General features: G+C 45.4%; 3 protein-coding genes across 3 annotated transcripts in view; 2 read left to right on the top strand and 1 right to left on the bottom strand.

Annotated features, from left to right (window-relative positions):
• The first annotated feature begins 5,238 nt into the window (after window positions 1-5,238).
• mtmr11 (myotubularin related protein 11) lies at window positions 5,239-33,098 on the top strand. Its single transcript, XM_083679628.1, has 17 exons — window positions 5,239-5,614; window positions 12,206-12,275; window positions 18,387-18,523; window positions 18,939-19,008; window positions 19,368-19,507; window positions 19,852-19,936; window positions 21,434-21,581; window positions 21,904-21,991; window positions 22,502-22,590; window positions 22,871-22,995; window positions 25,212-25,290; window positions 25,811-25,881; window positions 27,031-27,203; window positions 27,835-28,005; window positions 28,608-28,826; window positions 29,258-29,581; window positions 30,690-33,098. The coding sequence occupies exons 1-17, from the start codon at window positions 5,558-5,560 to the stop codon at window positions 31,134-31,136; spliced, it is 2,493 nt and encodes an 830-aa protein (XP_083535754.1). The 5' UTR covers window positions 5,239-5,557; the 3' UTR covers window positions 31,137-33,098.
• A 185-nt stretch (window positions 33,099-33,283) lies between these two features.
• On the bottom strand, window positions 33,284-34,881 carry LOC310810725 (uncharacterized protein; the record flags this gene model as incomplete). Its single annotated transcript, XM_083678573.1, has 2 exons — window positions 33,284-34,057; window positions 34,793-34,881. The coding sequence occupies 2 exons, from the start codon at window positions 34,879-34,881 to the stop codon at window positions 33,703-33,705; spliced, it is 444 nt and encodes a 147-aa protein (XP_083534699.1). The 3' UTR covers window positions 33,284-33,702.
• A 23,104-nt stretch (window positions 34,882-57,985) lies between these two features.
• The window catches only part of sv2a (synaptic vesicle glycoprotein 2A), a gene marked incomplete at both ends in the record, with an annotated part of 17,788 nt that continues 15,456 nt past the window's right edge, over window positions 57,986-60,317 (top strand). The window contains one exon of the mRNA XM_083679629.1: window positions 57,986-58,613. Within this exon, the coding sequence (XP_083535755.1) occupies window positions 57,986-58,613 (628 nt within the window). The remainder of the gene's footprint in view (window positions 58,614-60,317) is intronic.

The following is a 60,317-nucleotide window of genomic DNA, read 5'->3' as shown; positions in this document are numbered from 1 at the left end:
AAATTGAAACTGCTATGTTACGGTCGTTTGCATTCTGTGGGCTGCTATGGTGCTAATGTTTCAGAATGCAACTGATAAAACTCCCAACCTCCCATCCAGGATGTAAGTTCATCTCACACACATATGGCTATCCACCATGTATTTTTGGCTAAGTAGACACCCAAATTCAATGTTGTATCCAACCCGTATTATATGTCCAGATGTCATTTTAAAGAACCAACGAATATTGTTTCCCAGTATCAATTCGGGTGTAGAACAAATATGATTGAGTATTGTGGTAGATGTTATTGGTCTCAAAGCCGAATTCAAAGTATTCAATATGGTTGCTGGAATATTACTGTTCCTGACTTGTCTTCCTCTTTTTACATCCATTTGGTAAATTTATACATTTCAATATTTGGATCCATCTAAGTATTTCCAACACTACTAAACTTAATTTAAAAAAACAGACACTCCTCTCCCATTTCCAGCTCAATAGCATTAAGACATCATTGGAAGTATATTGTGATGAAGTGATGTACTGCTTTCCTTAATCTGCTGTCAAGAGAAATGTGAGGGGAATTTTTACTTAATCTTGTCCATAAACCTGTTACTTTGGTGACTAGTTTGGTCCTAATGTGCATGTTAGTGGTCGAATCCAATCTCCTGACAAAATGGACACCCTATTGATATGATGGAGAGAAAGAAAAAAACAAGTTGGGTTACTGAACCCAATCCCCCCCCTTCAAGTCCTACTGAGGGCATTATGTTGATTCCAAGCATTCAGGTGACTGCCCCTGCCGCTTGACCTCTTTTCTGCACAAATTCAAGCACTTTCCTAATGTCCATAGACATTTTGTTACAGTTTTTTGAAGGTATCTGACTGTTATGTTGTCCTTTAGGTCATGTCAGAACTGTAGACACTGCCACCTCTACTTGTGAGAGGGCAGATGCATGAAGCTAGAACCTCTCCTCAAAAGGATTCAGTTACCATGGGTACAGCTTTTGGTGCCAGTGTCGCAGTTTAACTCGATTTCCTAGTTGCCTTTTTCAGTCTCTGTCCTTGTGGCATTTACAGTCTTGTTTGTTTTACAAGATGTGTATCAAGTATGTAGTACTTGGTTTCGCTGCAGTTTTTTCCCTTAGTACCCCCAAATTAAGCCTCCTACCCAGTCTTTTTAAAACCTCCTGTATAACTTTCTTTATTTTCTCACCCAATCATAGAGCAAATATAGGCTTGGGGCTCAAAGTAAGGTTATTCAAAAATAGGCAGATTTCAATTTGGTTTCTAGTTCTAGGTAGTTTAGCTAGGTAGTTTGTACAGATAAGCATATCAAAGCGTTGATATACTGTCAGTCTGGTTTTACTTTCAATTATTTGCAGTTAGGAATTTTGTTTTTTCTAATCATGACAAAATTGAGTGATTTAAAACTCACATAATTTGTTGCTGTAACTTTTAATTGAAACTCATTAGGAAGACTGATCTCTTTTTTTGAAAGTGAACAAGAGAGTAGAGGTGAACAGAGAGCCTAATCTTCCGGACTGTATCTGCTCTGTAACAGCCGTTCAGTCTTTCACTTGAAGCACAACAGCCAGAGAATTTCTGTATGCAATTCACTGCCTTGCCCAATAGATGGCACTCTTGTATTTGTATTCAATGTTACTGGAAGTTTTCATGCCCTACTTAACCAAAAATAGGAAAGAAGTATCATACAATTAAAGAACAATTCCCAAGGGTACTAAGATTTGAAGATTGATTTTTTTCTGTCTAATTTCTAGCCATGGAGATGAGGGACTATTATTTTTTCTTTTGCTGTGCATTTGAAGTAACATTTTGTTTATTGAGAAGTGGTTCAAGCAAGCAGCTCAAAATATTGTCACCTGCAAGGGATGCTCAATAACTTTGAGGTGGCATGCACATCTTAAAATGGAACCAACCATTCCCCACAATACCATTATGCTATATCCCAAACAATTTTTCTGTGTGGTGTGTGTGAGTGTTTGTGTGCTTGCTTGTGTGTGTTAAAGTGTGTTTGTGTGCTTACGCTGTAGGTACCATTTGCAAAAAACTGATTGCAGCTCAAATAAGGCACAAACATGAGGTCATCTTCAATGGTAAGATGATGGCTAACTCTAATGAAATGTGTGTATGCGTGCTTCCCCCTCCCCTTTCCAATGTAATATTAGCTTGCATCAACAGCTCCATTTTTTGAAAAGAATGGATAGCTTACAGAAAACGTCTTGAACATTGGACTTACAGACTGCAAACATTTTTTGTATTAAAAAAAAATGACAATGAGAGGTTGTATAAATATGTTCAAGTTATTTTTGTAAACCCAAAGTTTTACAGTGTTTTTAAAGATAAGAATGTATATTGATGGACACTAAAGAGAGTGGTTGATGAGCTTGCAAGAACATGACTGGGGTGGGGTCAGTATTCATCAGAATGGACATTTTGGCTGTCAAGGGTGATCCCAAAAGAGTCTCTTAAACTCGAAGGTTTCTTGTTAGCAAACTAATTTCCTCATTGCTGACCTGACAAAATGATATGATTTGAAAATATATATTTATAGTAAGATTTTTTCAGAAGTTTCCTTTCGGAATGTTTAGTTGAGAAAATGTAGGATGTTCTTTCTTACGTGGCTAATTGTCAAGCAGACTGGTTTTATTTGTTTGTTTTCTTTTTTTTCTTTTTAAGTTTGTTATTTTTTAATTTTATTTTTTATCGCCACCAATCCATGCTATGCTAACATCACGGTATTGATTCAAGCCTTGATTGGTGGTGTTTGCAACCGATGCTCTTGCTGCAACCTCTTCCCTCTATCGGAACAGGATGGCTTTTGAAATTGTTTTACAAAGTAACTGACCCAATATTTTTTATATTGTACATTTTATGGGACAGAATGGTCATCGGCAACATAAACATGGGATACCTTAGTTGCATGGGACTGGAACTGTTGCATGTAAATGGCGATCCATTTTAACCAAATTTGTGCGTTATTTTGAGCTGATTTGGGCTGGTTTTCTGAACTATTTTTTTATTTAGTTTTTTTTGTTCGTGTTTGGAGAGGAGAGCCCAGGCTGTGTGACAGTGCAATCTGGATGGAAAGAACATCTGATTTTACGTTAGGTTACTTTTTTTTGCACCGTTTGAATAAATTCTCATTGTATTTCAACGACATGGTGGCAATCTATTTTCTTTTACTGTCTGTTCTGTGTCTTTCTTTTTGTCTGTTTGAATGGGTTCCAAGATCCAAAGGTCTATGGAAAAGACATCTGCTTTAAATACTCAATATAACGGTAAAAGTAGATCATGCATTTACTGTAGCCAAGACTCTCTATCTTGATGTCTTTGATTCAAGCATAAAAAGGCTCAGATTCAAGTCATTTATAATGTTATTGGCCAATACTGTCGAGTGATTTTTGTATTTTCCCATGTTAAAATGTATCAAACTAATGGGAAACAAATGATAAGTTCCTACAGATTCTTCCAACAGAGAACCTTGTTGCATTAAACATTGGGTATAATTCTCATTCAGATGATGCAAGAGCCTGGGTCCGGAGCTGTTTTATGTATCAGAGAAATCGGAGACCCTTATGTAATATTGAACAGGTTCCCATGTGGTAAAAATCCAGACCTCTTTCTATTATAGTTCACAAGGACACAGTGTGCCCACCTGTTAGGAGGGACAGCTGTATTTCAGGACAATTTAGAGGTTTTTCTACAGAGAAAAGAATTTCTGCTGAAAATCTTCCTCCACCTGTGAGTAGGACTACCTTTCTGCAGTGCTAGTTTAGATGACAAAGAAGTCCTACCACAGACAAAACCATCAAAGGATCCCCATCAGGTACGGTATCATACCCATACTCTATGTAGCTTACCTGCATTCATAATGCTAAAATACCTGTAAAGGGAACTAAGAAGTAAAAATCAGGCCTTACATTTGAATTTGTGTTTGCTAGTAGGAATGGGATCAGGAATTGTATTCTTTAATTTGTTTATGGTCAAGTATAACTTTTTATGCTCTCTGTGTTTTTGGTAATTCATAAGTCTAGTCAGCATCATTATTGTATTTTGAAAGCTTTCTAGTTCACTGTTCATGAGCACAGTGTCCAAAAAGCAACCGTGCGCATAGCCTATGCACCATCCGATCAGAATCTGATTCTTTGGGTGGAGCGTTCTGCTCGTAGTGGTGGATTGAAACATACTTTATAGTTTATAGGTGAATGAGAGGACTACACTACAATCCCAAGACCTGGGTCACTTTTAATTTCTGCACACTTACTGAATATCCAGTTCTCAGCTTGTAGGTCTCTGATAATTGGCCCACTGTACTGAATATTGTAGGCAGTTACTGTACTGTACTCACTTGCATCTTCAGTGTGTATTCAGTGTGTATTCAGTGTATTCTGAGCTTGAACAGTTACTACCTGAGACAACTTCAAAATGCTCGAGAGACCGTTCATTGGCTAAGGACATACAGTGCCCTTTGTAAGTATTTGGACAGTGAAGCATTTGTTCTTCTTTTGGCCCCATACTCCAAATGTTTGGATTGGAAACAATTAATATGCGGTTACAGATTGTCAGATTTAATTTGGGGGGTATTTCTGGAAATATTGGTTTTACCATTTAGAATCAACAACACTTTTTATACATAGGGGAGACTATTTCAGGGCATCAAAAGTAGGTTTAATAAGGCTTAATTAATTAATTAAAATAGATTTAAGAATAAATTTTAATATTTGTCTGAGCTAAATATGTATTTCTGTAATCCAGATTCAAAATGTAATATGTATTTTTTTCTTAAATACTTATTTTGCATTACAGATACGATTAATTAAATATACATATTTTGCTAAATATTTATTTTAGATACATATATTTAGATATAATATAAATATGTATGCTTGGTGAACTAAATACTAAGATATGGTTACTCGAGGCTCAATTTTATAAATTAAATATACTAAAATAGATTTATAAAAAATGAATCATTAGAGACGCACCAAAATGTATCACACGAGTTCATCTAAAAAGATTGTAGAACACTGAGGTCCGTCACAATGTGTCAGACCTCGCCTATTAATACATTCCAGGAGGGGGACGGGTCCTAGTTCACAGACATGCTGGCCCTTTAAGAAGCTCAACCGCACTTGGTTTTTTCACCCTAGTGTCATTCACTATGGCGAAGTAATAAACAAACGAAAAGCAAAGGATACCAGCAGTGAGCACATTTCTCCTCGCAGTGGCGAGCAGCTAGGCAAATATGACTGGCCGGCGGTACATCTGCGTGGGGCGTGTTCGCACATAGTTTAGTCATGGATGCTTTCGGTAACAAGACCAGTGAAAGCAACGAAATTAGTTTGCAAATCCGGAGAGAACACCTCTGTTCTCGAAGCCGGTGATGCTGGGTATCGCTGACAGACACCGCCAAAGAAAGTGGACCTTCTGCGGTGCCCTGACATGGACCAAATAAAAACCCTTTGCTTCTCGCCGTCTTTATAGCCGACAACGAATGAGGGTTTGATATTATTATTGATATTTCCTGGTGACCTGAGTTGAATATTGGACGTCAAAATGTTAACGGGATCTAAGACCACATTCAAAGTGAGGCAAATGGTCCCAGATATGAAGGTAGGCTTCCGAGTCATATGCATGCTCCGCTTTTTCCCCTCCATACTCCAAAGGTATCATGCTTAGGGGGAACTTTCCAGGGAACAGAATTTCATCGGTAACTTTAAAAGTGAACTGTTCCACTACATGTAACCGTGTCCTTTCGTATCGGATGTTAACAGCAACATGCTGTAAAATGTTCTAATTTGGAATAAGTCGGATACAGTGTCGAATGTTCGAGCTTAAAGTTCGATTATGTGTCATTGTTACACACTTAGATACATCTGAATGGTAAAAAAGGACACAACCGCTTCCAGAAGGGAAATGCCAATGTCCTCACAGTGGGGACGATTAGAAGTGTTATCATTTTAGTTTTAATGTGTTCTATCGAAGTCTACCTTCTTTTCAGCATCACTCAAATCCGTTTTTAAGTGTCCGTTGTTCTCCTAGTGTAGAGCCCCTTTCTTTTTGGTAAGGCCACTATGAGCCCTGATTCCTTGCATGCTTTGATTGATCACATCTCAATAGACTTATCACTTAAAGGGAGATATCCATCTAAATTAAGTGATGTATCATTGAATCGGGGTATTCATGAAATATGACATCCACAGAGAAAACATTACTGAGGAAAGCTGAGGAGGACACAACTAAAACTCTGTATCAGGCGAATATGAATGTATATTAGTATACATAGAATGAGTGAAATATGCAAATTCCGGATTGCAGGGTTGATGAATGGCGTTACATGTTGAAGACCTTCACTCTTCAGTAGCAGCCCCTCCTGTGATTAAACGTGGGTGGCCAGGAAGCCATTCGTCCAGGAAGTTGCAGCTAACATCACACACTTAAACTATAAATATATAGACGTTGAACCTCACCTCCGATGGTGATAAAGTCAGATTAGTGCTGTGGTTTCGACACGTTCAGGTTTACTTCTGAGCTATTATGTGGTATTAACGGTGGCCGTGATCCCTTAGTACGTTTGGGTATGGTGTATTTTTGTGTATGGTGCTTTTTTACAGGTCTTTCTAAACTACTTTGTTTCCAGCACAGGGGAAAACTCTTACCTACAGTGTAACATTCAAATGCATGGTTATTCACGCCCTTAAAAGACCCTTTGTGATTGTGCATTACAGCTGACGCTCAGAAGGGGTTACAAGGCATTTAGTGGCCACACCTTCAATGACACAGTTATACACGGAATACGGAGAAGGTGTATGAATACCAGGGGAGGCTGGTGGAGGTAGAATACCAGGGGAGGCTGGTGGAGGTAGACATCGGAGGAGGGAATGAGCCCGTCCTCCGATGTCTACCTCCACCGGCCTCCCCTGATGAATGCACATGAAGAGAGAGACTAGGAAAACAAATCTTTGTTCTCGATCAATCCACCCAACACCACCACTATCTTGACGCCACTGAAATCAAATTTAGGAAAATGCAAGAAATGGTTCACATTGGGTGTCTTTTTATAGCCATTTCTATAAAGAAATACTGTGGGGGATAAAAGACAGATGGAGCAATCTATCTAATCACAAAAGAAGTAATGGAGCTGGGATGCTATATTATATTGTGTTGTATGTAAAAAATGATTTAGGATTGTTCCTGATTGCCTGTGCTCTCTTTGTGCTGCCTAGCTCTTCCTCCCTGGTTATTTTGAGCAGCCGCGGGGAGAAATGGTTACAGATGCGTCTTAACTCCGCCCTCCGGCACCGCTCACATGCGGAGTGGGGGTTAGGAGCACAACATCTGGCTGTTGCCATGGAGACGACAGTCTGAGGAGCAGGAGTTTTGAATTTGATTATGTGGATATCAGAGCCTGGCCCAAAAGTCAGTCGCCGCAAGTCGTAGCACCATCTTGAAAAGACTGAATTCAGGGTGTATAAAATATGTTGTAATGTGGTGCTGCATACACAGTAAAGGATCAGCGCCCGCCCACACACATGTTGGTGCGGAGCCCACATTCAAAGCTTTCACTGATTTACGTACCAGTTGATATTTGAATGCTGAATTGTAGCCATGAGAGAAACTGCATGATCTATGGGGAGCTTTATTTAAAGTGCTACCATGCGTTTCACACCACATGAATGGTACAATGAGTAGGTAGGCTGAGGCCTGCCCATGACTTTTTGGAATAACAGTATCCAGGCTTGTTGTTTTTCCCCCTCTGACTTCTCCTTCCCCATGTGTTCACAATGCTAGACATCCTCTCAGTTGAATGGAAGTAGTTAGCCTAGCCCACGCCACACAGCACAAAGCCTCACAGGAATGAAAATGTCAGATAAGGGGCTCAGCTCCATTCATTGTACAGTGGCTACTACAGTAGCTGGAGATCCAAGACTGATAGCAGTGGGCCAAAGCAGTAAAGACACCCGCACCCGGTCCCACAGGGCCCGGGACTTAGATCCTGATCCAGCCATGGAGCTGCTGCCAGATCTTCCCACAGCGAAACTGAGCAAAACAATGCCTCCTCTCAGTAGTAAACTAGATTTATGCGTGTGTTAAATGATGTATTGATCTTACATTGGGTGATTATTAACCAATGCCACAATTCACTAGGGGAAAGGGAGGTCGGAGTGTGTTTGTCTGTTTCGAGTGTGGAGAATGTTTTGGGCAACGCCCAGCGGGGATGCTTTGTCACTGGGATCTATGAGTTGCTGGAGTAATGACTGTGGAAAACAAGAATAGCTAGTTTGAAACAACATGGATAAACCTGGACAGCACTCAGTGACTCACAAACATTCATACGCAGTTCAAATTAGAAGTTTGAGGGGCGTTAGGCCGGCCTCACCACACACACACACACACACACACACACACACATACATACACACACACACACACACACACACATACACACACACACACACACACACACATCCTCTCAATGACTGCATCTCTGTATGCAAACAGTTCATATCTATGACTAAAGTACACACATGGAGACGAAGGACGCAGAAGATAATTAGGATGCCAAAGATGTCTCGGTAAAAAAAACAGCAAATCATTTGGACGTGATGTCTTTAGGGCCAGTTAATTACTGTTTGTTGCCTGCCAAGTCTAGACCGAGGTTGTTATAATGAGAAATGGCCAGGCACCCCATAGGCACGTCTATAAATATTCCCTCTCCTTTCCATTTGCATGGAGAGCACATTACACTCCATCGGGAGAGTTATGGTAATGATTCTGCAGGCTGAAGAGTTAAAAGAGGTCAAATCGTAAATGGGTAAAAGGGCTGGATATACCGAAAGCAGGATGAGAAAGCATCGATGCCCTTAAACATCGATGGCATGTGAATTCACAACTCACGAATGTTTTCTACTGTATGTTTTGACTATCTCGTTCCGTCCTTGTCCTTTGCTGGTACTGAGGTAGAAACCATGCAGATTGTATCACACTGTTGTCAGCTCTCTTTGAAAGCTCCAGGAAGAGCCAACGTTGGAGCAAATGAGCCACGAGTCATGGCTAGACAGAAACAGTTTTGGGTTCCAGGCCAGACCTTTGTCTGGAGAAAAATGTGCATTTCAGAAGTGGCCCCCAAATGGGACAAGAGGGAAAACACTTCAAAGGGAGTCCATGTTTAGAGAAATTACCTCACATCCATTTGTTCACATTTTTAGAACCCCTACCACATTACTTTTTCCTGTTGACAAGAGGAAACGAACAATGTCACATGAAGAAATAGTCCAAGCTCTGTCAGTGTAGCAGCTCTGTATGCTAAAGCAGCAGAGTATTTAATGACCCCCGTAGTAAACCTAACTTACAGGGCTTCGACACTGGCCCCTTTTTGTGCTTCTTGGCGGTAGATGATGAACGCCATGCTGTATGATGTGAGGTTTATGTGGTGTTGGCCTGCCACTTCTACCCCTGCAAGCTCCCCCTGCCGTGAGTTTGGCCTGTTTCTGGGGAAGAGGAGGTATGTTCTCCCAGGAGCAGCACACACGCTGACTGAAGAAGTCTGGCCGCAGAAGCAAGGGGAAGCAATGAGCAATGGAAACTGCATTAGGCCTTGGCTGCTGTCCCTGAAGAGAGAGAGAGGGAGGGAGGGAGGGAGGGAGGGAGAGAGGGAGAGAGGTGGCACAGGGAAGAAAGAGGTAGTGAAAGTGATAGAGTAGGGCACACAGAAGCCACACAATTAAGCAATAGTCAAAATGAGAAACCTAGGGGGAAACAGAGCCTGGAAATGTGGTTATTGGGATTTGGGGGTGAATCGCATCTAGGACTGTCTTTCTCTTTTCCCTGAGTCAGTGATCCAGTCACGTTCGTCTCATGTGTTCATCGTTATCTCTTTTACCCTCGTCTTATCTTGCCGACCTGATGACCTTGTGTCTTTATGGAGTGTGATTACTCTCCACATGTTATATCACAGTCCATTGGATGTAGGCCGTCTTGATACTCTCTGCCCTTTCTGATTCGCTCCCACATCTACTTGGTGGGCTTTCCCCCTGTTCTCCCTCACCTCTCTTTGTGGTCGTAGCTGGTGGAGAAATCTTAAGCATTCCTGTAGTTATCCAGATGTGTTTACTGAGCTTCTGAATATAACACTACTCAAGACCCTGAGGGACAGGAAGAGGCGCATGGCAATCTTGGTAAATCCTCATAGGGATAGGCTGAGTTCCTTGTATCCATCACAGCCAAAACAAAACCAGACCTAAATAGCCTGTGATGTCCTGAGAAAGAACAAGGAATTATGCTGTGTGTTATTAGTGGGTGTTGAAGTTATAAACAAGGCCTTGGTGCTCAAACTAAAGGGCGAGCAGAAACTGAGAGTCTTGTAAAGTTTTAGTGTCCTCCCTTGTAATTTGAAAAAGGCTTGTTTTTCACCGCACGTTTCTGCTAACTCAGGTCTCGGGGCGGAGACTGAGTCAATACAATTGGTGGAACAATAACCTTCTCAAGGATATCTTGGTCTGACCCCAGCATTTTGTCTTCTGTTTTGAAAATGTGAAAGATTAGTGCAGAGCAAGGATTAGTCCATTTCTGTAGTTTTAGGGGGGTTGGGGTTGGTTGTTTGAAATGCAGCCAGTTGGAGTGAATTTGGAAAATCGATTAAGCAGATGACTTCAGTTGAGACTATCGTATGTCACTTGGATTTACTGTAACTTCATATGAGCAGTTTTTACAGACTTGTTTTGTGCCTTACTTGGCACCAATGTACCTGTAGGGAGAGAGAGTTTTTTTTAACTGAAAATGTTGGTTGGCCATTGAACGATGATGGAAGTGAAGTTGCAAAGCTGAACTGATCATATCTGACTCTGACTCTGCTCTGGTTCTTTCATTGTTTTGTCAGGATTGTCTCCTAAAGCTCGATTTAGGAGAGAATCTCCTAAGATCAACTCTAGCAGCATGCTAATGTTAGCAGAGGGCTCCTAAGCTTGTAGGCCCCTGTTGAAATGGTCAGACAGGCATATCAGTTTCACACGCAAGGCAAACAGCCACACTATGAATGACTGCTATTTACTACCTGTTTGAGGTGCAAAGGTTCTCTTTGTTTAAATGCTCCTGTAGGGTTTTAGCCTCTGTTGATGTGGAGGAAACTAGCAGAGCACTGCCTCACCAAATCAATTTCCTGTATGTGCAAACATACTTGGCCAAATAAAATAATTCTGATTCTGATTCTGACTGTATGTTTTCATTAGCTGCTGACACAGTGTTCACTTCACTGCTACTGTACATTGTATGAGCCTAATATCGTAGTGAGAGTAGAGGTAGAGGTGTATTTACTTCACAAGCCCTTGCTGAAGCGCCACTGAATTGCCAGTGTAGTATGACAACACTGGTGCTCAAAGAGAATGTGTGAGCATGGATTTGTAGGTCACCGACTGCATTGAGAGGCGAGCTTCTAGATGTATTGTATTATTGGACCTCAACCTGAGGCCATTGCTCTATTTCTACACTGCGCTGTTTGTGTAGTCAGCACTACATCAACTAGTTTCTCCCTTTTTACCTTGTTCAATGCCTGTGCATAATGCATATGGTGCGATTTATACCCTGTAAAGTTCTGGATTGGGGGGTAGAGAGTTATAGCTAAGCTAAATGGGCCCATGTGTGCTAGCCCAGTAGTCTGCTAATAGCAACCTCTGTGGTTCTGTGGGATCCGATTATACCGCGAGCAGAACAGACTGAAGTACTTCTCGGCTGCAGCACATCACACAGCAAGGGAAAAAATAACGGATGAAACATGGAAACTAAGAGTCATGGAGCGTGTGGTTGACTTTGCCGTCGGGTGAGGGAGTTTGATCAGAATGTAACCAGAATCAAACGCAAAAACAACTCAAATTGCTTCTGGGCAAACAGTTTTGAAAGAAGGCCGGGTTTTGCAACATAACAAGAGGTGTTTGTCCGTAAATATGGATAAACACATCGAAAACAACACGTTTTCATGACCTAAGTTTCCATGCGGTAGAATACCAGTGAAGTGATCCTCTCATATTCTCCAATTCCCTTGGCCTTGAAGATGCAAATGACTCTTATTTACAAATGACTCTTATTTACTCAGTTTTGCTGCTGTGTGTGACCGGTCTCAGACAGTGGTATCAAAGTACCGTACTGTACATTTTGACATGGGGATGATTGTGCAGTGATAACACCAGATATCCACTGTTTCCTCCACAGGAGAGGATGCTGAGTCAGAGTGGTCTGAACGCACGGGGTCGAGACATGTTTGGACTGCGCTGCTTGCCAGGTAAGAACCAGGCAGAACCTCTGTGAACAGGGTGGTTATGGGTAATACAGTGTTACTGTGGCTTGTGGCTCAGAATACGTTCGTTATGCACATTAGCTCCCACATCACTAATGGATACTCTGCACTCGGCCGGTTAAAGTGGGCTAAGTGAGTGTACGCTGTCAAGTGCAGTGGAAAAGCTGCCCGTGCTTATTCTAACGAGGAGCCGGTTTCCATTCATATTTTAGAGTGAATATTTCATATAGAGGTGAAAGGGAGAACATTTGAGTGCTGCTATTGCATACAGATGAGCAAAGCACCAGTCTAACTCGAGCACTGAGTTAGACATGTATTTTCGTGGTGCAGGACATAGTTCACGCTAGGCACCAGGGGTGTCGTGAGAAGCCGGCAGGTATAAGTAAGCTATTTATGTGATCTTCTCAGTGATTAAGGCTAGGACTAGGGTTAGGGTAATCAGACCCTAGGTCAGTGATAAGGGACACCTTCTACTGTGAGCCCTCAGTGGCTTTACTATGCTGACGGAGGTTAGCCTTCTTAGCCTAGTGCTATTGTGTAGACCTAGCCTGGGAACAGTCTGTAGACGTAGTCTAGCCCTCCTGAGAACAGCCTGTAGACCTAGCCTAGCTTCCCTGAGAACAGCCCAGCCTCCCTGAGAACAGCCTGTAGGCCCAGCCTAGCCCTCCCTGAGAACAGCCTGTAGACCAAGCCCTCCTGAGAACAGCATGTAGACCTAGCCTAGCTTCCCTGAAAACAGGCTAGCCTCCCTGAGAACAGCCTGTAGACCTAGTCTAGCCCTCCTGAGAACAGCCTGTAGGCCCAGCCTAGCCCTCCTGAGAAGAGCATGTAGACCTAGCCTAGCTTTCCTGAGAACAGCCTAGCCTCCCTGAGAACAGCCTGTAGACTTAGTCTAGTCCCCCTGAGAACAGCCCGTAGACCTAGCCTCCCTGAGAACAGCCCGTAGACCTAGCCTAGCCCTCCCTGAGAACAGCCTGTAGACCTAGCCTCCCTGAGAACAGCCCGTAGACCTAGCCTCCCTGAGAACAGCCTGTAGACTTAGCCTAGCTTTCCTGAGAACAGCCTGTAGGCCTAGCCTAGCCTCCCTGAGAACAGCCTGTAGGCCTAGCCTGGCCTCCCTGAGAACAGCCTGTAGGCCTAGCCTGGCCTCCCTGAGAACAGCCTGTAGGCCTAGCCTCCCTGAGAACAGCCTGTAGGCCTAGCCTGGCTTCCCTGAGAACAGCCTGTAGGCCTAGCCTCCCTGAGAACAGCCTGTAGGCCTAGCCTGGCCTCCCTGAGAACAGCCTGTAGGCCTAGCCTGGCCTCCCTGAGAACAGCCTGTAGAACTAGCCCCCCTGAGAACAGCCTGGCAGTGTGTTGTGGTGGCAGGCTGCAGGCCCCTGCTGCCCCTGGTCATAATCTGAGTGTCAGCAGCACGCCACAGTAGGAGCTTTATGGAGGAATGTTGGCAGGCCAGGGGCGAGCCGAAGCCAAGCTAATCTTTACCATTTCATATCAGCAGTTATTCACAGCACCCTCCGTGGGAGCGGAGTGTGTGTGTGTCTGAGTGTGTGTGTGTGTGTGTGTGTGTGTGTGTGTGTGTGTGTTTACCTGTCCCTTTCACTTTCAGCTCACTTCCACCTTATGTGGCTGACCTCTACAATCAAACACACACACACACACACACACACACACACACACACACACACACACTCACAAACACACACACTTCCCCCCTGCCCCACTTCATTCATTTTCCCAGGATAATTAATTTGACAGAAACTGTCTGTGTTTTGGTCAAATTCTTTCCAGACTCTCTCAAGTCCATTCGAGGCACACAGTGGTCTTATTATTGGTTGTTTGGGTTTGCGTGTGACTGTGAAAAGCCGCCTCTCTTTCACCTCCTTCATCCAGCCTCTTCTTCCCTCTCTCTGTCCCTCTCTGTCTCCCTCCCTCCCTCCCTCCCTCCCTCCCTCCCTCCCTCTCTCCCTCCCTCCCTCCCTCTCACTCTCCCTCCCTCCCTCCCTCCCTCTCTCCCTCCCTCCCTCCCTCTCACTCTCCCTCCCTCCCTCCCTCCCTCCCTCCCTCTCTCCCTCCCTCCCTCCCTCCCTCCCTCTCACCCTCCCTCCCTCCCTCTCTCTCTCCCTCTCTCTGTTGCTCTCTCTGTCACTCTCTCTCTCTCTCTCTGTCCCTCTCTCTCTCTCCCACTCTCTCTCTCTCTCTGTCCCTCTCTCTCTCATCCCTCTCTCTCTCCCTCACTCTGTACCTCTCTCCCAAATATTCTCTGTCCCTCCCTGGCAGATTTGAAACACAGCTGGCTATGAAAGCTGTCTCATATTAAGGCAGAAAGGATGTATGCTTATGGGAAATGGGAAGCAAAGTCATACTTTCTGCGAAGAGATTCCTCTCTTTTTTTCAGATGATTTGTTCTGCTGTCCACCTCCAACTGGAATGAATAAACCACACGTGTATTGACTTATTAGTTGACTGTAAATGATTCACAATTCACTTATGAAGTTGGAAACTGATTTCAAGCAATGAAAGTCGTTCTGTGATACTCCTTTTGTTATTGCACAGTATGTGTTGAGACAAATTGGGTACACACACACACACACACACACACACAGACACAGACACACACACACACACACACAGACACACACACACACACACACACACACACAGACACACACACACACACACATACACACACACACACACAGACACACACACACACACACACACGCACGCACACACACAGACTCTCTCTCTTTCACAGACGATGGAATGAGTAGTCTGTGCGAGTGTACTGGGTGAAAGGGCTCACGTTGCAGTGTCCCGCAGACACGCAGACCATCGGAACAGTCCCCGTCCCCCGGCGTAGACGGCTCTGCACCACGTTCACCACATTCTCAGATAACACTCGGACACAGGACAGGGGAAACCAGACCGGGCCGCGGGGGGTGAACGGGTCAGAGCAGCACACACAAGCCACGGGCGGGTAGATAGATAGATCATGTACCTTTTGAATGCGAGGGGCCTACGGTAGATCCAGAGACAATGCTAAGTGGACAGGACCCTCCTCTGAGCGAAGGCATGATCCCCTTCTCCCATGCTCTTATGTTACACTGGATTTGGGGGCTTGTCAGTCACCGACACCGGCCTCACTGAGCGGCTGACAGGAGAGGAGGGGGAGGTCAGTCAGTTTTGAATATGGAAGTTGTGTCCGACTCTATGGAAATAGTATTGATGTAGTATTTTCTTTGCTTGTTTTTGTTGTGCAGTATCGATCGATTTTTGTACAGGGGGGGTAGAGGTCTTTAGGAGTCACTTTGGATATAAAAGCGTCAGCTAAATGGCATATAAATGTCTTAATGCTACGGATCTGAAGGACTCATGGCCCAGCATTACCCAGTAGCATCTCAATGTGTGATAAAATATACTACTTTTCTGTTAGGAACGTACGTTCCAAAAAGAAGTTCAGGGCTTAATCACTGTGCTCTTTGTTGCTGCTCATGGCCTGATCCACAAAGCCCGCGACCCGCTCTTTGTCTTGCTCTCTCTCCCAGTGGTTGGCAGAGGGCGAGCGAGACTTCGCACTGCACGCACTCCAGACCCAAACGAAGAACAAATGTGGACGAAAACAAATAAGAAATGAAAATGGAGCATGTGGTTCATATCACGTTCAGCTGCTCCGTCCTCATGTTAGTCAGATGGCCAAAGGCAGAGCTCCAACGGGCTTAGAGGAAGCTAGAATGCTGACTTTGTGTCTTGGTGTGTTTGTCTGTGTGTTGGTAAGCAGGTGCTTGCTTCCTTGTTTGCGTGTCAATACATGTTGGCACTTGTCTCTGTGTGTGTGTGAGAGACAGAGAGTTAGGAAGATAGAGAGAGGGAGAGAGAAAGTTAAGACGTGTGTGTGTGTGTGTGTGTGTGTGTGTGTGTGTGTGTGTGTGTAAATGAGGGTCTGCAGGAAGGATATAAAACTCAAAACTATATAAATCATTAAACGGCCAGTGTCGTAAACAGTGGCTGTCTAACTTAGAATCCTCAGCTTCCCACGCTGTGGGAAACTACCTGCTGCCTCTCAAGAACTCAAACGTCAAACAGTCACCAAGCACAGCCACTTCCTGTCCTTTCCCTCACATCTGTGGGGGCCACAACGCCCGAGGAATGTTTTCAGCTCTAAGGCACCCCAGGGAGGCATAAAAATGGAGCGCACAAAAATCCCACTGTGCCTGATTGTCCGTAGAGCAATAACAAATCTTCGTAACAAGGGCTCATTTGTGTTAAAACCTAGCGTCTTCGGGGCGCCTGGCTCATGTGTGAGGTAGGGTTTAATTTGGACGTTAAGTTTGACTCTGAAGGAGCTGAGGGTTTTGCTACTTTGATCTGGTATTTGGAGACGGAAGATGGTGTAAACATAATCACAGTCCCTTGCTTTATTCTAAGGCGTCACACGCCCCAAAGACGTGGCTTTGCTGAAGGACCCTTTGAAGATTTCTTTGTAGCTTTCACCAGCCTTTGGAGACAATCTCTCCCTCCCTCTTGGGGAATAGGCAGACTATTGGTGTGTTAGACATGATGACCTTGATTTACAACTATAGTTCCTTTTCCTCATAGGTTAAACAAGCATTTGATGGGGTTTTAGTGTCCCCAAAACCATTTCAGCCAGGGTGTAAATTTGCTTTTTCTTGCTGAGGTTGAACTGTGCTGTAAAAAAAAGTATAGTATTTGGAGTCATTCTTAATTGACCTCGTTTTGTCTTCCCTCAAATATTTATTTTGAAGGAATTCAGTGCTTCCTTGAAATGTTATTTTGAGAGTTCGAGGAATCCAGCTGGGTTAATAAATTACTAATTTCCTATTTATGGTTCTGAAATGGAAAATGAAAAACATTCTCCCCACCAAGTGTCTGGCCAAACACCTCCCTTGTGAGGGACAAAAAGACGTGGCCCCTCCCCTGACTCAGTGCTAGACTCTGTTGCCATGGAAACTCGAGTCTAGCTGGCAACGGCTTTGTTTTGCTGCAAGAGACCATTACAAATGTGCTGTCTCACACTGGGCCATGTTAGAGAGAGGTCGAAAAAGGGGTTTCGTTTTTTTTTAAGTTGTTCTGGAATTTTTGAATTTGTGATTTTTTTTTCACGATCTCAAACAAAAGGAATGCGTCTTTAAACAGATCTCAAAATAGAATGTTGCATCATTTCCAACAATGCATTTGCACACGTGTGTGCTGTAACAACACGCTATAGACAATGGTGAGGGTCAGAGCTGTGTCAGTCCGGGGAGTATCTTTGTGTCCCAATATCCCAAGGAATACCATATTTAGATTCCTTGACATCAGGTCAAGTAGAAACATGCAGCGCCTTCTGCACAGCCCAATTTGCATAAATAAGAAGGCTCTGGAAATAGGTACCATTATATCACTGTCTACAGAGAGAGGCTACAGGGTGTAATTATAGAAGAACTATACTGAAGATCTTTCACTATTTTATATGCGGGTTAATACTGAATTCTGTATATTCAAGAAGGTTGTAAGTATAAATATATAATATATATACTGTAACGTGTACGGTATATGAATGAAAATGAGTATTTTGGCCAGAGAACTTGACAGACTACACACTTCATGCAGCAGGGATGGGTCCTTTTCTTTATAAGCCACAGATGCCAAGTCTTGTAATAGATGTAAACCACAGATATCCACTTGATTCAACACGTCCGTGGAGGACATTTTTAGAGCAGGAGAGATTTACCCCCACTCCTCTTGATAAACTCCTGGCTGAAGTTTACATTACATTCCATCCCCTGTTATATACACACGCACGCACACACACACACGCACGCACACACACACACACACACACACACACACACACACACACACACACACACACACACACCACACACACACACACACACACACACACACACCACACACACACACATGCACACACACACACAGACACACACACACACACACACACACACGCACGCACGCACACACACACACACACACCACACACACACAGCTTACCAGCTCAGTACTAACGTCCCCTGCATGCCATGTTTACGTTCTCCATACTAAAGCCCCGTCCCCCCCCCTCTGTCCCTGCAGGCGAGTGTGTGCTACAGAGGGCAGTGTTGGTGAGGAAGAAGCTGACTGCCAGGGAGGGGGGCGGCTGGCTGGCAGGTACCCTCTTCTGCACCCACTTCAGGGTGGCCTTCGTGCCCCAGGACAGCCCCAAAGCTGACGTGAGTACTGGATCAGTCCACCAGCCCAGCTGAGCAGTGAGTCTGTCACACAGACAGACACACACACACACACACACACACACACACACACACACACACACACACACACACACACACGCACTCAGTACATGTGGTAATAGTGACAGAGACGTAGCGTTACATTTTCTAATATATTTATTTTATGCAAAGCGACTTACGACAAGCACATTTGTCGAAAGTACATAGCAGTCACTCTAGGCCTAATCACCGTCACCATCACCATACAGTATAGCATGAATTCATGTACTAAGCATTGACCATTGTAAAAAAAACAAAAAAAAAACATCATCTAACCTCACCCAAGGCTATTGTGCACACAAATAAGTATCTGGGAAGTCCCTTGAATCTTTAACTCCTTGTAACCCTCTGTGTTTAGGACAATGCAGACCCTGTGCTTCTGGGGGACCACGACGTAGCATTGGCCTCCATAGAGAAGGTTGTGGCTGGTAAGAGCTCTGTGTAGCTGTCCTCTGACGTGCTGTACTGAGTGTCCGAGCCTGGCCGAGTCTTTCAAGCCTGGCCGAGTCTTTCACTCATTTTGTCAGCAAACAAGCTCCTCTAATGTCCTGTAGCATGTGATCTGGCACCCTGGCTAACAGTGTACCCACATCTAGATTACTCCTTTGTGAAATCAACCCTGATTCTCTAACATGGCTGTGTGTGTGTGTGTGTGTGTCTGTGTGTCTGTGTGTGTGTGTGTGTGTGTGTGTGTGTGTGTCTGTGTGTGTCTGTGTGTGTGTGTGTGTGTGTGTGTGTGTGTGTGTGTGTGTGTGTGTGTGTGTGTGTGTGTGTGTCTTCTCTGCAGTGGGCCCGTCCAGGACCAAACTAGTGACGGCCAACTCCTCCCTGAAGTTCACCCCAGAGGAACTGGTGCTGTACTGCAGGGACCTGCGAGTGCTCTGCTTTCTGTTTGACCGCCTCACCCCTGACACACAGGCTGTAGAGGTGTGTGAGAGAGGGAGGGAGGGAGGGAGGGGGGGGGGGGCAGGGAGGGGGGGGAGGGAGAGGGCAGGAGGGAGGGAGGGAGGGAGGGAGGGAGAGGGTGGGAGAGAGAGTTGAGGGCAGGGCGGGAGAGTGAGGAGATGGAGAGCGAGAAAGAGAGAGAGAGAGGGAGAGGGAGAGAGTGAGAGTGTGCGTGCGTGAGTGAGTGTGTGTGTGTGTGTGTGACAAAAAAGGACAATGACTTATACAATACAGTAGGTCATTGATATCACGCAGGGTCTCCATATTGAAAGCTGATGCACTTTGTCATGCTGATCAGCAGACTGGGTTTTGTTGTTCCTCCTCAGATGACCTACACCATTGCCAAGACCTACCAGCCTCTGAAGCCAGGGACTGTCCTCTCCTTCCAGAACGCAGCCCTGGGGAGTGTTGGTGAGTCACACACAATTGAATACTTTATATGAATCGGTAGGCCTATTAAAAGACTGTATGAGTACAAAGGACCCACATACGCCACACTGATGTCACATGCACGCGCACACACACACGCACACACACACACACACACACACACACACACACACACACACACACACACACACACACACACACACGTCGTTTAAATTCTAACCACCAGAGAGGGAGAGGGGTGGGGTATGGGGCAGGAAATCTTTGTTGCATACAGTCTATGATAAGATCTAAAGCTGGGAGTATTCACTGTACACGCTGGCTCTCAGATATTGAAAACATACTCTTTTAACTCTAACATGTCGAACTTCACACGCAGTGGGAACGCTGCAGGAGTAACAACAACCAGATGTCCGAGTGATACTCAAACGTAGTGTGTTTCACGGGTTCTCATGCCATTTTGTCTTGCGACGCCAAATTGACATCAATAATTCCCTGTGATCCCGACAACTTGATTGCGGGCAACACACAATAATGACGTCCAAGTGTAGTCCAATCACCTGAAAGATGCTCTAATTGGTGGGATATGAACGCCAAAACACTGCAATACAGGCTAGAGGGGCAAAACACAGGCAATGTTTGTCTTCGTACAAAATAAAAATGTCTGTGTCTTTTTTTATCAAAACATAGAGGTTAGTTAGATTTTTTCAGGGGATCCTTGTTTGTTCCTCTTATATGTTCAATATACAGTTTCATTTGTCAAGAGGACGGCACGTAGTTCTAGAAAATATTTGCAGAAAATGTTAATTGAAAGTCTCTTTTAACTGCCATCAAAGAGGTCTTGACCTTTGCCATTGTAGTTAATATGACCGGACGCATGGATTGTCACATACAGAAATGGGAGCCACGATGTGCTGCACAATGCTACTGTGATGCTATGCTAATGCTACGCTAGGCTGCCCATACAGACAGCTGTCACCCAGATGAATAATGTAAAGCCACCTGAAACATGCCCCCAGCCAGCCGGCCCCCCTGTTCAACCCTGTCAAAGGTTCAAGTGTGGTCAGTGTGCGGTCAGCTCTCCACTCCACCGACCGCACCACAACCGCGAGCCCCCAGACCTCCTGATCCTCAGCCAAAAGCACTGACACAGTGATTAAAACAAGACAAGAGTGTTCCAGGGGGAGGGCAGGCTCATTGTGATGCATGGGATGAAATGAAATGAGGAATGGTATCAAACACGCGACGGTTCGACGCCATCCCTCATTCCATTCCATGCATTTTAATGAGCCTGTCCTCCGATTTCTGCCTCCGCCAGCCTCCCCTAGAGAGGTCATTGTGTGTTCACCTCTCACTCTCCAACCCCTCCTCTACTGCGCTCCCTCTAAGAACACCGCTGGTCCTAATGTCCTCTTATGGCCATTAATCTCTCTCCTGTTAAATATATAATTAAGGCAGAGGGGGAAGCTGAGCATGTTGTTAAATGTCCATACATCCTCATCTATCTGCTCCACCCTCCAGAGATGAAGCAGTTCCTAAGCAACCGCAGGCGGGACGCCCACATGAACTGGTTCGATTGCTCGTTGGACTGGGAGCAGGAGCTGGAGAGGGCCGGCGCGCGAGGCTGGAGGGTCAGCTCCGTCAACGACCGCTTTGAGATGTCCACCAGGTATTTTTACATTTTACATTTATGGCATTTAGCAGACGCCTTTATCCAAAGCGACTTACAACAAATACATTTGTTTAAGTAAGTGAATCATCTGTCCATCAGTCATCATAAGATAAAGTAATCAATGTTCACACCAGGGGCCATACGCAATCGTAATGCCAGTAGGCTATTTTTATTTTATTTTTATTTTTTATTTATTTTATTAGCAGGAGGTAACTTGTATGGGGGGGTAGGGTGGATGAAGAGGTCTGTAGGGTTGGGGTATAGAGGTATAGAGGTATAGGGTTAGGGATTTAATCATTACTTTATTTTTCCTTGTCAGTCTGCCTAGATTCAACGTGGTCCCTCAGAAGGTTCTAGACACTGAGCTGAAGAAGACCTTCGCCCACTTCAACGAGGGCCGCATCCCTGTAAGTACACCTAGTCAAGAATCACATGCCCTGGGCGCTCAGTGGCGTAGCACACTAAGGCGCATACCATATTATCGCAAGGTCCCTGGTTCGATTCTGGCCATCGACATATCCTGCATGTCATCCCTCCTCTCTCTCTCACCCATCCTTCCTGTCAATCTCTACTATCTCTATCCCAATAAAGCAGAAATGCCCTAAAAATATATTTAAAAAAAGAATCACATGCCCTAGTCTGTCAGTGCTTCTTGGGGCACTTCAAAAGATATCCTCTAGGCTCTACTAAAGATATCCTCTAGGCTCTACTAAAGATATCCTCTAGGCTCTAGTAAAGATATCCTCTAGGCTCTACTAAAGATATCCTCTAGGCTCTACTAAAGATATCCTCTAGGCTCTACTAAAGATGTCCTCTAGGCTCTACTAAAGATATCCTCTAGGCTCTACTAAAGATGTCCTCTAGGCTCTACTAAAGAGGCCATTTTGTTTTACATTTCGATAACTCTTGTCCTCCAGCGCTGGTGTTGGCGACACCCCCGGGGCAGTGACTTGTTACGCATGTCCAGCTTCCAGAATAACATCTACCACGAGAAGGACGACATCAGGTGTGTGTGTGTGTGTGTGTGTGTGTGTGTGTGTGTAGGAGAGGGAGGCATTGTCATATGTAAGCAAAGCTAGCCCCAACCATGCTGCCAGCCCACCCCGGAGGTAGAACAAGTTTGCTGTCATGAATGCTATCCTACTCATTAACAAGTCAGTTTTAGCCCAAGGCAGAGGCTGTTGTGTAGCCCCAGGCTATGGTGTTTTAATCAATAGGAACAAGCTTGTCTAATAGTGAATAATGATAGCACTGCGCTAAGTCCTGTGGGCTGTGATGTGTTTTAGGAACCTGGAACTGATCCTGTTTGGTGGCCAGTCACTGTGTGTGGTGGTGGAGCTCGGAGAGGAGATGCCCTCACCTGCAGACGTCCAGCTGGCACACACCCGCCTGCGTGCCCTGTGTCTGGGAGGTCAGCACTAACCTTACTAGAACCACGTTTCTCACAGATATTATTTCAGACCAGACCTGGGTTAAAATAACATGTGATTCATTGAATTCAAACAAGGAGGTCTGTCATTAGTGGGAGTTTTACGAGCTGTGGTTGTGATGCTAGTTACCTTCGTAGGAGGTGACCGTGGGTATGATGTAGCTGTACAGGAAGGAGTACCCAGATACAAGGACTAGTGTTTTTATCATGGTGCTTGGGTACTAATGGGATATCTACACATTTCTACATGACATAAAAAAAAGCACTGGACTCATATCACTAAATTTTTCCCACTCTTATATGTTTAGAAACTGTGATTTCACAATGGTAAATGACATTGGAAATATGTGGTCCTCTGTGGCTCAGTTGGTAGAGCATGGCTCTAACAACACTTAGGTTGTGGGTTCGATTCCCTCTGGGACCATATATGCTGAAATGTATGCACTGTGTATGCAAGCGTCAGCTAAATGGCATATATATGTTTAATCTGTATTGGATAGAGATAGTGAAGACTAGACCACTGGAACACCCCAGGCCTCCACAGAGTTAGAAAACATGGGGTGCGACTATTAACGTGACAGTGTACCCCTCCTGTTTATTTGTTGGCTATGTCTTTTATTTGCTTTTTTTTTATTTATTTTTAAATCTGCTTTATTGGGATAAGAGACAGTAGAGATTGACAGGAAGGATGGGAGAGAGAGGAGCGATGACATGCAAGATAGGTCGAGGGTCGGAATGGAACCAGGAACCTTGCGATTACGTGGTGAGCGCATTAGTGTGCTACGCCACTGAGCGCCCCCTTGTTTAAGTCTTTTAGCTGTAGCACAGGTTATGAGAACCATGGCGGAGGACTCCAATCCTTAGGGCCAGTGGGCGTCCAGATTTTTATAGAGGACCTAATCTGGTGTTAATCTATCTACATGTGTTTCCCATTACACCCCTACTGCCACAGCGAGGGGCCAGAGATCACATCCAAATAACAACATCTCCCACCAATTAACCTGCTGAAATGAGCGGTCGCGATTGAAGCCAGATAGAACAGAAGCCATGCTGCATACACCCACGTGTTCGGTCCTGTTCAGTAAAAACAATTGAATAAACAAGGATATACTTTGTGGTTCCAGTTGTTATGTTGCAAGGACTGTTTCAAAGTGACATGTTTTTCAAACGCCTCTCCTGGGATGTTTAACTGAGGGTTGTGTTGTTGTTGTGTGGGGCCTCACACAGCACATTCCATAGGTGGTTGAGCCCTGGGTAGACAAAGCCCACAATAGCCCACTGCTGTCTTTTAAAGCCACAGTAGTGTCCACACACACATATGCACACACAAATACACGCATACACACACACACACGCATACACACACACATATGCACACACACATATACACACACACACGCACACGCACATGCACACACACACACACACACACACACACACACATGCATTATCACTGTTGTGTTAATTGTTGAGTTCCACCGGCGCTGCACGGCCAGGGTCACTGACTCCCCTGGCTCACAGGGTCACTGACTCCCCTGGCTCACAGGGTCACTGACTCCCCTGGCTCACAGGGTCACTGACTCCCCTGGCTCACAGGGTCACTGACTCCCCTGGCTCACAGGGTCACTGACTCCCCCGGCTCACAGGGTCACTGACTCCCCTGGCTCACAGGGTCACTGACTCCCCCGGCTCACAGGGTCACTGACTCCCCTGGCTCACAGGGTCACTGACTCCCCTGGCTCACAGGGTCACTGACTCCCCCGGCTCACAGGGTCACTGACTCCCCTGGCTCACAGGGTCACTGACTCCCCTGGCTCACAGGGTCACTGACTCCCCTGGCTCACAGGGTCACTGACTCCCCCATTGTTTTGTCTGTTGTGTGACACCTCCAAACGGTTCAGGGATTCAGCCCAAAAGATAACGATCCTGGTTTTACAGGTCATGGATTTGAGCCAAAATAACAATGATGCAATGAAAGACATGGTAAAAACCTGGGGGGAATATATAGAAAATATCTACTGATTCACAGCAAAGCACACTTAGATCTGTAGATTTGATTGTCGTGAAGATTTCATACCGGCAATGCACAGTGTCCAAGAGGCGTAATAGTAAAACCCTTGCTTTGATTTGTACCGACGATCGTTTCCCTTGCCAGAGCCTGAATGAAGAGGTTTCTTTGTCTTGTGTTCTGCCCCCAGACATCTCCACATCTGTGTCTGTGCCAGATGACAAATGGCTGTCTACTCTGGAGAGCACCCATTGGCTGGACTATACCAGGTAACAGCTCCTGATTGGTCATTCGTCATCAGACAAATCAATCACCATAATGAGTGCCCGGGGGGGGGGGGGGGGGGGGGCCTCCACTGATTTGATTGATTTTGAATGTTGCTCCTCCAGGTGTAGTTATTGTGAACAGCTTGGATTCTAGCCTTATTGAGCCCATAATGCTTTGCAGGTTTAGAAGAGAGAGCTGACATGGTGTTGCTTATCACAGAGGATTTGGCAGTTTGGCAGTTTGAGAGTCTGTGTCTACCATGCCTATACTGTGACGCATGCGGTAGCTTTTTAAATTGTTTTTGTAGCGGGGGTTTAATAAGCTTACACACACATGTTGAATGTATTGTAGCTATTCATGTGTTCAACATCCATGTGTGTAAACCTGTTTTACCTACACACTACAGCTATAGTCTGTGTGCTATTCTATAGTTCTGTATTCTAGAACTAGTGTTAGCTGTGCAAGAACTAGCATTAGCTTCATTAGCATGCGTGCCCTGTCTCTCCCTCTCTCCCTCCTCAGGTGCTGTCTGAGGAAGGCTGCTGAGGTGGCCTGCCTGCTCCGCGGAGGTCACCTGACTGTTGTGCTGCAAGGTGAGTCACGTGACCCAGCTCGGATTAGTCAATCCATTCATTATTCAGACTGTTTCTCATTAAAACGGAATTAGGGCTTACCCTGAAGGAGTCTCAAACAGGAGCGCTATCTGATGCGTGCTTTCTAGGACATCGATACGCTTCAGGTTGTATTGTGACTGTTTGCAGTGTTTTGAGTCAGTCACTGCTGACTTCTGTCGTCAATTTGTAGGGCAAAGGTCAGATAGTGGAGGACGACAAGCAGCCTGTGTACCAAGTCTGTTTCTGCTTCTCCAGCTCTGTGTTGTCTTGCCAAAAAAGGCAGCTCTGTTGCATTGTTGAATGCAGAAATAGTCTGGCACCCTGGCAAGAGGTCCGTTGCCTCTTCAAACGAATCATGATGTCGCATAGGCCGGGCTCCAAATGGAAACAGGGTTGAAAAAATTCCTTGAATATCTTTCGGTTTCGATTCGGTCAGCTGTGGTTTCTTATGGTTTGATTACATCTCTTTGCTACCACCGTAAGTCGTTTGACGTTCAAGGCGCGTAAACAAAACGCACGCTGCAGCGATGGAAGTTAGAGAGAACTGTGGGGTGTGGAGAAGCTAAGGGAATCCTTCGCCACGTAAGTCATCTTAAAAGGAACGTCGTGACCTAGTGTCAAGGCAGCAGTGTCGAGACAGCACCGTAGAACCGTCTCTCTCCTGGCTGTATCTACCCAAACAATGATTGCTACTGCCTTTTCATTTTCCTTCCCACAGCGTTGTAGAGTCTGGCTGGCCTCAAATCGGCTTTCTGGAGTGGAGGGTTGTATATCACCCTCCTCTCACCCCCTTAAACCACAGGGATCTCTGTGTCCCGACCGCCAGTAAATAACTGCAGAAAATGACTCTATGGCATTTTCAGACGGGCCCGGCCAGCACTCCCTCCCTCAGCCTGTTCGCCAGATGTGGGGATCTGGATAAGGGGGGGGGGATGTATTTAAGTCCGCAAGAGGGAGCAATATTTACCCTGATTCACACTAAACACAATAAACACGCTAAACTGTCTCCTTTGTTACTCCTACTGAAGTGAAACCCTTTTTTTTTTTTCTTCCTCCTTGTTTACCGTTTCACCTTTTTCGCGGATTGTGGCTTTAATGGTTTATATCCATTCTGTGGTGCACACACAGAGCCAGACGACCGGGACATGAACTGCGTGGTGTCCAGCCTGGTCCAGGTGATGTGTGACCCCCACTGCAGGACCAGGGCCGGCCTCCAGGGGCTGGTGCAGAAGGAGTGGGTGATGGCCGGCCACCGCTTCCTCAGCCGCATCAACTACCACAGGGACAGCGACAAGGAAGAGGTGAGGGGTCACACTGTGTGTGTGTGTGTGTGTGTGTGTGTGTGTGTGTGTGTGTGTGTGCGCGCGCGTGTGTGTGTGTGTGTGCGTCTCCCTGGCTTCAGAGGCTGGTAGGTCTTGGCAATGGTGTAGGTCATCTGAGGAGGAACAACAAAACCCAGTCTGCTGATCAGCATGACAAAGTGCATCAGCTTTCAATATGGAGACCCTGCGTGATATCAATGACCTTTAAGACAGAGATCAGCTTCTCATATCAGCTTCTCCACTTCCCTCTGCCTAGAGGGTTATAGCTTTCCCAAAATGATGTGTGCCACTATGACCCAGGCGGGGTCTGAACCTGGGTCTCCGGTGTGGAAGACATGTGCAAAATCGCTAAGCTAAAGCCTAGGCATGAGCCTGGGGAGCCAACGCATGTCTCCCCGTCTCAGGCAGGGCGTCTCAAAGTAGCGTGTGTAATATCATCTTCGTGACACCATCCTAACATATCTACTGGAATTCGTTTTATGTTAATTCAGCCTGCATGAACCAATGCATTTTTTATATGAATGCATTAAATAATAATTTGGGTGAGGCCTGTAGCTTTGCGTAGATTATCCATGCCCATTAACAGGGACTGTGTCTGTCCCCGACGTAGGCACCAGTCTTCCTCCTCTTCCTGGACTGTGTGTGGCAGCTGTGGTCCCAGTACCCTTCACGCTTCCAGCTGACGGGAGACTTCCTGCTGGCGCTCCACGACAGCCTCCACCTGCCCCTCTTCAGCAGCTTCCTGGCCAACTGCCAGAGAGAGAGATGCAAACGCTCCCAGGTACGGGGATGCTCGAGTTTCTGTTCCTTTGGATGTGTCTGTTTTTTGTTTTTTTGGGGGGGGGTGGGCGGGTTTCTTATTTATTTATTTTTAAATGTATTTTATATATATATATATATATATATATATTTTTTTTTTTAGGGCATTTCTGCTTTATTGGGATAGAGACAGTAACCCCAAGGGGGTTTTGTGTAGACTTTCTTTTCCGGTGTAGAAGCTGCGCACCGTTTGGTAACAGGTAACAGATGCCTCTTGGAGGACAGACTTCGACCTGTTCATGTCAGTGCAGATGACTGAAAGGAAATGAGGAAATAGGGTGCAGAACTAAAACTAGACGTGGTCGATTTCTGTCTTGTAAAAATAGAGTCTTTCTTGTCTGCAGCTGCAGTTGTAGTTTATGTGCCGATGTAGTTAGTTTTCAATCTCACACATCACCTCGTGTTGTCTCAGATGATAACCTCCTCTCCTCTCCTCCTCCTCCTCCTCCTCCTCCTCTCCTCCTCCTCCTCCTCTCCTCTCCTCCTCCTCTCCTCTCCTCCTCCTCTCCTCCTCCTCCTCCTCCTCTCCTCTTCCTCCTCCTCCTCCTCCTCCTCCTCTCTCAGCACCTGTCCCAGAGTTACACCCCGGTGAACGGCTGGAGAGACGTGCTGCCACGGGGCTCCTCCCCCGACCACTCGGACCCCCACCTGCCCCCCGTGTGGGACTGGGCCTTGCAGTACAGCGCTCAGAGACGGGCACGCTTCACCCAGCCTGTGGCCCAGCCCGCCCCGGCACAGCCCCTTCTCAACGGCAACCTCAACACCAACCCCGACGCACACAGGGTAGGAACAGACAGGGTAGGAACAGACAGGGTAGGAACAGACAGCTATGGACGCGTGTGTCGGCCACCAGTATGAAACTAGCTCTCCTTATGAACAGTGAAACACGCTGACCATGAGAGGGGCCAGGACATTTTCCTGACCGCATGACCTGACGACAAGGGAAAACTGGGTCCAAGCTAGGTCATGTGGTCTCACGGAAAACTCCTGGCCTTATCCATGAGGCACATGCAAGAGCAGAGGACCACTGCACCACTGTGTGGCAGATTTCAGTATTGCATCTTACTTCACACAGACACACATACACACACACACACACACACACCTCATTTGATCATATCCCTCCCTGCCTGTCTCCCCCCTCCCCTGTTTTGTTCCCTCCCATCCCTCTCCTCCCATCCCTCTCCTCCCTTCGCTCTCCTCCCCTCCTTCAGCTCAGTGACAGCGTCCAAGGCTCCGTCTTCCTGCTCTCCAGAGGCTCCTTCTCCTGCCCCGCCAACCTCCTGCCCTGGCGCAGCAGCGGCAGCTCCGGCGTCTACCGGAAGAGCCACCGGAGGGCGCCCTCCTCTGAGAACTTACCCGGCCTGGAGAGGTTGCTGAAGGCATGGGCCCTATCGGAGCTCCCCCAGGGCCACACTAACACCACCACGGGCCCCCAGGGGCCTCTGGACTCCTACGAGCCCCTGCTGCCCCTGCTCCTAGGGCCCTGTGTCGGGGTGTGGAGGGAGTGCTACTTGCGTGGAGCCCTGCATGCTCAGGTAACTACAGGTGGAATAGCAGAGGGAGATGTGGTTGGTTGTCTTATTGGTGGTTATTATGCTGTGTGAGGGACTGGTCATGCAGTACATTTACATTTATGGCATTTAGCAGATGCCTTTATCCAAAGCGACTTACAACAAATACATTTGTTTAAGTAAGTGAATCATCTATCCAACAGTCATCATAAGAACAAGTTATCTATGCTTGGACCAGGGGCTATTTATTTTTATCTTTTCTTTCCTTTTTTCTTTTTTTTTTTTACAGGAGAGAAACTTGTACAGGGGGGTAGTGGGGATGAAGCGGTCTTTTGGAGGGACAGTTAAGATGTAGCCTGGAGAGATGGGTCTTCAATAGCAATGCAAATAGCGGCAAACCCACTGGAGACAAACAAAACAGAATTAACAGAATTTAAATGTGTTAAATACTGTATTCTTTCTTAGCGTATTGTGGCAGTTGGTGAAGCAGAGCTGTGCTGTCACTGTCAGTCATTGACTGGAAGATTGCAATGCAGACTCTTTGATGTGGAGGTTTCTAGGGGTATTGATTGACAGTTCATAAAAATCACATCTGAGAGGCTTTGCTATTCGCTCTACTGCCCAGAGCCGAAAACTCTGTCGCCATGGTGATGTTTATAACGGCTAGTACTGGTGTGTGGGTGTGTGTTTGCACTCGTCTATTTTGGTGAAAACCAAGGCGTTCACTGGCCGCTGACAAAGGAAACCTAAAAAGTGTTTGAAAAACATTGCCTTTTTTTTTTTTTTTTTTTACTGCGTTCAACCGAACTTCTGAGACATGTTTCGCTACAAAATGAAATGGAAAGGTTTTCTAGCTTCTACCCGTGACCCTGAAAAGTTCCTAGTTCCTTTCTTATTGATGGTAGACTGTCACGGTGGAGTGACGAACGGACAAACCTGCTGTGTTGTAAAACTAACAGACAAACCTGCTGTGTTGTAAAACTAACAGACAAACCTGCTGTGTTGTAAAACTAACAGACAAACCTGCTGTGTTGTAAAACTAACAGACAAACCTGCTGTGTTGTAAAACTAACAGACAAACCTGCTGTGTTGTAAAACTAACAGACAAACCTGCTGTGTTGTGTGTCCACAGGCGTTCTCCCATCCCATCTCCTCCCACACCCAGCACCCAGTGGAGCAGCTAGCCTGGGAGGTCCAGCAGCTGGGAGAGAAGCTAGCCTTAGCCACCAGCACCGGATGCCCCGCCGTTACAACCCCCGCCAAGAGACCGGAGCCCCGCCGGACAGACTCCAACCTCAACCAGAACACCAACAACGGAACCTTCCTCTTTCCCGCCTCGAGGCCACCTGGACCGGTCACATCCAGACCGGCAGCCCCTACCTCCTCCAACCTCCAGGCCAGGGGTCTCCCGCAACCTTCGGTCCCACCGTCGAGGCCTAGCCACAGAGACAGCAGCAAGCACACCTTCCTCTTTGGACCCCAGTCGTCTTCAGAGGCCCGTCCGGACCAGCGTTACTTCCCAGCACCCCCCAACAATGCCAAGCTGCCCAAGAGCAATGGGCCTTCTCTGGGCTCCTGAGCCCACCACCCACCCCCAACACCCCCCACCCCCGTCAATTAGCAAAAATGGTACAAACCGCTCCGCTTCGGCTCTGAACTCTGCAATGAGATCATCTACAGTACAAGCACACCCTCTTCTCCCCGTCACCTGATAATGGGTGCACCTAGATGTGATTTTCCTGTCAGAGCTCATTTCAGTGACTTTGAGGCGATAGGAATCGTAAAGGGAGTCATGTGGGAGGAAAAAGACTGAACTGCAATAATGATGCAGTGCAAAGCATAACCTTGCAAAAAAAGAGATAAGTATTCAAGCTGTTTTTGAAAGATGAAGACAACAGATTGTCTGTGTTGTAAAGTGTTACTGAATTGGACAATAGGGCGACGGAATTTCTTAAAAGCATTCGTGTTCAGAAGTCCATAAGAACATGAAAAGCTAAGTTAAGACCCAAATTGAATAAGGGCTGAACTATGTACAATCATTTCATGACTGAAGAGCACAATAGAATTTTTTTTCCCCGAAATACAGTAGGGAATACCAGTCTGATCAAGGGCTTTGTGAATAGCTTTTTTTTTTGACTGGATGTCTTAAGACTGTTATCCTGACCCAAATGTATTATTTTTCTCCTTTGGCGAAAAAGGGGCCGATTGACTCCCATGGGCAAACCCAATTTAACCTGGAGTGAAAAAGAAACAACTGAAAACCGCTTGCCATGGCGAGTCCAACCCTAGGTAGAGACATTGGTGTCACCTAAAAAAAACATTTTGTCCAGCAAATTTGATCTGGAATATAGAGCAATGGGAGCTATTCTGGTACTGTCCTCATATCTTCATACTTTCATGTGTGCTAGTGGACCATAAGAGGCATCAATGCAGTAGTATGTATTACGTTAGCCAGTGTGTCAGAATATGGCCAAGGTCAGTGAACATTGCAGTAAGTTTGCATGATTGAGGTAACGGTGGGAGCCCCACTTTTACACATCTTGACTGAGCATTGTAAGTATTATTAAGAATTGTTGGTTACATATGCATTTTTGAAAATGTCATAGATAAATAAATGTGATTTCTTTAATAGTCGTGACCAAGATGAGAGTGTTAATCAGAGTTGGTGTAATTGTACAATCCGTCTCTCTGACGGTTGGTATTTATACTTTATTTGGTACTATTTCTAGCTGTAGCTCTTACTTAGGGAAAATAATCTTCCCTCTGTAAGGGAAGATTATTTTCTCAATTTTTTAATTAATCCTTCGTCCTGTCTGCTGGTGGTTCTGTGTGCAGCTAGCATTCAGGTCAAGGGCTTCTAAGCACGTCATAATATTCAAAGTCCCGAGAGGTATTGGTACTAGGTCACCTGGTCCAGATAGATCAATGCTGTTTGCATGATGTGGATATTAAGCAATAAACACAGGCATCATTTCCATAAAGCATCTATTATGAGTTTCCTTGTAGAGCCAGAGAGGTTCATAACTGTCAGTTTGAACAGACAGAGGAGTAGTAACAGTTATTGTGACATCAACCAAAACTCCATAACTTGAAATGTCATCTGTAGTTTTACTGTATTATAAAAAAAATAGTATGAATGTGCATCTCTTATATTAAATAGGGTCTTTCTGCCACTTATTTAACAAGGTACCTCAGTACAAGATGTCGCTGTAAATATTAATTGTTGAATATCACAGCACGCAATCTGATATCAGATACTGAATATCAGGTTGTTTCAGAAGCCTTTGGAGATGATGTCAGTGCTTTTGTCCTGGTCTTCCACGGAAAAACACACATACACAAGGACATTACATTTCCTTGTTCCATGGCCTATTTACAAAGATTTTCATAGTTTTCAGCATGCAACCCTACTTCCTGAATCTAGTATTACGCCTATTATGTTAATGTCTTGGTATGAATGACACATTGATTTGCCAGATGTATATATTTTGTATCAGCATGTTAGCCATGATCATGATCAATAAACTGTATTATTAGTTCATACTCTTTCTCTTTTCTTTTTCTGCACCAATACACGCCTTTGTAAAGCTTTACATTTAAGAGGTGAACACAATTCACAAACTTTATTTTTTAGCAAAATAAATATTGACAATATGAACACTTTACAAGTAACATGGCACTCTGTACAATATAACTCTTATCAATTAAAACCCATAATCACTCACAACATAACAGGTTAAGAATAAGGTGCAATGTCTACTTTCACAGAAAACATGTATGATAATATGTACATGAAGGACTGCTTGACAAACTGCTCATTTACAAAACATCTACAGCATTTATATTAAATATCAAAAACTCAGCTCTGGTGTGATCCCTCCAGTTTCCACTGACCTGTTTGACACTTCTAACCAATGGACCACAAACAAAAAACATTGATAGCCTGTTTTTGCTCGAGTCCCAGAACACCGAAAGCCATTTACTTGACGAGATAAGAATCTGGGGGGAGTGGCAGTGCATTTAAAAACAAAAGATTCAAATCGTGACTGAAAAGACAAAGTAGTTATTTTTTTCATTAGAAAAGGGAACACATTCTTAGTCTTTCTTTTACCCTCCACGTTATGTACCAACCAAACCCTCCAACACTACCCCCACCGGCTCCCATGCTCCTTAGCCGCCTGCTGCTTCTGAGTCGTGTAGTGGTCACAGGAGGGGGTCCCCAGGCACCCTGAGGCCGGCCCCAGGTCCTCTAGCTGGCGGAGGGACTTGCACATGGGACATGGGTAGTCGGAGAGTCCCTCGATGTCCTCGAAGGCCAGGTTGACGATCTGATCGGTGCAGGGGTCGCAGTAGAGGTGGCCGCAGGACAGGCGCTTCAGGCGGGTCTCGTAGGAGATGCAGCATTGGCAGTGCGGCAGGTCTGGGCCCAGGGAGAGAGAGCCCGTCAGGGAGCTGCTCTCCAGGCTGCCCGCCTGGCTGGAACTCAGCTTGGCTGGAGACCTGGGGAGAGGAAGTGGAAAGCTGGTTAGGGGTTATTGGTTGGACTCTGGATTAAAAGCTGTTTGGTTGATGTCCATAAGCAATGTAGGTACTATAAATCTGGGAAAGCCTGTGTGGAAATGTCATATTGAAGTTAGATAACTGTCACATACCAAGCAGCTGTGAACCCAAGTAGGTAACATAAAAAATGAGTCGAAGGTAGGCCATTATGATGGATTTTTTTTGTTTTGTTTTTTGATTTTATTCAGACCACTTTGACAAAGGGTGTATCCTATTCCATCAGTCTAATGTATTTCAGATGACATGGTTGTGGTTTTTTTTAGGTCATGTACTGTAACACCGTGATTTAAGCCTCATTTCAGAGACAATGCTTGGGAATATGAGGACAAATTTGATCGTGCTGTTGTCATAACAACTGTAGTGCAGGAAGGATGATTACTCTGGTCAACGCTATTGTTCATTTTTTAAAACATACATTTTGTTTGTTTGTTTTGTTTTACAACACATTCCTATTGAGAAATTGCATGAAGAAACATTATCCTAATAGGCATATTATTCTAGATAATAATATAGACTCTTGTGTTGTGTCCACTTCCAGTTCTCCACAATTATGAACAGCATCAGTGAAAGGCTTGACAGGCTATTATGAATTATTTAAAAACCAAAAGGTATGACCAATATTAAGCGACCGACGTGTGCGTGGAAAAAAAGAAACGACCGAACTTCCACACTCACCTCTGTGAAGACGTCGAATCTTTGAAACAATCGAAGCTGAGAGCCGCTAAAATTCTCCAGATCAGGTCCATACTACCGGTGCCTCTCATGGTAATGACAGTATCTCATCGACCTGGGTTTTGAGGAACATCCTCCTCGCGTCGGTCATATTTTAACATGATACAACGTCTCTGTTGCCTGTAACCAAACCCACACCATTTAAATATGCCAATAGAAATGTGCCGTCAAGGGGCAGATCAAGGTACGTAAACAAAGCGGGTCTCGTCGCGCCAGTTCTAGCCGAGAGAGTGGTGAATGGGTAGGTTACAATTAGGGCAATTGCTTTCGATTGTTGCTCTCTCTCCCTCTCTCTCTCTGTAATCCGCGGCGGACAGAAACTGAAAACGAGAGTCGCATCTGGAGTGATTACTTTGTCAGTCTGAGAGATGCGCACGCGACGTAAAACACATGCGTAAAGCTGGAGTAGACCAATGAGAAAAAAGTGGAATAAAATTTAGATATTGTAAATGGTCATCATTGATAATTTTGTATTATCAAAATGTTAATAACATCCATACTTTGGTCTCGTATGGTACATTTTGGCATAACGCTATGAAAAAGTCGCCTCATATTGTGTTTTGTTCTTGTTGTTCCCTACGTGCATGTTCATGTGCAATTTGGGGTCATTATGATACCCTAAAATGAAGTCATAACGTATTGTAACCACAGGGTGGTGATACATACCAGACCATTCAATAGGCTAAGTAGTCCATTATTGCAGTGGTCGTCTACGCAATAGAATAGGCGTCTACGTAATAGAATAGGCTAATATTAGCCTATAATCTGTCCTCAATAGTTAGTTCAAAGACTCACTTTGCTGAAGCCCAAATGATACAAACACCAAACAGAAAGAATCATCAACACAGAGTCATCTTTTTCAGAGTCAAATTTGAGACAGGTGTAATTGGACAGACAATTGTTTGTTATTTTATGAGACCTATTGTGGTAGCAGCAAATATACATATGAATATCTTTCCCCAATAATAACATTTTTCATTTTGTTTTAACAATATGCATCTTTTGATGTAGCATGGAGTTAACCAAATATTCTAAACAGCAACACATTAACTGATTCTAACTCTATTCTAACACTATTGTTCTGTTTTGTCATATTTAATACAGTAGCAGGCAGGATATTTGCATAATGAAATTGACCCTGATTCAACTATTGTGCCCAGGAAATGGGACCTTTATTCCATTAAATATGTGTCCCTGGTAAACCAAGTCCTGGCTTCACTTTTGTTAATATCAGCAGAGATTACACAGTCTAATATGTTTCTTAATTAAAAGCAATAACACGAATAGGCGCCCATAACAATGGCACTTCCTCTATTGTCAGCCGCATGAAAAGCTGCGAGTCAGGGCAATTTTATTTTCAGGGACTTTTGCTAAGATGGTAATCTTCGCTGTCAGTTCTGTGGGTCTCACACAAGTCAGCCCATCTGCCGACTGGTTTGGGGGCAATTTGTGCAGCTGTGAGGGAGTGTTGATCAGGTCTGTCAGTTTTCTTACAGGTTCCTCAGAGGGCAATGGATATGTGTTCCTCCTCCCCTCTCTATTGGAAAAGCCACAGCCATCTGTGGAAGTGTCTTGGTGAGATCCACCATGGTTCATCCTACTTGTTCATCCTGAGGATTGTGTGCGGGGTGCAGTGATGTCACAAATGGAAGGAACTTATGTCACAAATGAAAGGAACTGATGTCACAAATGAAAGGAACTGATGTCACAAATGAAAGAAACTGATGTCACAAATGAAAGAAACCGTTGTCACAATAGAAAGGAACTGAATGTAAACTGAAACAACTGTTCTTAATCTAGCCTCTGTTCATTATCCGTACAGACATCGTTATTGTGTAATTTAATGACACAGTATAGGAAATAACATACCATTAGATGGAGCAAAACTATTTTTTCATTAGTGTAGCGATCAGCACCACAGATTCACATTAGTTCCCCACATCTTTTAATGTATATTCTTAAAACCAGCATGACCTCCCTGATGAATGCTTACAGCAAATCATAGATCTCATGATCTGTGCTTTGACCTTAATTGCATGCTTTCCAAGCTGGGTTGTGCTACGAGTACACAACCCTAATGCGGGTTTCTCACGTCAATGCCGGTTGTGCAGCACTAAATACCAAGGGGGCTTTGATCTGTGGACCTTTGACCCCCAACAATCAGATCTCTCACCCACTAACAATGATGCATAGGGTTGGAAGACGGGTGATGTACTGTACTACTCCCCATATGTCTGCCTATACTGTAGGTGGGGGGAAGGGTGTAAATGTAACACGGTGCTTGGCAGTGAACCATAGTGTAACTATTACTATGGCCCTCAGTGGCTCAGTTGGTAGGGCATGGCGCTAACAACGCTTAGGTTGTCGGTTTGATTCCTGCTGCGACCACATATACTGAAATGTATGCACTCACTGCAATGTAAGTTGCTTTGGATAAAAGCGTCAGCTAAATGGCATATATTATTATTATATAATATTATAACACTGACTACAGAATGGGGTACTATGCTATGTCCTGATGCTCTGGACTCATCATGACCGTCGCATCTGTCACTTTTACCTTCAATCGCTCACTCTTATGGGTGGATGAAGGAAGAGGTAAGCATACAATCCTATCTGTTCTAACACTGTATTCAGCAGCAGATTGAGGGAAAAGATAGGGTTGCTGTGACCAGTAGATACCAGCCCTTAGGACCTGTCCAAATTGCAGCTGGTCAATAATCTCTAAAATAGACAATGGCAGCTTTTGGCCTGAAGTTGGCATGGCCCCATCTGGCCAGATGAGCATGATATGGTGTAGGTTGACATTTTGAGTCCTGCACGGGTACCCACTGAAATTGCCATAGTATTTGTCTGACACCTGTCAATTTTCCCCAATTGACTTATACATTTATCTGTAGACTTTTGTGGCCTACTCATAGGTGAAATTAAGCTCTATCTGCTTTTCCCGGGTCCATGATTTAGGTCTGCCACAGGTAAAAGATGTAGCGGTATGCCCTACCCCAGGTCAGTTTACAGACAACAGTAACGGACGTGCCTCTGTGTAAACGGGGCTTTACTGATAGGCCAAGTCATGTGTGTATACAACAATCAGGCACTTGAAACTCACAATTACAACTCTATATACGGTTATACATCACAAGAGATGTCTGCTTTAATTCAAAACAACACTTGAGTCATACAAACCAATGTCATGCAGTACTGGAGCATTTTTCATGGCCAATTATAGGCACGAGCTCAAGCACGTGTGGGCAGAGGCATCTCGCGCACAGCTCATTGCACCAACCATTTGGTGCATATGGCCAAAATGACAGTCGAATCCATTTCAGTTTTTGACAGAAATATATAGTTCCCATCAAATAAAAACTCCCCATCAAGACAGCGTGCAATTGCGCATGGCCAAATAGTGTAAAAGCCACGCGCAGTTTTAAAAAATGAATGATTGTCATCTCATAAAAGCCATAACGGCTCCAATGATATTTCAACGTCCACCGTCAAGCAAACAAGGAACCCCCTCTCTGAAAAGAATGGTGTACGCGAGGACAGAGATGGAAGTGAAGAGAGGAGGGGGGGGGCGCTCCAAGAAGGATGCTGTGTAGTAGGGTAGCGCTCCCGTACCACGTCAGCCTCGTGCACATCATAGGAATTGGCCGTGTTCTCGACTGGGTAGGCTACCGCGGAGCAATCTTCACCAGCGGATTTTACGCCTTTTGATTTTTTAACAAGGTGACACCCTTAGAAAAAAAAATAGGTCAACGGCTAACACGTCGACCTTTCTACTAAAGGTAAGGAAAATGAAGGTTATTCACGAAAATGAAGGTTATTCACGTGTATTAATTATCCACGTATTCTGTACCTCCACAACTGTGTTCTTTCTTAAGTAATAACATACTTAACTGCATTCAGGGCATAACTGTAGTTATTGTAATAGACAATTCCATGTTTCCACACATGTGTATGCTATGTTCCAGATAGTATACACATGAACGATAAAAAAAAAACAACAACCTCACAGTCGATACAAAATGACCCCCACCCTCATCCCCAATTATAGCCTAACCCTACTGAAAGAGGAGCCTCAATGTCGGGAAAATTGACATGCCACCTATTTCGACAACAAAAAAAAATATAACCAAAAGAAGAAGATTCAATGTTATTAAAGCCACCAGAATGTGCTCCTCATCGTTCCTTTTGCCCAGGGGTCTCGTGCGTAATACTGGAAACCTCCAACACAGCGCGATCACAGCGAAGCCATGACTAGCCTACTTTTGGCAGCTGTCATTTTTCTTAAACATTTCGTTATCTGGTTAATGAACAGAGGCGGTGTCGTGCTTTAACCACGTTTCATTTATCCATTATGGACAACTGGCGTTGGTGTAGGCTAACCCCTCTTCACTTCATTAGTCTTGAATTAGACTAGATTAGAGGATGGAACATGTTCACCCTGAACGATCTTGTTTACACACACTGTTGAGTATTGGTGTCATGAATGTATGTAACAGTCGACAAAACAGTCCGAGTATTTGGTAAAACAACAACAACATCACGGTAACCGCCAGCGTGTCTGTATGCTGCCTCTTCAAGACCCAACGCGTTAAATGACCTTGCAGAGCTCTCGCGCACCGGCGGGAACTTGAAGACCACGAGCGAACAAACGAACACATGAACGAGACTCACTGAACGAAGATTTTTCTCCCATTCTTTTTATTTATTTATTTATTTTATCCCATTGCAGTGGCGTGTTAGTTCTGCTTCAATGACCTTGCCATTAGGAAACCTGTCACATACGGTCAATGCATTTTGAAGGTTCAGATTTAAGAGGCTGTTGTCGTATGGCCTCGGCTTTTGACAGATGTCCAGTTGTCTTGGACTCAGCGGACAGGCCTTGCTGTTGAGGATCATGTGGGCCTGATATGAACTCCCTTTTGAAAATGATTTCCTTGTGGATGCATTACTGTACTCTTGCACATCACTTGCTTCTTTTCACATTTTAATTTCTTGGCCACACCCAGCAAACACAGCCACGTTGTTGCAACTTGTCGTGACAATTACTGAGTTTAGTGGTGGCAACATTGTCAGAATATAGCAATCGTATAAACGAAATACTGGTTACTCGTTACATGTCGGCCCCCTCTATGAAGGGATTATAAACTATTGCTGATTTGTTTATAAATCATTTATGAACCATTAACAAAAAGTAATAACTCACTGGTTTAATTTGTTCTTTTGTTAAAGTGTAGGTGTGTCAAGCACCATAAGTGGCAATCGAACAACATAACTACTGAGTTATAACTATTTGTTAAAGGGGCAATGTGTAGCTTTTTCCCCTTGAAGTTTCTGGGTTTGCACCACTTGCAGTGGGCCTGCTACCTGCAGCTTGCTCGTGTGTGGCTCATTGGCTAGCTGCTGCATGGAACCGTGAGCGTTTCTCTGTGGTGGAAGCCGACCAAGCAACCGCAGCCTTCATGTGCAAAAAAAAAAAGTTGGTTTGTGTATCCTGATGATTTTTCTTAGTAAACTTCCTGTTTGACATTACAACCTTGTCTGGAATGAGGGAATTTGTTTGTAACTTGGGGTTTAGAGGGAGATGTTTGTACTGTTTAAGTAGCGTGCAACCTCACTCTTGGTGGGAGGTGGTGTGGAGGGGGGGGGGTGTAGTTTAAGAGAGATATACGGTAGGGTATCTCGGTAGGAGCCGGGGGGGTAGTTTAGGGAGATATACAGTAGGGTGTCCCTGACAGGGTTTTCTGTCACAGTATGGATGCAAAGCTGCTGGTAAAGCCCTCTTCATGTGAAGAGTGTCGTTTAAGTGCCTCTGCTGGCTGGTTAATTAATGTGTTCGTGTGTACATTCCAACTAAATACCAGCTGCACTTTCAGTCTCAATAATTTCATGATAGCCTATGACTCATACGTTATACTGGTTTATAATTAAGCAATAATTCATCATTTGTCGTCAATGTTGTCACAGGTAGGGGGAGTTGTCCAAGTGGCAACAAACCCCTACCAAGTGATAATGTTCACAATAAATCACAGCCTCAAGATCATTATTGCTTTTATACAACGGTTATAAAACAAATCTGACAAGAAAACTATGCTTTAAGTGTTTGTTTCGTGATAGATTGTGGTGGTTTCTGCCCTGCGCTGATGAATGTAGTTCCGGTGATACATAAATCTACTGCGGTGTAAGAATATCATAATAGGTGATTTAACCGTGAAATTGTCTTTATAAAATCACAGCTTTGAGCCTCTCTGGCAATCACAATGCTGTTTTCATCAACCCTCTGTGTAAACAACAATAACCACAGTATGGTTGGCTACTTGCCAAACCGTGGCACATCATCATAACCACCATACTCACTACATAACCCCCCTACTCACTACATAACCCCCCTACTCACTACATAACCCCCCTACTCACTACATAACCCCCCCTACTCACTACATAACCCCCCTCCTCACTACATAACCCCCCTACTCACTACATAACCCCCCTCCTCACCACATAACCCCCCTCCTCACTACATAACCCCCCTACTCACTACATAACCCCCCTCCTCACTACATAACCCCCCTACTCACTACATAACCCCCCTCCTCACTACATAACCCCCCTCCTCACTACATAACCCCCCTCCTCACTACATAACCCCCCTACTCACTACATAACCCCCCTCCTCACTACATAACCCCCCTCCTCACTACATAACCCCCCTACTCACTACATAACCCCCCTCCTCACTACATAACCCCCCTACTCACTACATAACCCCCCTACTCACTACATAACCCCCCCTACTCACTACATAACCCCCCTCCTCACTACATAACCCCCCTCCTCACTACATAACCCCCCTCCTCAGCACCTACAGTAGATTGTCAGTGAAGCTCTGTCTCTGCTATGGGTTCCTGCAGAGGTTGTGGTGACTCAGATGTTCAGTTATGTTTTCCCTAACATTGCCCTTACTCCCCTGTCAGTCTCTGACTCTCTCCAACTCTCCTGGTGCTGCAGTGCTCTTTGTAATATAACCTTGAGGAGACTCCTCAGAGATGGATATACTGTTGAGGGCACGGAGAGAACATATGGATGGTCATGGTTGCACACTGCTATAGGCTTGATACACTCCTCAGTGGATAATCTCCATTGGAATGGTCAAGTTACTTGGCTCTTACCGTACCGCTGCCTGTTCTACAACCCACCAGAGGAACCGTCTCTGAATGACTCCGCTGGGCGCCATGTTTATGGTACTGTGAAATCTGGACTTTTGGACACTTGAGCTGCATGGCATTGAGGAACCGTAACTGTCCAGCAATCTCGTCAAACCGGGGGTCTCTCCCAAGCGTCGAGACGCAAGGAGCAGTAGTCGGCACATAGGCAGCAAGCAGACAGTGTTATGCGATCGTAACCCCTCAACCCCAGCAGAGGCTCCTTAGGAAGGGGAGTGTGTCACAGCGTGAGACAGCTACAGCCCCCACCCTTAGCCAGCAGACAGGGGGAAAGGGTGCTGGTCTGTTTGGTGTTCTCGTTTTCTGCCTGGTACTTTTCCTGATTAGGGTGTGCTCTGGGCTGTCCTCAGAGATTAGCCCGGTCATAAGTTACAACTTGTCTCCGCGGAGTCCTGAAGCACAGTGGCTCACCGCATTAGCATAACACCTAAAATAGGCTGTGGAGCAGCAAGGCAAACAATGTCCTCATCTCCCCTGCTCATTCAACCCCTTCCAGCATCGCATCCATATGTCCTTGAGATAAATTGATCAGTGCAGGTGGTGCCACGTTGACACAGACCACAGCGGACCCATACTCCACAGATGCGAAGGCCATCGGTCAGTGACATAGTTACTTTTGTAAAATTGCCCCCGCTCATAGATTTACTGTACCTCTGAGAGATAATCAATGGTGGTTTTTTTCCCCCTGCCTCCCGACAGAGGCTCAAAGCAGTGATTAGTGTAAAGCACACTATCATCCATCTTCCTCTGACAACACGTTTGCTTTTAATCTGCCGTAGGAAATGTCTACCTTAGAGGTACATTATGTGGTTAAGGTCGAGGCACTTAACGGTACAATGCAGTAGTAAAACACACACTGTACCGTTGCTGCGGCACAATCGCCAAGCAAACAGCCTCAGTGCACAGGAGTGAAACCAGAGCAAGCCGGGTAGCAACAGTAACAACAGTCAAACCGCCTCAGTGCACATTACATCAACAAACATTGTTGATACACATTATACAGTCGTACCAATGTAGATTATATCATCGAGGGTGGAGAGACAGCACTTTCCGTACAGTACAGAATGCAGTGGTAAGGACATCTGCATAGTGAGCATGCAGCACCATGGTAATCTCCACCTCTAATCCCTGCAGCACATTCTTGGTTCTGTTGGAATTCGCTGCAAAATATACACTAGTTATGTGTGGGATTCTCTTCTCTTCTGTTATTGTTTTTGTCATCAAATGAAATGGAAGCTTTTTAACACGATTGTGTTACATAGGGGCCACATCTTCTCCTATTTCGGGGGGGGGGGGCAAAGCCTGAAATTGTTGTGCTAGCATCTACTGATCCATTTGACACGGACGCTGAAACAGAGAAATGCCTCGGTGATCCAACAACACAACGTTGTCACAGTGAGTAACAATCACAGTGTCCAAAATGTATTATTCAAAATCCTCTTCATGTCTATAATTTCATGGGCTTTGCCACCCACCAGCTTATTAACACAGAGAAGCTTCCGGGGGATCAGATTCTTTTTTTCTCTCCCACTCTCTCAGATTCTTCTTGAAAGGTTGACATGAGTGACAAAGTGCTACTGCTTGCCATGGATACCGCCCGTTCCAACATCAAGTGCAGGGCTGTTAAAACCAATGGCCCATTACGCCGTTCAGACGCATAATGAGTTTCTTCTAGTCGTCTCAGCCAGCCTCCATCTCCGCTGTCACAGATGTTCACAGTACGTCTGTTCTTAAGTCACCGAACTGAGAGTTTTCCGGTATTTTAGATTACGGGCACACGACTGTATGTGACATCTGCATCGCCTTGGCGACACATCTCTTGCGATTGATTACACCAAAATGGATGCCGAGAGATGACACGCGACTTGACACGGTGTTGTTAGCTGCTGTCGTGTGACCGACCAGAGTGACAATGTACACTGAGAGATTCCACACAGAGCACGGGGGGTGACGTGACTCATGTTGGCTTGTGAGCCCCGCTCCGAAGGGACTCCACCCACCCAGCACAATGTCTGGGTGGGTGGAGCTACAGCACATGGTCCGGCCTGCCTATCACCGTCCTCTCCTCTGTATGTGGTTCCGACCGGTTGGGTTTGGTACCCAGGAGCAGCCAGTACAGTGTTCAAGTCGCCAGGTGTTGGGGTGGCAGGTGGCCTAGAGGTTAGAGAGGCCGGCCAGCAATCGTGAGGTTGCTGGTTGGATCCCCACCCTAGGAGGGAGCTGGATGTGAGCTGGTAACTGGAAGGTTACTGGCGTCATATCTAAGGCTTCTACCACTGCCGTTGTGCCCTTGAGCAAGGCACTTAACCCCTAACTGCTCCAGCGGCGCCGAATATGGCTGCCCTGTGCCCAGAGCCCAGAGCCCTGTTCTCCCTTGGGGGTGCGGTGTGTGCAGTGTGTGTGTTGTCTTGGGAGGGGTGTGCACGTCTCAAATTCCTACAATTGATGAGAATTGATTGCATGGCCAAATAAAGAGTCTTCTTCTTCTTCTTCAAGTCAGGGGGAACAGGGTGTAACTGAATAAAGAGAGCCATTTCCTCTGGGACTCTCTCCAGGTATCACGTCGCCATCGCTGTAGAGACCAGGCTTAATACATTTGACCACGGTCCTGTTTGCTGGAGTTTATCACCCAGCGGTCCATACAGTATCATCGCTGAGGGAGGCCTTGGCGGCCGGGCCTCTGTCCTTGTGCCCAGAAAACCAGGCATGAATAATTGATGGGTGTTGCAAACAGATCAGATCAGGCCACCCCTGGACACCCAGACTAGAGAAGCCGATGACTGAGTAATGATCCATGGTGGAGGAAAAAAAGAGAGGAAAAGAGAAGAAGAGAAGGTATTTTTGAAAGATAGGAAACCTCACCTTGACCTTCCCTTCTTTTGCACAGCTTTGTCTTTCAAAATGATCATCTCTCCTCATTCATTGCTGCTTTTGTCTGGGGTATATTGAAGTGAAATAAAAGGCTGTGTGTGTGTGTGTGTGTGTGTGTGTGTGTGTGTGTGTGTGTGTGTGTGTGTGTGTGTGTGTGTGTGTGTGTGTGTGTGTGTGTGTGTGTGTGTGTGTGTGTGTGTGTGTGGTGTGTCTCCTTAGGGGAGTCCCAAGGCTCTCTTAACCTACCTGTCTACCTTACCTCAATAGAATTCTCACTTTTCCACCTGGACGAAAATGCACTCTAACATCTTATTTCTTTAAGACTTTATCATCCAGACTCGTCCATTGCATTGCAGAGTATTCTCAAAACCACTTCATGCCGCTAGAGAGTGGATTTTCTTTCTTTTAGAATTAGATGAAATGGTATTGGTTTAACCTCTGGCCCTGAGAGACACAGTGCCAGCTCAGAGGGGAACCAATTTAAACACGTTCACCTCATTTCACACATCAATAGAATACATTCCACATCCGTAAGATTTGTAGTTTCAGGCCACTGTACTCCAAACATTATCTGAACATGAACGTGTTCCACACCTAATGATGGCGTACACCTCTTACAGGGTCCAGCTGTGGTGTTCTCCATTTTGATTTACATGCTGCCATCTTCAATGTGTGTGTGTGTGTGTGTGTGTGTGCGTGCGTGCGTGCGTGCGTGCGTGCGTGTGTGTGTCACCGTGGTGGACGGTGTGGTACCAGTGTAGGTGTTTGTTGACTAGGCCCTGCAGGGAACACATGAAACAGACCAGGCGCGTGTGCCAGCAGTGAGTGGGCCGCAGTGACACGGCCCAGCATGCAACGCTGCTGCACACATGTCTCGCCAAGACATAGTGAAACCAAGACTGGGATTGTGGTGGCAAAAATATAGTACAAGCAAAACCATTGGTGAGCCAACCTGTTTTTTTTACTACTTAGTTTGTATACCCAGTTCCATGGCTTAATGAATCTGTTTCTCGTGTGCATAATTGGCAATTGTAATGGCCATTGTGGTCTCAGAGAAGAGGGCAATGCAATTACGCTTCACTTGAAAGTAACATTGACGAGTTAGCCCTTAAACCATGGATATCACAATGAGAATATATACTTATGCAGCCAATTAATATTGATTATACCCCTTTGCTTTGTTTAATTGTATCAGTGCAAAATCAAAGCATTCTCATTTAGCTACATTTGACAACAAGCTAAATGAGGAATGGGAAAGTCTGTATTCTGGGCATCAGCCAACAACTACTGGCATTTTCCATTGTATTTCAGTTCATCAAGCATGAGCAGGGGTGTAGGTTTCATTAAGCATGGGTGGGACATGTCCCAATGGCTTCCCCCTCCCCTTTTTTATCCAATAGATTGCATTTAAAAGCCAAATTATAGAGCTGGCCCAGCCTACAACCGCCCAAGCGAATACTTGGAGCCTCACGATTGCCAAAGAACGCCCTGAGATTTCCTATAAATAAAGATAATTCAGCTCTTTTCAGCAGTATGTATCATTAGATATATCAGAGAGAAACAAGGACAAGTCTGAGCACTCAAAATCACCTCCTTGGGACCTTCTAAGGAGGTCTGTTAAAGTCATGTCTATTTAACTTTGTCTCCCATGATGTCCAAACTGGACATTTTTGGGATGTTCTTACAACCGTCATCTACTCACGTCCCGCAGGACGTTCTAGAAACGTACAGGTCGTGGGTACATTCTGGGGACATTTTAAGAACTTTCTTCAAACTTTTTGGGGACCCTCAGAGGACATTCTCATTTACCACCCTTTGTGAGTCTTCAGTCCCAGTCATGTTGGACTGTTAGCTGCAGCTTAGCTGAACTGCTTTAGCTGATGCACTTCTGACGAGTAGCAAGGATGCTGATTGCTCCAGCTCCCTCACAATCTGCAGTGCCTTGTCAAGGTGTTGCAAGTGATAAGTACTTCACCTGTATTTTATCATGGAATCTACCAAACGATCTCTGTGAGAGTTGTCACTGCTCCGATAGTAGCATCAGTGCTGAAATATCCTGTAGTGAGCCGTAACCAAAGATGCTAACGTCAGTTGAAAATGCTCTGCAACTCGCAGGGAAATTTTGAAAAACAACAAAGGCGTTGAATGAATTCGCTCAGCGCTACATCCTATTAGCAGCCTCTCAGTTGCAGTTACGGTGACTCACCTGTCTCCTACTAATACCTTCACACACACACACACACACACACACACACACACACATCATCTGAGGTCTCAGCATAGGAGATGTGTTTCTATAATGTGCAGACAGTTCAGTATGAGGAGGTGCAATGAGGTTTGACACTTTAATTGCGGAGCCGACTGTATAATCATAGATCCAAACACAGGTCCTTTTCTGCAGTCTGCTGCTACGTAAGTGTTTGTGAGTGAATTCACTGAAGCACACACCCACATGGGGGACTTGTTACAGACATCTGCAGTCTGTTGGAGTGGCAGAGGGCCAGTACAGAGGTGTTTGAGATAGGGTGTGTGTGTGAGTGTGAGTGTGAGAGTGATGAGGAGTGGAGGTATTATTAGCAAACAGGAGTGACTCATCCATGATGCCAATGAGAAGCAGAATGAGAAAGTGAATGGGTTTAACATCTTTAATTTTCGAGGTCTTTCCATTCTATATATATATATATAAATCTAGAAGACCTCGATATTAACATTATTGCATGTGTTAATATGCCATAAGTGTATGTGTTTCCATACACTGTCTTTGTTGCTAATGAGCTCTTTAGAGATGAGTCAGTCTTCCAGAAGGGTCTGTTTCTTGAATTTGATTTGCCACCAACAGCGCCCATTTCTATAATCCTAACAAAACAAAAGACACAAGCTATTTCCCCCCCCCCCCGCCCGCTTCACTTTACAGTGAACACACACTCCACACACACACACACACACACACACACACACACACACACACACACACACACACACACTACCAATGCGCTGACGACCACTGCTGTAGTGGAGGGTAAATGCATGCTAATTGCCGCTTCTGCACTTTTTTTTGGTGCGTTGGGTTAACCCACTTTATACGTACATTAGCAGATTTTAATGATGGTTCAAACATTCCCTATTAACTCCGGTATCCAGCATTTACCGAGCCCTTTTTTCCAACCGCTACATCTCTGCCGATGAAGCATCCAGTTCAGAGATGCACCGTTCCGATACTGAGCATCCGTTTTACGCCACGTTTGCGTTTCTTCTTATGCAAAGCTACGAACCGCAGCTTCATCGCGGTGTTTACTGGGCAAGAACGATGCCAAGCACAGCACATCCAGACACAGGGCTTGTGTTATACAGCTGTTGAAAATACCCAGTATTGGCCGATACTCAAAGTTCAGTATTCGGAATCGGTATCAGGAATGAAAAGTGGTGTCGGTGCGTCCCTCATCCAGCTCTACAAACCCTGGAAGTGGGAGTGATTTGCTTCTGCCCTCCCCCATAGGTTGACACCCTCAGTATGACACAACCATGACAACTCATCCCTCTGGCAACGGAACGGTATCAGCTGCTAGCAGATAGCACAATCTGTCTCTGGTGTGTCATTGTATGCGTGTGTGTGTGTGTGTGTGTGTGTGTGTGTGTGTGTGTGTGTGTGTGTGTGTGTGTGTGTGTGTGATTGCCGATTGAAATGAACATCATCTCCCTCTATCTTCCATCTAATGGTGCTTCATCACCTAAAACCCTTAGATCAACCCATACAGACCCATAACCATACCCCTCCACCTTACCCATCTTATTTACTCCTTCCCTGCCCCCAATTCATTATCATAGTCTTAATCTTCCTGATTAACGACTGTCGATCAAGCAGTTTGAGAAATCTCAGGCTGTGCTAGCTTGGCGGATGGCTATGGTTAGCATCTTTGACATGTGATCTCGTTCCTTGGATCGCTACCGATTTATCATGGCCATTTAGCACTGTTTTAAAGCCCAAGACTGCATACTGGACCTTTAAATATCCCAAAGACTATGATAGCAGAAAAGGCCAAAGACCACTGAGCTAAGCTACGCTGTCAAAGGAATGAAGTGAACTGTGTCCAACCATGTCTCTGTGGTATTTCATCAAACCCTAGTTTATTCAGAGGATATGAGCTTAGCAGGAGTGGGGAGAACACAGAGAACAGAGACTTGCTGTGGACTGACTTCAGTGTGTTATGCCTTGAAGTAATCCATCTTCTGACTCCATTACTATTCGACATCTCCCTGCCAACCGTGTCTCCCGCTAAACGGTATGCTGTCTCTACTGAATAAAATGGCCCTCCTTTATCTCTCTGTCTCTCTCTCTGTCTCCCTCTGCCTCTCTCTCTCTTCTCTCTCTCTGTCTCCCTCTCTCTGCCTCCCTCTCTCTCTCTGTCTCTCTCTCTGTCTGTCTCTCTTTCTTTTTCTCTCTCTCTCTCTCTGTCTCTCTCTCTCTCTCTGTCTCTCTCTCTCTTTGTCTCTCTCTCTCTCTCTCTTTCTTTCTCTCTCATGATGGATGCCCCACATTGCCAAACCGAGATATGTTTGAAGTAGGGTTTAAATGACCAATGTATATGTATATATCCACTGGATTTAATGCATATCTAAGTGCAGGAAATGACAAAGATGAACTGTGCCAACCCAGCACACTTGTTTGTATTGATCTTGGGGTTCTGAAAGCTTGGGAAAAAAAGTGACTGAAGTTACTGTAGCAATGCTTTTACTGACACAACCCAGTAGTGACTAATGTCAATGTTTTCTGTGAATCTGACTCACATATTGTCAGCTGACTCAGAGAATCTGTGCTCACATCAATATCCACTCCATACTCTGTTTGAGCAGTGGGAGACACTGTACACAGAGATCAATGTAGTTTAGCCTACGGTGTGAAATTATACACCAGAAAGTATCTATGGTCCTATGTGCTGTAGCAAAACAAACAAATCTTGTGGACAAAGAAATGTTGGCCTCATGTATAAATAAGCTGCATACTGAGCTATAGGCCTACTCTACTGTATCTGGTTTCATCGACCCATTTACTCTGCTGTAAGTTTTATAAATTGCCTTGCAACTTAATTGTCCACCACGATATGGGTTAGGGTTAGGGTTAGGGTTACCCTAACCCTATACTGTAGCTCTCCCAATCTTTATCTGTCTTTCAACCTTTCTTGACGGAGTGAGACGGATAGTCTTAGCACATGGATAAATCGGAAATTGCAGAATTTATTTGGGCAAAGCAACATACCCCCCTTAGGGCAATCAATCCATCTGACCTTGTTGCCCTTGTCCTTGCCTTTACATCAGACTCCTCCATGAGCAGTTGCACATTGGTTTAGAGGGTTTGCTCTCTTTTACCAAAGTGTTGCCCCTGTTAGCATTAGCGTTGCTCCTGTTAGCATTAGCGTTGCCGCTGTTAGCATTAGCGTTGCCCCTGTTAGCAGTACAGTAATACCGCAACACATTGACGTTGCTACCTGCTACAGTGTGAGTGTGCCAGTATCATTTCGGCTATTGGCATTAGCCTCATTCCAGCCGTCGTAGTGCTGCTAAACTAAGTGAATAGCTTCAGCCAGAGCAGAGGCCTGTTCTGCATTAGTGCACCGCCCCAGTCTAAACGTGCTAGATAGCATTAGCCTAGCTTCAGGGCAGGTTGTTTCCTGTTTTTTTCCCTTGCTGTCTTTTGTTAGGCTACTGCTCTGCTCACAATATAGTGTGTGTGTGTGTGTGTGTGTGTGTGTGTGTGTGTGTGTGTGTGTGTGTGTGTGTGTGTGTGTGTGCGCGTGTGTGTTTGCGTGTGTGTGTGTTTGCGTGTGTGTGTGGATGCGTGTGCGTGTGTGTGTGCGTGTGTGCGTGTGTGTGTGTGTGTGTAGTGGAGGAGCTACACTACTGTCCCCCTGGCATCCTCTCAGCTCACAAGAAGGAAATGGGATTACATAATTAAGTCTTTCATCACAGGCAAACGACAGCAAGGGTTTCTGCGCGGCCCCTCTCCCCGACAGTGAATTTATTATCAATTTACACTTCATTAAAGATGCCAGGTCTGGTAGGAGATGTGCTTTATTTTAGAATAACTCATCACATTGTTATCTTATCGACTTAATCGCTGTTGTGTATTTAGCCTTCGTTGTTTCATACAGTATCTTCAAAACATTTCTATGTCTTGTTAAGGCCAAATGCCAAATCTTAGGAACAGATGATTCCTAGATTTTCTTTGCACTGAGAATTCAAGTAACCACATGCTCACTTGCTCACATACATGACTTAAAAGTAGGGCCTTGTTTATTGTTCTTATCTATCAGCTTCAATCTGAGCCCACTCCTGCCTCTTGCAGAGGGGATGGTGAAAGGGTAATCTGATGGCGATGGCCATCTCATTGCATTTAGATGGGCCCTAAAGTAGGAATGATTAGTGGGCGGTTTTCTAGCAAGAAGGTTGTGACCATGGTGACAAAGGACAGCCAGCCAATCGACTGAGTCCTCAGAGAGGGATTGAAGGTTGATCAAGGCGCTGTGTAAAGATCACGATGTGTAGATTGAGAGCAGAGGTGTGCGGGTAGAAATAGAATGCATGGAGATGTGATGAAAACCCGTTCTGTGGTCCTCTGTGGTCCTCTGTGGTCCTCTGTGGTCCTCTGTGCCTCAGTTGGTGGAGCAAGGCACCAACAACGCTTAGGTTTGATTCCCGCCGGGACCATATATGCTGAAAAATGTATGCACTCACTGCAATGTAAGTCGCTTTGGATTAAAGCGTCAGCTAAATGGCATATATGTATATTCTGTTTCTATGGGTCTATGTGCCCAGAAGACCTTTGATTCCTGAATGTACTAAGAGGAGATATGCCTTGGGAACGGTAATCATACAGAATAGCTCAGTGGGCCATTAAGTGCGATAGCGAGACAATGTAATAATATATGCCATTTAGCTGACGCTTTTATCCAAAGCGACTTACATTGCAGTGAGCGCATACATTTCAGTATATATGGTCCCAGCGGGAATCTAACCCACAACCTAAGTGTTGTTAGCGCCATGCTCTACCAACTGCGCCACAAAGGACCACACTGAGCCACAAAGGACCACACTGAGCCACAAAGGACCATACTGAGCCACAGAGGACCACACTGAGCCACAGAGGACCACACTGAGCCACAAAGGACCACACTGAGCCACAAAGGACCACACTGAGCCACAAAGGACCACACTGAGCCACAAAGGACCATACTGAGCCACAGAGGACCACACTGAGCCACAGAGGACCACACTGAGCCACAAAGGACCACACTGAGCCACAAAGGACCACACTGAGCCACAAAGGACCACACTGAGCCACAGAGGACCAAGGTTTAAAATGGGATTGGTGGATAATAACCCTGCTAAACTATCAACGATATGTAGAGAGAGACAGATTCAGAATGGCTAACATTTTATCTATGTAGGTATAGAGGTTAGTTGTAATACTCTACTGTACACCCATCTGTTTCCAGCATAAACACTTTTCCAATTCCCTCAGGAAATCAATGGCTGCATTTCCTCCAGGTGGGAGGGCCTCATTCATCTTCTCTGCCTACACATGAAATATGTTGCCTGCTTTTCTATTGAAATGTCTCACAAAACAACATGTCTCCCAGTAGAGTTGTTCTGTGTCAGGATCCTTGTAAACTATGCACCGTTAACCACTAATGGTGTTAAGGCAGGAAAACCTGGCAGCGGTACTCAGGGAATAACACACTTTTGCATTAACACTGTTCTCATACTCTGTCTGTGTCTGAATATATATATTTTCTTCACTGGATAAATCAAATGTATTAATAATTTTCACCATCAAATTAATTTATTATCTATTTGTTTTCAGCTCACGTAATGTCATTTCCGATGCATAGTGTATGACCAGATACAGAGTCGTCATTTTTTAATAAGAATACATGTTGTTTGTTTTCTTATCGTAGAGAGCCTGTTTGAGTGTGAAAGCATAAAAAAACTATTTGAATGGTGCTCACTCCTCCACTTCCTAACACTCAACCCGTGTGTGTTTGTCTGTTCATGTGTAAAGCATACACAAGGTCACCCCCCCCCCCCCCCCCCCCCAAGAGGAATGTTTTCACCACAGACATCCATCCTGTATGCATCTGTTTGCTATTTTAGAATAGTCTTGTAAAGTCACATGTCTTACAGGGCAGCGTACAGTACCTTATGAGGCTAGCTAATATTAAAGTTGTATGGTCCTCTGTGGCTCAGTTGGTGGAGCATGGCGCTAACAACGCTTAGGTTGTGGGTTTGATTCCTGCTGGGACCATATATACTGAAATGTATGCACTCACTGCAGTGTAAGTCACGTTGGATAAAAGCATCAGCTAAATGGCATATATTATTATTATTATTATTATTATTATTATTATATTAACCTAATATTCAGATATCTTCCTTGATATCTACAATGCCTATCCTGGTCCCATTCACCACTTATGGGTCTCATAAGGGACCTTGGCTCTATTAATTATTCCCGTTTTTTTTCCTCACCATTTTAGCCCCATTTATTCATCAAGTGTTCTTACCCTTAGGCCTTACTACAAGTACTCTGTCCTGAATGACTGGAGGAGTGGCGGTAGGAGGAAGGAGGAGTGAAATCTCCATTGTTTTTCCCTCCCCTCTTCTCTACCTCTTTCTCTCCCGGTGAAAGATATTTGTGGTAATGCACCCTGGTTTAAATGCAATGGCCCGGAGACTCTCCAGTCCGGTTACAGCCGGCCAGCACAGGTCGTAGATCTGCTCCTGTAGCGGGGCTGGTAGCCCCATGTGAAGCTTGGCCTGGAAGGGCTGAGGCCGGCCATCTGACTCACTCAGTCAGCTGCTCCCTCACTCACCGCCATTCATATGGAAATCAGGCACCGTTGCGTCAGGCACCGTTGCGTCGCTCCGGTTGCGCCTCCGGTAATGCATACTTTACCATTTTAAGTGGTTGGAGGAGCAAATGTGCAGCACGCAATATGGGCCGGCTGTGGGCAAAGAGGACGAGATTAGAACAAGATGATGTTGCGTGCGTGTCATAAACCCACAGTGATTATTCTCCAAGCTGTGTTGTTGGGAAGGCTTTGATGCCGCTGAGGCTTGTGTCACGTCTGTTATTGTAGTGTTCTCTGAGGATAATAATGTGTCTTCGTGTTGCTTCCCAGTCGACGGAAACCTGAGACGACTTCTCATATTTGGAGGCCGACAGTAATGTCTTTTATTTTCTATTGTAACAGTGTTAAGCATACTTAAGCGTGGCTCTGTGACTCAGTTGGTAGGGCATGGCGCTGACAACGCTTAGGTTGTGGGTTTGATTCCAGCTGGGACCATATATACTGAAATGTATGCGCTCACTGCAATGTAAGTCGCTTTGGATAAAAGCGTCAGCTAAATGGCATGTATTATTATAAAAGCGTAAATGGTGTTTCTGGTATCTTGTCTGTGGGGTTTATTATCCACTCATGTTATCCGTGCATAATCAACACGTAGAAAACATCACCAAAATACCAGTATTTGTGCACTTACCAGTAATACCAGTATTTGTGCACTTACCAGTAATACCAGTATTTGTGCCCTACCAGTAATACCAGTATTTGTGCACTTACCAGTAATACCAGTATTTGTGCCCTACCAGTAATACCAGTATTTGTGCCCTACCAGTAATACCACTATTTGTGCCATACCAGTAATACCAGTATTTGTGCACTTACCAGTAATACCAGTATTTGTGCCCTACCAGTAATACCACTATTTGTGCCATACCAGTAATACTAGTATTTGTGCCCTACCAGGAATACCAGTAATACTAGTATTTGTGGGGTAGAGTATTCTTCTCTCCGCTACCTTAAGTGGAAAGGAAAGTGGTCTGAGGTAACTGATGTGCAGGACAGGCACCGCTACATCAGGGGTTCAGTTTCAGTGTGTTTTAAGTGAACGTTGCTCGGAAACCCAGTCGTCCCAGTAGACCGCTGGGGTCTGTGATGGTAGCCAGTCTGTTGTCTGACGTTGTATGGATTTATATCCTCCCCCATCCCTCTCTCCTCCCCTCCCCTTCCTGTTTCATCACTACCTATACGTAGTCAAACATAAGACACTGACGACACTCATGATCAGTGATGAGACTAGAGTCAGTTGGTTAAGGTTGGAAGACAGTTGGCAGTTACTCCCCTGGTGTTCACGCAATTACATTGTGATGGTGATTACACGGTTATTTACCGATATTCATCTTTTTGGTGTCTTTTGGGATGAATTGGTACAATCACCCTGTACCATTCAGTACCAGGTCCAATGATGACCAACTCTTCAATAAGTCGAAGTACCACAAAGTACCCATTGCAACCATATAGTTCATCAGTAGGCCCAGTGATTACCAACTGAAACAGGACTGCAGACACAGCTGTTGAGTTGTACTACATGTAATAATGACAGAGCACACTGTAACAGACAGATAGTTCCAGATAGTTCCAGATAGTTCCATTCCCGCTGGGACGATATGTACTGAAAAATGTATGCACTCACTGCAATGTAAGTCGCTTTGGATAAAAGCGTCAGCTACATGGCATATATTACATTATATAGATAGCGTACACTGGACAGTGTTATACTGTATATATTTCAGAGTACTTGAATGGTCATTGGGTTGAACAGGGCTGGGTCTGTGCTGAGGATCCCCGAGGCTTGTCCTAATCTCCTGCTCCTCAGAGCTGCTCTCACCAGAGAGCCAGAGAGTCCAGCAGCGTCCAACCGTGTCAGGCGTTCACAGTGGGCCCTAACGCCTGTTTCTCAGGGTATCTGGGATTCATGCTATCCACTGCACACCTCCTTTTGAACTGATATCCTCTGAAACAGAACAGAATATGGTCTTATTTCAGAGACATTTGAGTAATTAGTATGTGCCTTTGCAGAGAAATTGAAATACCTTGAAGAGGTGTATATACACTTACAGAGGACTTTATTAGGAACACCTGTATGCCTTGTCATGGTGGAGGTGGTGTAATGGTGTGGGGAATGTTTTCTTGGCACACTTTGGGCCCGTTAATAGTAATCAATCATCGCTTGAATGCCACAGCCTATTTGAGTATTGTTGCTGACCATGTGTATCCCTTCATGGCCACAATTTACCCATCTTCTAATGGCTACTTCCAGCATGATAATGCACTAGGCCCATGATAATGCACTAATGTCACAAGGCCCTACCCAGTATTAGTATAGTGTTCCTAATAAAGTGTTCATTGAGTGTACATATACTGTACTAGTTTTTGTTTTTTTATCTGGTTTCATTTGTTTTTTTAAAAACATTTGTATTAGAAAAGTTAACTCACAGAAGGTCTCACAACAACAGATACATAATTATACATACGCATGCTGTACTAGCAGACATGTGTTTGTCGGGAGCTTTCGATTAATATTTGCTTGTCTTCTTAAACACTCTTGTTTTTAAATAGCTAATATGCCATCCTAACACATTTGTTTATCTGCACTCGCTGTACCTCCCCCCCGGGAGACAAACAAGTCTCGGCTGTGTCATGGTGACAGAGGTGCAGGGGGAAAGAGCACACCACTCCACCGACAGATTTAGTAGGGCCTTTTCTTCTCCCGGCCTTGTTCTGCTGGTCGATGTCTGGCTCGGCCTGCTATCTCCAGAGACGGCTGGCAGGAGCAGGGAGGTTAAGCAGCACAGCACAGGGCAGGTTAGCATAGCCAATAGGGCCATGTGGGGAGAATACACAACAGAAAACCAATTACCCTGTCCCACAAAATAACAGTGTGAGAGAGACAGCCGGGGAGAGAAAGAGAGATATTGAAGGGAAGGGGGGAGGAACACGGCAAAGAGAAGGGGGGAGGGGGAAGACAGAGAAAAGGGAAATAAAAAGGGAAAAGAGGGAAGGAAGGGAGGGTGGGAGGGTGGGTGGGTGGGTGGCAGAAGAGGGCCGTGCGGAGCGGACAGAGATGGTTGAAAAAAGGGGAAAGCGAATGAGGGAGAAAGGCTTAACACATCTTCATTGAACCAGACAGAACATGATAATACAGTATGTCACTGATGGGGCTGTTTAGAGAGGCACTGTCCAAAGGTCCAGAGTTCACAACAGTATCAATGCTACCTGCTGTAATAACCTGTCTCAAATAATCAGGACAGTTATCTTCGAGCCTTTTATCATCCGACTGCCCAGACTGCCAGGAAATAACTTCTCTTTATTGCTTCCTGGGGACAAATTTAATTGCTGTGCTCTTAATAACGAGGGCCTTCATCGTCGCAGTATGTTCCCTTGAAGGTTTGATTCATGCCGAGAGCCAATGAAAACGGCACGCTGTGACCCACGGTGGGGCCCGGAGAGAGCAACAATATGACTGTTGCTCGATCGATGCATACCACTAAGCTAGAACAAGGTCCCTGCTGGAGCTTCTAAGACCAGACGTTTGCTACTTAAAACTGCCATGTCACCCATCAGGTTCATTTTTTAGGGCATTTCTGCTTCATTGGGATAGAGACAGTAGAGATTGACAGGAAGGATGGGTGAGAGAGAGAGGAGGGATGACATGCAGGATATGTCAATGGCCAGAATCGAACCAGGGACCTTGCGATGATACGGTATGCGCCTTAGTGTGCTACGCCACTGAGCGCCCCACCCATCAGGTTCATTAACAGTGGGTCAGATACGGTGTGTGTTCAGCTATCGGCATATATGGAAAAGGACATTTACCACAGTATTCTTTGTTGAGAGTAATGAATGTAGATGTTTTGAGTCCCAAATGGTGACAACGTACAATATACAATAGTGGTTGTATATGATACATATGATACTGAAGTAGTACTGTACATTGAGGTGTCATACTAACAGAATCCTCTTTCTTTAATCCTCAGGTTTCTCCTGTCTCTTGTGTTCTCACTCGAGCTGAAGAGCCTTATTGGAATAAGGGGAGCTATCCGAGGTTCTGAATTCCAGATCCGCAGAGCACGCCCATGCTCTTGGGCCACTCCTGATACCTCCCATTCCTAGCAGCAACTGACTCCGCCTCCAGATCCAAAATGGATGACGGTTACCGAGACGGCCGGACGGACTTCATCCGCGGCGCCAAGGACATCGCCAAGGTTGTCAAGAAGCAGGCGGGCAAAAAGGTGGGCCGGGGCGCGGACAAACTGGCCGACGAGTACACCAAGCGCTCCTACAAGCGCTTCGAGGAGGAGGAGGACGACGACGACTACGCCGGCGTCCCGAGCCACGACGGCGACGGTGGCGGCGGCGGCGGCTATTACCGCAACGACAGCCGGGCCAACGACGACGAGGGAGGCCACAGCGACTCCACGGAGGGCCACGACGAAGACGACGAGATCTACGAGGGCGAGTACCAGGGGATCCCGCGGGCCGAGTCGGGGAAGACGGCCGGCGGCGCCGATGTGTTGGGGCCCGCCACGCAGGCCCAGTTCAGGGACATGGCGGCGTACGAGGCGGAGAGGAGGAAGGACCAGGAGGAGCTGGCGCAGCAGTACGAGAGCATCCTGCAGGAGTGCGGCCACGGAAAGTTCCAGTGGACCCTGTACTTTGTCCTGGGGCTGGCGCTGATGGCCGACGGAGTGGAGATCTTCGTGGTGGGCTTCGTCCTGCCCAGCGCTGAGAAGGACATGTGCCTGTCCGAACCCAACAAGGGCATGTTAGGTAAGGTGGTTGTTCACGGCTTTGTTTTTCTCTCTCTCCGTCGTGTCTTCGTCTGTCTGTTCTTGGTTTTTCACTATCTTTTCCATCTCTCCCTTTGGCTCTTTATCTTTTTCGCTCTTTGTCTCTTTCTTTCCGGTCCCCATGTTCATGTTCTTCTTCTGCTGTTTCTGTTCCTCTACCTTTCTTTCTCACCATTGTTAATTGCCTCTGTCTCTCCTTTGTCCATTTATTTCACTGTCTCTCCCTTGTCTCCGTTCCTGTATGTGTCTCTCTGTCCGTCTTTATCTTCCGTATAAAACACACCAAGCTATCCTTAGCCCTTCGATTGCGAAGACACACCGCCATCTTTGATTATCTCAATCTGCTTTTAAAGTAACTTCACGTCCTTTTCCCCCTTAATTCATTTATTAAAGAGTCTCGGTGGAGTTCAAGGTGTTTAGGATTCAACTGCCCATGCAGCCTCTGAATGCACCTTGAATTTAAAACACCAAAGCAAACCCCAATCATGCTCAGTGGTTTTAGAGCAACTTTAGAGCCCACTAGAGACCATAGGCCCTTCGATCAGAGAGTGTGTGGGCTAAGTCCTTAGATCAGAGAGTGTGTGTGTGTGTGTGTGTGTGTGTGTGTGTGTGTGTGTGTGTGTGTGTGTGTGTGTGTGTGTGTGTGTGTGTGCGCGTGTGTGTGTGTGTGTGTGTGTGAGTGTGTGTGTGTGTGTGTGTGTGTGTGTGTGTGAGTGTGTGTGTGTGTGTGTGTGTGTGTGTGTGTGTGTGTGTGCTCAGTGTGCAGAGCGCTCGCGTGACCGTTTCCATACCTTAGGGCCAGCGTCCAGTCTGTTTCCTTGCCCTAGCACGCCATCTGTCATTGGCTGTTCAGCAAGGACAGCATCATGAACAAGCGCAGTTTGGTCCTCATGGGCCACTGTAGGTTGTCTTCACCACTGACGCGACCGAGCAGTATTGTTGCTATCGATTACCGTTGTTGTTTTATATGGTGAGGGGGGCCAGTATATTCAATCACTATACACTGTTAAAAGAGGTGTCATGTTTTGATTGTGTAGCAGGACTGAGAATGGATTAAATGTCGGCTCTCCGTTTACCCAGCCAGGAAACAGTGTAGGGGTAACAAACAGTAACCTCTCTGCCAACGGTGTCTACAATACATTGACCTTCACTATTATGTTCTAATCCCCTCTAGTATCTCCTTGAAATCTCAAACTGATTTGTATCAATTATTCTGTCAATGGCTGATTGCTCTCATACCTGTATGTATTCCTATTCAGTAGCTAACACTTTGATTAATTCATGTACATACTTGTTATGTATACTCTACATAACACTGACAGACACATTCGGCATAATATAATAATAATAGTATATGCCATTTAGTTGATGCTTTTATCCAAAGCGACTTACATTGCAGTGAGTGCATACGTTTCAGTATATATGGTCCCAGCAGGAATCAAACCCACAACCTAACCTGAGCCACAGAGGACCACCATACCTTTCATTGGTTCTGCTTTATTGGGATAGAGACAGTAGAGGTTGACAGGAAGGATGGGTGAGAGAGAGGAGGGATGACATGCAGGATATGTCGATGGCCGGAATCGAACCAGGGACCTTGCGATGATACGGTATGCGCCTTAGTGTGCTACGCCACTTGAGCGCCACGCCTACCTTGTTTTAAGTTTTGCCCTAACAATTTTCC

This window comes from Argentina silus (genome assembly GCF_951799395.1).
Source record: "Argentina silus genome assembly, chromosome: 10".
Taxonomy (NCBI): domain Eukaryota; kingdom Metazoa; phylum Chordata; class Actinopteri; order Argentiniformes; family Argentinidae; genus Argentina; species Argentina silus.
This window is presented reverse-complemented; position numbering and strand designations above follow the sequence as displayed.

What these genes read in the sequence shown, in the direction of transcription:
- mtmr11 (XM_083679628.1), top strand. Translation starts at nt 5,558, where the DNA reads ATGTTAACGGGATCTAAGACCACATTCAAAGTGAGGCAAATGGTCCCA. An exon ending in CATTGGCTGGACTATACCAG is followed by an intron (nt 25,291 to 25,810) that starts GTAACAGCTCCT and finishes CTCCCTCCTCAG; the next exon opens with GTGCTGTCTGAGGAAGGCTG. An exon ending in GGGACAGCGACAAGGAAGAG is followed by an intron (nt 27,204 to 27,834) that starts GTGAGGGGTCAC and finishes TCCCCGACGTAG; the next exon opens with GCACCAGTCTTCCTCCTCTT.